This window comes from Natator depressus, chromosome 2 (genome assembly GCF_965152275.1).
Source record: "Natator depressus isolate rNatDep1 chromosome 2, rNatDep2.hap1, whole genome shotgun sequence".
Taxonomy (NCBI): domain Eukaryota; kingdom Metazoa; phylum Chordata; order Testudines; family Cheloniidae; genus Natator; species Natator depressus.
The window spans coordinates 95,366,485-95,438,573 of NC_134235.1; the positions used below are offsets into that span (position 1 = coordinate 95,366,485).

The 72,089-nt window shown below is 41.0% G+C and overlaps 1 long non-coding RNA gene across 1 annotated transcript; it reads right to left on the bottom strand.

Moving 5' to 3' along the window:
* Positions 1–32,450: 32,450 nt before the first annotated feature.
* LOC141981471 (uncharacterized) lies at positions 32,451–40,749 on the bottom strand. Its single transcript, XR_012637790.1, has 4 exons — positions 40,682–40,749; positions 37,636–37,732; positions 34,337–34,511; positions 32,451–32,476 (listed from the first exon to the last, which is right to left on the bottom strand). It is a non-coding gene; the product is annotated as an uncharacterized LOC141981471 (long non-coding RNA).
* Positions 40,750–72,089: the final 31,340 nt, after the last annotated feature.

The window sequence follows — 72,089 nt, forward strand, 5'->3', positions numbered from 1 at the left end:
TCAAAACTGAACACAACAGGCCCCTCTGTCGCTTACTGACTCCCTGCCCCCAGATTCCCCTGCCACCTGCAGAGCTGGGGTGGGAGGAGCTGATGCAGAACCTGCCTGCCCAATCAGGGTGCAGTTGGGTGCATGTGTGTCTCCCTGGAGCGAGAGACTGGAGAGAGCCGGGGCCCCGGGAGGATGAGAAGGTGTGATATGCCTTCACGGGCTGTGAGCCTGGTTGCTGGCCCCACTCCCCAAACTCCACGCACTGTTAGAATCCCCTCTCCTCCAGCAGCAGCTGCTCCCCCGGCCCTCCCGGTGGCGGAGGCCGATCGTGGTTACTGAGGTAATCGGACTTTTGATGTCCAGTCAGCAGTGCTGAACGGACACTGCACAGGTCCCCTGTCGACTGGATTTTCCGTTCAAATACCAGACACCTGGCAACCCTACACAATACCACTTGGCATACCCAACTGGTCCTGCAGCATCTCTCTCTCTCACACATTCTTCCCTCATATCACCCTGCATCCCATAACTTTTTATTACTGGCCTTTCTCTCTCCTTTTCCTGGAGAGTCCTGATGCTTTCTTCAGTACTCTCCCTTTCTTTCTGACTGCTGGAATAAAATAAATAATCTGTCAATGAAGCCCAAGCCACATGGAAATGTTTGGTACGAACATTCCTTTTCTTCTCTCTTCTTCTGTTAAAGGGACATCAGCACATTTTGTTTGCTGTCTGGAGCAGAAACCACCTGTACCAACTGTGAATGCTTAAGGCTGGGATTTTCAAAGTCAGTCCTTTGATTGACTTTCCTAGGCTTTGGCAGAGGCCTTGTACAGTTACTGTATTATCATATTACTATTAATATAGTACCAATCTCGCAAACTACTGCTCTCACTGACATGGATAATTTAGTGCCAGGCCAGTTCCAGTAGCATCTAGCTTCCTGCAGTATTTTGGCCCAAACGTCCTTTTTTCACATTCATCCTGTCACTATGGAAAGTGAGTACAGTCAATACTGCAATGAAGGGAATCCAGAACAAAAGCACCAGAACAACTACAAAGAGAAGTGGTTCTAGCTATTGTGCAGTAATGTTAGCTGCTTCAAATTAAGAATTTGCTTCTATTGCTACATCATATAAAATAAGGACTTTGGGAACCTGTGAGACCCAGAATTCATTTATGGACCACCTAATCCTATAAATATTGACATTTATTCCAAATAGTGCAGGGATCGGTAACCGTTGGCCCGTGGCCTGTGAGGGAAATCCACTGGTGAGCTGGGACGGTTTGTTTACCTGCAGCGTCCACAGGTTTGGCCAACCACAGTTCCCACTGGCCATGGTTCACCATTCCAGGCCAATGGGGGCTGCGGGAAGCACCGGCCAGCATATCCATTGGCCCATGCCACTTCCCGCAGACCCCATTGGCCTGGAACAGCGAACTGCGGCCAGTGGGAGCTGCAATCGGCTGAACCTGCAGATGCTGCAGGTAAACAAACCATCCCGGCCCACCAGCGGATTTCCCTGACTGGCCGCGTGCCAAAGGTTGCTGATCCCTGCAATAGTGCAAGAGAATAAGAACAAATCCAAGCAAACTCTCCACCACGATGACTGTGAGGGAGTGTCAGAAGGAGTAGGAGGAAAAGGTTTGGGAACAATGTAGCTGGCATTTATACCCTCTGTGTACATACATTGCACAGGAAGGAAATTGCCTTAATTTATTTAGAGAATGTCTTTCTTTTCTGGTTACAGGTGTCTACCTTTTGGATACATCTACCAGCTACTTTGGGGGCCTGATCCTGCAAATATTTTCACAGGTGAGTAACTTTCCTTGTGTGAGCACTTGTTTTGAAATCAACATCAAATATTTTGAAAATTGCTTTCACAGGCAAATGAAGTTAACAACATGAATATGTGTTTGTAGGCTTGGACCCTAACTTTTAAGTCTGGTAAATAGCAGGCCAGATATGTAATATATCAAATAATTACTTCTAACCTCCAGATCAGATATGTACCTTAAATGTTCCCTAGATGGTACCCAAACCATCCCATATGTGAAAATAATGGTGTCTGTATTTTTACATCAGAAAAAAGCTAGAGGAGTGTGCTATGTTTTGTTGCCAAGTTGCTTATTGACTGTTGATAGGCTCTCATGAAAAAATAGACTTACAGCATGACAATGATGACATGCGATGGCTTTGGTGAGATAATAGTGAGCTACTACTATTAGCTTGTAAACAGCATGATGACTTGTCTAGCAGAGGTTGACTCAGGCTAGATGTCAGCCTTCCTTTTCTGTAGTTCAAGAAGAGGAAGGAGGAGGGAAAGGAGGGGGCAGAGAAGAAAGCAATAGATGTAAAGCTTTTTTCCTCCTCAATACTACCGTTCTGTTTGCCAAATAAACCCCAGCCTTGTTTACTCCTCCCCTGCAGATCTGTGCAACTTTTGAATGCATCCTTATAGTTATTACATCAAAGATGCAGCAAATTGTTCTATAAAGAAGTTTACAAATTCTGCAAAGCCCGCACAACAAACAAACAAATAAAATTAAGTCTTAATATCTGGAGAAAGGCAAGCAGATATTTGGTAAAGTTATTAACACCTTCGTTTTCAAGGAGGAATTATTTTTTTCTTACTCTTCATGAAACAAAGTTTTTGCTGAGACTGATAAAACTGTTTAAAGTAAATTGTGTTCCCTCTGTGCTCAACACCTGATTTCATCTGCCGCCCTGTAAGAGATGCCATCTCCCATGATGCCCTGAAAGAATTGCTAGGCTCAGCTGAAACAGATCTCAGTTGCTTTGACACTGAACATCTGGTGCGGTGTTTATTTGTTCTATTGCTCTTTTTAAATGAATGTGAAATCTCAGAAATCTCAGTAAAATTAGTTTTCCAGATATCAGTGCCTAGAGCCAGTTTAATATTCTGCTCAGTGTATTCGTAGCATATGATATTACTTTGTAACTTATAATAAGAAGAAAAGTAAGACACTGCCTGGCTCATTTGAAAAATTGTTTAGCATAATTGTACTTTAACATTCACCAGGTTTATTTCAAAATCTAAACCCGTAACTGTTTTGTGGAGAATTGAGCTCTGCCTCAGTCTAAACAAACTATCCATCCAATGGATTGGATTTACATAAACTTGGCTTTGTTTTCTAATAACAGTCCACCGGGGCTAATACTTGTTAATGTCTACTTAATCCACTTTGTCTCAGAGCTTTGTCTAAAGTCCCCCTATCCTATTCCCTGCCTTAAACAATTATTAGATCTAGCAATTTGCTTGCCAATCTCTCTCTAAACTAAAAGAATGGATATAGTCAATGAAGGGACAATATTGCTCAGAGCAGGAATTGCAATATCATAGGCCCTGATTCAGGAAATAATTTAAGCATGTACTTAAGTCTATCCCTAAGCATGTACTTAAGTCTATCCCTATTCAGGAAAGTTCTTAGGCATGTACTTAAGTCCCATTGACTCTAACTGGATTTAATCATCTGCATGTACTTATGTGCTTTTCCTGAATAGGGATGCTTTCCTAAATTGGGGTGAAATGCAGCTTCCATATAACATGCTGTACATTTTCATCCAGAGGAGGAGAGCAACTGTGATCTCCTGCTTGGAAGCTGAATTAATAAATGTTAAATGTGTCATTTGTCAAAAGCTAATAATTTTTGTCACTGAATGAAAAAAATAACTTCTGCAATTTTGTATTTTCTTCTTGGCGTTGATGCTGTTGAAATTAAATTGTTTCCAGGCATGGGGTATGATTTCTTTCTTGTCAAAAATTACTCTTCAATTTAGTTTTCTTGGGAAAAAGAATCACTGAAACTGGAATGAAGAACAGTCCTTTATCCGTCAAGAAGTTCATTTAAGGAAGGTTTCAGTGAGATGAGAAGAAAAATAATGGAAAAATGACTTTCCTTTGGAGCTGGGTTAATTCTGAGAAATTGAGTTAAAGCTGAAGAATGTGAGCTACAATGTAATTAGTGTGATACTAATGTGGTACATGTCAAGAACCATGAGGAAAATTAGAGGTGCTATGAGAGAGGAGCACACATCCCCCCCTTTTTTTTTTTCATAGTGAAATCTAGAATTCTTTTACAGATACTGTATAATTTTGTTGCACTGAGTTGTTCTTTTGAGGGCCAAATTCTGCTCTCAGCTGTACCAGTGTAACTGAGAGGGGGATTGCCCAAAGTATTCCTTGTACACTGGAGCATGTGCATATCAATATCTAGGGACAAATTCTGCCCATTGTTACGCTGATGCACATGTAAAATAACACTTGTGATTTCCTGGGGGGTTACTCTGGACTAACAGGTGTAACTGACAGCAGAATTTGTCCTCTAATCTTCAGCCTACTGTTCCTGCTCTATTTAACTCTCCCCAGCCTCAGATTAAAATCACATGCTTTTTTAGGGAATTTTTTAAAATGTGAACCATATTCTAGTTCTTATGTAAAATTCCACTAAAAATGCTAAACTGACAACCCGTTGAGTAACTGTGGCTGTGACACTGGTGTAACAGTACTGTATTTCTACTCCACTCAGAAATTAGTGATATTGGTCTGTTATTTTAAAGAATATCATGATTTACAGAAAATCAATCCATCAATCCTGAAAATAAATGAAAGAATTGTGTCAGATGTTAAGCTGATGTGAATCAATATAGCTGTATTGAAATCAATGAAGCTATATCAATTTATACATCAAATCTGATCTCTGGTATATTATGGTAATAATGGGGCCAAATCTTCAGCTGGTGTAAACCAAAGTGACTGTTGATTCCATTGGAGCACACCAAATTTCATCAACTGAGAATCGCGCCTAGACTATTAGTACATGGGTAGATGTTGACTACATTACATTACACTTAGTTCATTCAGGATTAAGCTAAACTGAGTCTTTCCTTCCTTCCCCTCCTCCCTTCTTCTGAATTTAAGGTTGAGAATAAATTCTGAGAGACAGATAACTATGTGCAGCAAATGTTTTCTTTCTTTGTGTTTGAGGAACCTGCAGTTTCTTTCAGTGATGCTATTTGCCTGTGTGGCTACTGAAAGGAGGCTTTTCCAGGTGGCAGAACAAATGCCAGTCCATAAATTGTATGCAGTGTTATAGCCATGTTGGTCCCAGGATTTTAGAGCGACAGGGTGGGTGAGGTAACATTTTATTGGACCACAGAGCTCTTCTTCAGGTCCAGGACCAGCTCTAGGCACCAGCAAAGCAAGCATGTGGTTGGGGTGGCACAATTCCAGGGGCCATCTTTTTTTTTTTTTTGCTTGGGCATTTGTGCTCTCGGAGTGGCAAATTTTTTACTCGGGGCACCAAAAAACCTAGAGCCGGCCCTGTTCAGGTCTGAGAAATGTACTCTGGACTACACTGGAGAGTTAGGTTGACACAAGGCAGCCTACATCAACCCAACTCTAAGTGTCTACACAAAAAGTTTGCTCCTGCCGATGTAACTCGCATGCTACAACAACTTAATTCCGCTTCTGTGCGAGGGTCAGTGTTGATGTAGTTATGTCTACACAGTATCAGTGTAGACACTTCATTGCTTATATCAACTGTTGCTGGCTTTCAGAAGCTGTTCCACAATGCCCCACACTGAGAGTTCAATCAGTGCAAGCGTTTCTGGTGAGGACACGCACCTCTGACACAGAGCAAAATGTAGACATGCACAAGTGATGTAATTATTGCAGTGGCTTCATGCTGATGTAAGTTAGGTCAACTTAATTTTGTAGCATAGGTTTCAGAGTAGCAGCCGTGTTAGTCTGTATCTGCAAAAAGAAAAGGAGTACTTGTGGCCACTGCATGCATCCAATGAAGTGAGCTGTAGTTCACGAAAGCTTATGCTCAAATAAATTTGTTAGTCTCAAAAGTGCCACAAGTACTCCTTTTCTTTTTGTAGCATAGATGTGCCCAGAGTGCCACAGCTAAATACAAGTTGTAACAGATTGTTTAGCATGAGTAGTTATCACATATTTCAAGGGACCATTCAAGATGAAGTTTTCTGTTAATACCTCTCCAGCCAGAGGTGGGAAAGGGGGAAAAACTGGTGGGGGGGGGAGGGAGGGTAGTGGTTTAGTGGATTATAGATTACTGTAAAACATAAATCTAGTTTCTCTATTCAGTCCATGATTTTTAGCATCTAGCAAAGATATGAATTTAAATTCCCAGGCTTGTCTTTTGAAGGTGTTATGCAGGTTTCCTTTGAGGATGAAGACTGAGAGGTCAGAAAAAGAGTGATTGCTTACCATCCCAACCCGTCCCGTCCCCCTCTCCATGCACCCTCCCTGCTTTTTCTTCCTCTCTGCAACTGGAGAGAGCACTTCACCTTGAATGGTTGCTTGAAATATGGGCTAACTACTTATGCTAAACCATGTGTTCTACATTGTATTTATCTGTGATACTCTGAGTACATTTCCCAGCCCTGAAGAAGAGCTCTGTGTAAACTCGAAAGCTTGTCTCTCTCACCAGCAGAAGTTGGTCCAATAAAAGATATTACCTCACCCACCCAGTTTATAAATTAGCAGTCACTGGCTATATACATATTAGTTTACTTGTGTCTTGAATAATCTCAGTTGAGATGTTGTTACCACTAAGTAGAGGAGTCAGTATTGTTGCTGCTGCTGTCAGGAAACCTCAAGGACAATTCAGATTCTTCCCATCTTTCATGCTGAAGTAAAAATGCCTTGTTTTAAAAATGTATAAACAAGTCATGAACATGTAACTAATGTCACTAAAATAGATGCCCCATGCATCTTCGTATCCAGAACAAGTGTGGAAAATCAAACAAGAGTGTGAAGGAGAAGCCTGCCAGCATTTGAAATCAAATCGATAACAGTGAAGAAAAAATGAATGGGACCTGCTCATGCTTCTCAGTATGTGGATGCATGTATCTTTAATTTCAGCAACACCGTGGCAGCTTGTTTTCAAGGATTTTCTCGTGTCACCACAAGACAGGCAGTTGCAATTTAGCCTTTGATAACCCCATAAGGGAGAGACATTTCATTTGTACACAACATGCAGGATTGAATTTAATAACAATATGTACTATATATAGGGAGACATTTTCAAAATGGTTTTGAAATTCCTTTACTTTTTTAAATTCCAAAAATGATTTGTCACAGATTAGTGATGAAATTGATAGATTTCATGTAAACCAAAAAGGTTATTGCATGCTCAATTTGCTCAATTTACTCCACTATATCTGTTTCCCAATTGACAAGCTTCATTAAGGATAATGCCTGTGGAAAACATCTTTCAGCTTGTCATTTTCCCCTGGGCATATTCCCAAAGCATTTGGTAATGAGTGCTGTAGAATAAATCAGTCAAGTATCATGCAAATGCTTGTTTGCTTACATGGTAACTACAATACGCACTGCAGGCTTTAATTGGTAAATATAGTGTCACAACAGTATTATTTCCATATGCCTACAAATATCACAGGGCAAGCGACATCATGCCATCAGTGTATAAACAAATCTCCGTAGTGAAATTAACAGAGAGTTTTGCTTAAACTTCAGTGGTACAGAGTAACCCATAGTGATTATAGTACGTTCATTAGTAATTTCAGTTTTACTGACCTGGTGGTTTAAAGGACAGAAACAAGAATGTATTAGCCTCTAAACACATAGATTTTACCTCCTATTTATTTAGGATGACAGTATACCACCTTCCTCATCAAAATATTCCAGTAGTCAGCATCTAGCATGAAAATAATAATAATATATTATAAAGTCATTCTCACTCCTTCTCTGGTCCAACGAATATTTAATTACTCATTTTTTAAAATTAAAGTGGAACAACTTCAAGAGTAGAAAAATCTAGGGGAGAATGTCTTTATCTCTTTATTAAGGTTCTCCCCAATAATTTCCCTCAGGAGAGGGCATGCTTTGCTTCTCCACCAAACCTGGCAGATCTTCAGGAATCTGTGAGAAGTCAGGACCATTTCAAGGACAAAATTTGTCCCTTCATTGGAGTTCCGCCAGGGATTAATTTGTTCCATTGGCCACAAATCTGCTAACAAAGTAATCTAGAAAAGTCCGTACTTTGAAAAGCCGACAGACACTATGAGTGGATGCCACCACAAAAATACTTACAATGAATAACCTTGAAGATCTGAATTAAACCCATCAAGGAACATAAATTGACAGGGAAAATTGAAAATCTATGTGGACAGAATTCCCTTTTAGTTCTTAGGTGTGGCACAGGACTGAAAGCAACATGAGGTATTACAACATGCACAATATGTTGCTGTTCAAGACGAGGGATTAAGGTCTGTGTTATGCAGGATTCCAGACAAGGTGAACATAATGGTCCCTTCTGGTCTTCAAATCTATGAATCATCAACTAAGGGCTTGTCTACACTTAAAACACTGTGGCTGCACAGCTGCAGTGGTGCCTCTGTAGCGCTTCAGTGAAGATACTACCTGTGTTGATGGGAGGGCTTCTCCCGTTGCTGTAGGCATTCCACCTCCATAAGAGGTGATAGCTAGGTTGATGGGAGAATTCTCCCATTGACCTAACACTGGCTAAACTGGGGATTAGGTTAGTTTAACTGCATCATTCAGGGGAGTGGATTTCCTAATGTAGACCAGGCCTCAAAATTTAATTCTTAACATTCTGTGATGGGGGGGGGGGGCATAAACCCCATTTTGGTTAACCCTGGTTTAACAGAAGCCTGAGCCCAATGAGGCCACTTGGGGGGTACCTGGTGGGGTGACAGGTTTAACTGATGATTGCAGGCAGTTGGAGAGGAGCTGGATCTTCAGAAAGGTAAGAGAAGGGGGCAGTGGGAAGAAAAGCTAAGGAGGAGACCCAGGAGAAAGGGAATTAATTTTCTTAGGCCTGATCTATACTAGCAGCATTTTAAGTGTGTACACCACTTTATGCAGCAGGATGAGAGAATCCTTGGAGTCAGAACTTGAGGGACCTGAGTCAGGAGGGAGCCTGGGCTATGAAAGGAGAGTCAGAAAGAACTATGCAGGCATTGGGCTGAGTCCCACCAAGACCCTCTGAGGAAGGAGGGCATGGGACTTGGAAGGGAAGTCTGGGAAGCTAAGAGAGTGAGGGAAGCCTGCTAGAGGCAAAGAAATCTCTGGGTAAGGACAGTCAGTCAAAAAGGCAAAGGTTAAAGGGGATGGCAATTCTTACTGCAGTAGGCCTGAAAGAGGTTTCAATAGGCAGCTGAGACTGAGAAAGTATGAAGACTGAGGGAGACATGGGGCTCTTGCTGTGGTGACCCCAAGACAAAGTTCCATAAAGTCTTGGGGAGTTAACTAAGACTAGACATGGAGGAGTTGAGATTTCATTCTGTGGTCTACACTAAAAATTCTCTGTAAGGATCCATGGGTCTTAGTAACTCCCAGAAAGAGGGGCTGAAGAGACTGAACTTTGGGTATTGTTTTACATAGACTTGGGACTGTAATAACCTGAAAGAGGTGTGGACTTAAATATGACCTGACTGGGGACTAAGTCTTAGGAAGAGGATTCATGCTTTCACTTATGTCATTTCATATTTAATTCCTTATTTTGCATTTTTGTTGCTTTTGTTCATTTAAGTCAAACCCTTAGATCCAGAGTCTTCTGTCAGCTAAACTGGTGTAGCTTCTTACTCTATTGTTACTTTAATCCCTGAGATATATGAGGTCATGTACAAACATGCAGGAATAAACAGTGTGGGATTTTCAAAAGTGCCAGAGTGATTTAGGAGTGTAAGTCCCTGTGACGGGGCCAAGACTCACCGCCGCTGACGCCTCCTGCTGGTCGCTCTGGGAATTAGCTCTTGACCACTGCAGAGCATCCTCAGTGCGTGGTGTCTTGCCCGTTGTCTTTTCTGCTGCCCTGGGACCCGCGTTGGTCCCTGCTCAGTGGCTGTCCGCTTCAGGACACTGCCCTCTGGCAGTGCCCACTACTCCAGACTCACCCAATTCCCCGGGGGGGGGGGGGGCACTGCAGGAATTAACAGCAGTTTTTGGGACTCACACCTGCCTCAGTGGACAACCACAACCCAAAGTCTAGCCCCTTAGCTCAGGGGCAAGTTAAAGTCTGTACTGGCCACCGTCTTCCATGGTCAGGTGCAGTGTAAGGGGAGAAGGGGGGGGACCCAGGCGCACATGCTACTCTGGGTCCCAACCCAGGGACCCCCTAGTGGCAACCTCTTTCTGCCCTCCTTCATTCCCCTCTTGTCCGCCTATTCTTCCCTGGGCTAGTTCCCCTTTGGCCCTGTGCACCTTCTTGGCCCTTTGTAGCAAGGTCTGCAGCCTGGCAGGTAATGGGGCTGGAGCTCTCTCCTGCTCCCCCAAGCCTGCCCAGCACTGCTGTGTCCAAGGTGCTCGCTCCCTAGCTCAGGAGCCATTCCTCCTCCCTTGCTAGTCAGGGAGAGACCTCCTTCTTCTCTGCTAGGCCACCTTTATATAGGGCCTCGCCCAGCCCTGATTGGCTGCCTCTTCCTTCCCCTGATTGGCCATTCACGGGCCTTTATTGATTGGCTGCTGGTCTGCGCAGCCTCAAAATGCCTGTTCCAGCCCTTTTCTCAGGGGGTGGGGTGACCGCCCCACTACAGTCCCACGGAAAGACTTTCAGTGACTCTTCTGCTAAGTCATTTGGGCATCTTGAAAATCCCACCCACAAGGCCACCCCTAAAGACCTTACAATTAAAAATATGGCCTTTGAGGTCAAATAATAAAACACTAGTTGTTCCCTAAAAATTTGTATGTTGCATCTACAAATCAGAAATGTGGGTAAACTCAGCAACTGCATGGCTGAGCCCTTCCCCAACCACCCCACCCCACCCACCCCACCCAACCCCACCCCAAGAGCCTCATTCTACTCTTCTGCACTCTCATGTGACTCCTGTTGACATCAGAGTTCGGTACACATCTGAGGGTATAAATTGCCTCAGGAACAAATTCCACTCTAATTTACACTGGAGCGAATATAAAAGCAACTCCATTGACAATGAGTCTGTAGCCATGACCGACAACATCACAAACTGGAAAGGGTTGGGGCCCAGTCAAGCCTCTACTGCAAGTCCCCCTTCTGATGAAGCTAGGATTTTAGAGGCACAGGGACCAGAGCAAATCTTCCACATGGGCTAGAGGCAAGGGCAGTGCCAGCCTCTTCCCAGTGGAGAGGGGTGTTGAGGTGGGTTAGACAGAAAATTGTGGAGGGCTGCGCTATACATCTTGTGGGCACACGCCACCCTTAGTTCTGCAGTTCTTTGCTGCTGCTGGCAGTGGCGCTGCCTTCAGAGCGGGGCACCCAGCCAGCAGCCCCTGCTCTCTCTCTGCTTTGCCTTCAGAGCTGGGCAGCTGGAGAGTGGTGGTTGCTGGCTGGCCACCCGCAGCAGCACAGAAGTAAACAGGGCAATGCCATACCATGCCACCCTTACTTCTGCATAACCTTTGACTTTTGCACTGGGAGGGGTGACTACTAGAGGCTAAGGGAAATTTTAGGGTGGCTATAGCCCCCACAATCCTGCCCCCCCACCCCCCAGCGCTGCCCCTGGATAAAGTCGTCTATATATCCTAGAGAGAGTAGTCCTTTAAGAATTCTCCAACTTCCTGTAGGTTGAAGAAACACAGTCGGAGCTGTGGCAATGATTGCCAGCAGCATCAGGGGGCAGCATCCTTATGCCCTAGGGAACACCTATGGGGTTGACATTTCTGCATTGTCAGCTGGTTTGTGGGATTCAGAAACTGTGCATCTGATTACTAAATATACACATATACAGTGACTGTGTACAAGAATGTGGGATCTTGTGGTCACAACAGACATGGAAACATTTTGCAAGCATGTTTTTGGGCAATTGTAAAATGGTACATTGTGACAATATTACAAAAAAAATCACAATCTCCATAGGGTGAACTTTGTTCACACAAGCTTCATCAGACAACTGTAATTATCTAATTCATAAAAAAATCATAAACTGGTCCTGGTCTAGTCACAAATAGAGACAAGTACTAATTTAGATGAATACAGTCTTTGCTATGAATAGTTTGACCAGCTCTATTCATATTGTGCTATTTTATTAGTGTGTGTGTGTATGTGTGTGTATGTATGCATATGTAAATACTTAGTCTGTTCATATTTCTCCCTTTTGGTCTATTAAATCATTTGTTGTATTCCAGGCATCTTTGTCTTTCTCAAAGTGTCTAGTTAAAAATTAGTGAAGAGGTCAAAGAATGTTCTATTTGACAGACTCTGATAACTCAGTTTGGGAGTGAAAGTCAGTTTCATCCATCTCATGTACCTTAAAGTAACAAATGAATAACAATATATGGTCTTTAAAAAAAGAAAATAGTCCCCTCAAAAGGAATTACATGTTAAAATCAAACATCATGTTATGCTGGAAGGTATTACTGGCTGTCATCAAACATGTTTGATTTATAGATAATCACAGACCTGGTTAGAATTGATGGGTGTGCTAAGCACCCTCTCTGAAGCTAAATGGAAGGAGCAATTAAACCTTTTCATATAGTGAGGTAGCTGGAAACATTAGAAGCCACTGTGCAAGGCACTAGGCTGCATGACAAGGCCTGATCAGAAGATAAACTATGCAGCATGAGAGGTTCCCTGACTGCAAACACAGAGGCTAGAGGATTGTTTTGCAAGCTGTCTGTGTGTGTCAGAGGCAGAAAGCAGTGGACAGGGAGAGAAAAAGTCATGAGCATGACCCTGAGTGAGAGTAAAGACACAAAACTCTTTGGAGGGGCAAACTTGGAAAAAGTGAGCAAGAAAACTGCCTACTATTGTTTCTCCTGTGTTCACGGAAACAGGACTGTTTGTACATTCTTTATAAATAAACATGATTGCACCAAAGATACATCTGATTTGTATCATCTATTTCTCTTTCTAAAGAAAACAAACCAGCACGACCCTGAATATGGGCTAACAGCTTGGGCTAAAGGGGCAAAAATAATATAACTGTGCAGTAGGAGTGGACAGAATCACTTTCTTATACCACTGTAATTGTAATATATTTTTAAACAGATTTCATATTTTAGGAAAAATAATTATGGCTTATATATGCTATGTGTGGCATACTGGTACTGGAATTTAGCTACTATGATGTGGATGCACTAGAAATAGCATGGATGGAAAGTTTCATCTTAGGAGGAATTTTTATTAGGAAAAGATAAACATTTGAAAATTAGATTTTATTATATAAACAATGGGGCAGTGTGTTGGGGTGTCCACCCCACACAAGACCTGGAGGAGGTAAAGTGGCTAGTTGGGCCAATTAACACTCCATGTTGCACCTGGAGGAGGAGCCAGGGAGCAGGGAATTAATTAGAGACATAACTCAGTTGGGCAGAAACAGGAGGGGTCTTTATAAAGCCCAGAAGCTGATCTAAGCTGGGGGCTGCAGGGAGAAGGTTTGTAGTCACTCTCCCTCAAGCCAGGGAGAGAAGGGCATAGCTAGGAGGGAAGGGCATACTCAGAGGAGGGTGGAGAAGGAGCTTGATAGAGGCAATTTAGGAAGTAGCTCAGGGGAAAATCAGCAAGGTATAGGCTAGGGTAGACTGTGGCTGCTAATGAGAGGGTCCCTGAGTTTGAACCTGGAATAGAGAGTGGACCCAGATTTCCCTACCTGCCATTGAGGCAGTGGCACCAGCTTGAGTGGCAAGAGTGCCTGAGTCCATTTGTCAAGAGAGACTGCGGTGTCCCAGAAGGGGGGAAACATGCCTAGTGGCCTAGCTGGAGGGCGAAATCTCAAAGGAGAACCTTGAGTTGCAGAGATGGATGAAGAGACTGCCAGAGGAGGGTGTAGCACCTGGAAAGAGCTAATTCCCAGAGAGCCAGGAAGAGGCCCCTCGTGTGGTGAGTGAACCCTGTGACAGGCAGTCACAGACAGACTAGTGAAAATAGACAAGAGCAATATTATACATCAGGGATCGGCAGCCTTTGGCACACAGACCGCCAGGGTAAGCCCCCTGGCGGGCCGGGCTGTTTGTTTACCTGACGCGTCCACAGGTTTGGCCGATCGCTGCTCCCAATGTTCTAAAATTTTGGTAAATTTTGGCAATTTCTCATCAAAATGTGAATGATTCCTACTGCATAATTATGGGGACAGTTCAGCCTGATGAAATTGTCCACAGAATTACAGCCTGCACTGGTGATCAAGGTGAACTGGGAGTGAAGAGGAATGTGCACCTTCAAAGTAGTGAGGCTGCGTGGAGTCCTGAGAAGTTCCATTTCTCAGTGACTAGTTGAACTACGAAACCATACCAAGGCCCCAGTCCTGCAAAGATTAATGCAAGTGCTTAATTGTACACAGCAATGACTTTCTTTCCAGTTTATAAGGTTAAGGACAAGCTTAAATCTCTGCAGGATTGTGGCCATAAGTCCCATGGTATTCACACAAACCTATCAGTGTGTGCTTGCGAAAAAGCCTTCTTTTAAGATGCATGATGCTTTATTTACATTTATTAATTTGCTACATTAAACTTTCCTCAGACTATAACTTTCTCTTTTGCTTGGTGAAATAATGTATATATTTTTTTCCAGCTTGAAATGCTGCAGATGAAATATCAGTTAGGAAGTTGAGTGCAATCTCAGGTCTCTCTCAGCAACTCTAGGGAATAATGTTTGAGAGACATAACACCACCACATTCTAAAGGGGAAAGCAGAGATGACCTCATTTTAATGATCTGAATCTCAGGAAAAAAATTTGCCAATTTTACTGCATTGTGAAAAGAGGAAGAAATGCTCTCTGCACAGTGGGAAATTCCTCTCCCTTTCATATTTCTAATTCCAGGCAGCATGCTGTCTGCTCCAAGGAGCAAGAAAACAAATGCTAAGCTTTAATCAGAATCATATTGGCTGTGTAGGAACTTTCAGATCACTAGCCCATTCCTAACAATGTCATGCAGATTCTTTTCAGAATATCAATGTAGAGACCTTTGCCCTTGCTGTGAAGAAAAGGTTGCAAAATACTGAAGATGAGCAGCAAGTCCGGGTGAAGCCAACATTCCTTTTTTGTGTTGGGGGGTGGGGGGGGGGAAGAGGTAAGAGTTTTACTCTAATTTAATTCTTTAATGAAACTAAAAATTAGAATCCCTGTAGCATAGAGCCAACCTTTCTCTAGGGTCAAGCAATTTTTTTTCTTCAAGTGTGTCATGGTTAACACTGCAAGCTTACAGCTAGCTGACGAGTGGCTTAGAGCCCATTAATAAGAAATACAATTCTGAATTTGTCAGACTTTAAACAGCTAGTTTTAACAAAACTCTTTGCTTCTGAATATATACAGGTACTAATTAAAAAAAAGCAAAAACCCAAACTGAAGTGTTCCATGCATCCCAGTATCTATTAGTTTAAGAAACATTAATATATTTCAGCAGTATTATCAAACTGCTAGCAAGATCCTCACTGATGTAAAATGACATAGGTCCTTCGACCTTCAGTGGAATTATGACGATTTAAACCAGTTTAGGATTTTGTCTAAAAACTTAACTTTTTTTTAAACAGCCTTCAATTTAGGAAAGGAATTAAAGATGTGCTTCTGTTACAGGTGGAAGCTAAAATGTCCCTAGATGTCTGTTATTTATTTTAATCGAGAATAATCAGAAAACCTCACTAGCCTTATTAGTAAGAACAGCCGACTTGTGTGCGCATGTGTGTGATGTCCTGTCACTTTAAATGCTTGAACACTTCTGCCTTCTCCCATGCAAAGCCTCTCCTGCATTTTAGTTTCAATTTTGCAATCAGACCAATAAAGTTACCTCCACAGGAGACAGACAGACACAGAGGGAGCTATCTCCTTCTTTGATGGGTCCAAATATCACATTTGGTGATGAAGGATTTCTATTTCATGGGTAAAAAGAAAAGGAGTACTTGTGGCACCTTAGAGACTAGCAAATTTATTTAAGCATAAGCTTTCGGGAGCTACAGTAAGGTGACACAAGTACTCCTTTTCTTTTTGCAAATACAGACTAACACGGCTGCTACTCTGAAACCTATCTCATGGGTGTCCACTGGTGCCTCTGCCAGAAGAAAGAAGACTAAACAAATAATGCAATTAAAAAAAAAAGAAGAAGAAAAGTTCACCTAGCTATTGCTGCTGGGACACATGAACTAGAGAGGGGGAGTTGGCAATTAAAATCAAAGCAAAGGAATAAGTTGCTGCCTGGAGCTACTGCAACCAAAGCAGAGAGGGGGAAATAAGCAGTTATATTGGTTGACCATGTGGAAGCTGTCAGACAAACAGCTTGGCTACACAGCCCCAGTGCGCACTAGCACAGGTAACCCAAGTACAGCCAAAGGAAGAATTTTGCAGTGTTGGCATGCAGCCAGAAGAGGCAGGTTGAGTGCAGATACAAAAAGAAACCAAACCAAAATAAAAACAACCAGTTTCTCTGTGGCAGAGAAGACATCCAGGAGGCATGAAATCCAACAGGAGAGCAAAGAAAAGGAAATTTTTGTGTGCAGTGATGGGGCATTTGACAAGAATTGCAAATCATGGGTGGTGTACCTCAAACATTTTGAGCCATTTGTAACCTGCAACACCATTGCAGATGGACGACTTTCAACCTTGCTGACAGTGATGGGTTCAAAGGCAAATGGACTGCTGCATGACCAGTTATTTCCTATAACTGCCACCACAATTATTGGAGGAATGCAGGCACATTTTTCTCCTAACTCGTAGATGATGACAGAATGATATCAGTTCCATTAGGGTAGTGGAGAGTCAGTAGCACAGTTTGTGGCTGCTCAAAGGAAGTTGTCAGAGCATTGTCAGTTTAGACAAGCATTTAGTGATGCCCCAAGCAATCAGTTAGTCTCTGGATTATGCAATGACAAATTCTGGAGGAAATCATTGACTGTATCAGTGCTTGCATTCAAAAAATTGGTTGAAATAACTGCAGAGGATTCTCTGGAATTTAGTGTGAATTGAAGTTCATCTCCTGAATGGCTGAGAAACAACCATGGGAATGTAAGGAATTTCTGTGTGGCCATTGTGCACAAAGTACATATTCTGAGAAGGATTGCTGGGCATACCAGATTATTTGCAGGAAGTGCCAGAAGAAAGGACACATCGTTGTGACCTGTCACACAATTCAACAGTCACCAAAACAGAGCAACTGTCCATCCAAGATGACATCTATGAAGATTGAACCTAAAAAAAGGATGGAAGTTGGGAATTCATAATGTGGAAGAAGCCTAGTTCTAGTGACACTGATCAAGTCTTTTCACAAACTGGAGTCAGAGGTGGCACCTGGGTTGCACACCTGATTTGAAGGAATTCATACAAGAAAGGAGCTTGATCCTATTGGGATCTTATTGATTTCTGCACCTATAATCAGACTTTATCACAAGTTACTTACTTTATCACAAGTTACAAGAAGGAACCGCCACAGTTTTGAAGATTTTATATTGGAGAAAAGTTGGTACCAAAAGGGATGCTCCAAGTGAATGATCAGCTAGCGGAACAATCAGTCATTTTATCCTTGTATGTCAGTGAAGTTCACTGTTAAGTCTGAAAGCCAGCCAAAATATTGCAAGTTCAGGGATGTGCCTTATACTCTGAAGTCTCTGGGGGAAGCTGATTTGAACAATTTCGTGAACAATGGAGTTGTCTCCATTTCAGTGGGCTACACTCATTGTAGCAGTGATCAAGGAGGATGGTTCTCTCTGAATTTGTGGAGATTTCAAAGTGACCCTGAATCCAGTTTTGTGTAGAACAATATCCCGTACTTTGTATTGAAGATCTGTTTGCAACTCTTAGTGGTTGCATTCTTAGTGGGAGACAGTGTTTCAGGAAATTGAATTTGATTTATGCAAACCTACATAGATTTATGGAGATGGATTTATGAAATTCCGGATCACACAATCAACATGCAAAAAGACTTATTTTGTTACAATATGTTGCCTTTCAATATCATACCAGCACTGGGAGTGGATGTGTCATTACACAAAGTAAAACTCTTTCCCTTTGTTTATTTCCCCTCCTACTGTTCTTGTAAAGTGCTGGAAATGGCCCACCTTGATTATCACTACAAAAGGTTCCCCCCTCCCCCCGCTCTCCTGCTGGTAATAGCTCACCATTCTTGATCACTCTTGTAACAGTTTGTATGGTAACACCCATTGTTTCATGTTCTCTGTGTATATAAAATCTCCCCACTATATTTTCCACTGTATGCACCCAATGAAGTGAGCTGTAGCTCACAAAAGCTTATGCTCTAATAAATTTGTGGGTCTCTAAGGTGCCACAAGTACTCCTTTTCTTTATACCAGCACTTGTGATTTGTTTGGAGGACTGCCTTGCTTTCATAGAATCATAGAATATCAGAGTTGGAAGGGACCTCCGGAGGTCATCTAGTCCAACCCCCTGCCCAGAGCAGGACCAATCCCTAACTAAATCATCCCAGCCAGGGCTTTGTCAAGCCTGACTTTAAAAACTTCTAAGGAAGGGGATTCCACCACCTCCCTAAGTAACTCATTCCAGTGTTTCACCACCCTCCTAGTGAAAAAGTTTTTCCTAATATCCCACCTAAATCTCCCCCACTGCAACTTGAGACCATTACTCCTTGTCCTGTCATCTGCTATCACTGAGAATAGTCTAGATCCATCCTCTTTGGATCCACCTTTCAGGTAGTTAAAAGCAGCTATCAAATCCCCCCTCATTCTTCTCTTCCGTAGACTAAACAATCCCAGTTCCCACTAAATAACACTAAATAATATCAGATGGTCATCGTCGTTGCTTGGTTTGGTTTTTGCAGCAATGGACTGTCTGTTTACAATTCAAGCACTCATGTACAGTGGTGATCTGGCAGTGAAGTCCTTAATTAGCCAAGCTCCCTTTTTCTAAAGAGCAAAGGAGTTTGAGATGTCATAACAAAATAACTCAGCTGAAAAACTTTAGTCTGATATTTAAAGAGCTGAATTACAGGAATTCTGAAGTATGATCTTTTCCCCCTAGTGTGCATAAAATCCAAAGCCTTATGCTCCCCAATGTGCCTGGAGAGTGGGAAGGGAATGGAATGGACACCATGATCAGTCTGGATGACAGGCATCCAGGCCACCATGTGACTTAGGAGGCAGACCAGCTGCAGGGACTTAGGAGGCAGGCTGGTCAGTTGTAGGGGACTTCAGCAGCACTAGCCACTGCCACAGATTTGTATGGAAGATAACTCTGGATCCATAGCCTTTAACCCCACTGTACAACAGTATTTGCAGAATCTCTGTCTTTTTGTTCTTCTCTGTACATACATACCAGTTCCTGCAAATCTTTCTGATACTGATGCCAACAACTACGTGCAGAAGTCTACATCAGCCTCAAAAATGTTTTATTGAGAAGGTCACTATCATTTGTGCCAAAATATAGTCTCTCATACTGCTCAAAATTGCACTTTTTTTCCTGCCTTCATACATGATATGATCTTATAGAAGTGATATTTCATTTCAAGGTGTTTTGGCCTGACTAATTGTACCTGGCCATTCTGCAGGGAGGGGTATTGGTCACAAGAAGCAGATATTGCACCCTCCTAGCTTCCCTGGGTAGGAAGGTTGGTAGGGTGTGTGTGTGTATGTGTGTGTGTGTGTGTGCGCGCCCGAAGTTCCATGGTAGCCATACCCCTGTTCCACGTCAGCTAGCCTCCCCAGTCAGATGCACAGAGCATGGAATGGCACATCATCATAAGGGATAATGAATACTCCCTCTGCAAATGTCTCAAAACTCCAGGAGGACTTTTTGGAAGCACACTTTCTTCGGAAGCTCTGCCTAGGTCCGTACCACTCTGCACAGCCCCCAATGTGGGTCAGTGGCTGAAAGGCACAACTGAGTCATAGCGCTTTCTTTATTGAATAGCTATTTCCAGCCTCACCCCCCATCGAATAGCTATTTTTTTTTTTTTTTTTTAAGAACATTCGTTCCCAAGGGTGTCTGTCTGCTTTTTGTCAGAATGAATCTCTTTGGGTTATTTCCTATCTTGGACCTTTGTGTTATTTCCAGTGTCCTTTCTGGTGTTTGCAACACCTCCCATGTTAGTATCAAAAGCTGCTGCTTCCTTTTTGCCCTTGGATGCTGGAGTGCTTCGCTCAGAAGAGCAGCACACACCTTTTTATCTGTGTGAACTTGACACATTTCCATGAGTCACTTCTTGGTATTTCCCCCTGTGCACAGGGCACACAAAGGGGTAGTCAAGAAGAAGGAAAACGGACTAAGGTCAGCTGGAGACAGGACCCACTGAAAATCTATTCATCTTACAACATGAGCTCTACAAAGCATTTTGCATGCAAGGTACCACTGACAAATGTGGCAGGAGGGAGGCTGTCAATATTTTATGTGATATCCATGATATGTACAGAAAATTACCAACATGAGTTTGCTAGAATTTGACTACACAATAGCTCCAAATAATAGTGGTGGTGATTGCCGGGGAGGGGGGGAGGAACATTTGGCAAAACTTTGCTCTGATGATGACACTGTTCTTCACTTTCCTGCACATATTTTGCAAAATAAAGTCTAACTTCTTATCAGATTTACACTGGTAAAACCCCAGGCAGAACATAACTTGCCATTTTTGTGAGGATGTTTTTGAATAGGCTGTGTGTGTTTAGTTAACGTGAGAGAAGGTGACATTTTGGAAAAGGAGACACTGTTTCCTTTTAGAAAAGGACTACTTGTGGCACCTTAGAGACTAACCAATAACCTTCAGTCCTCTCAGTATGATGTCCATCTGTTTGCATTTGGAAAGGAAGATGATGCCTGTCTGTATCTGTACGAGTTTTTTCATGAAGTTGATAGATTTCCACTCCATATGGCTAAATGCAGTGCCTTGCATAATGACAGGTTTCAGAGTAGCAGCCGTGTTAGTCTGTATTCGCAAAAAGAAAAGGAGTGCCACAAGTAGTCCTTTTCTTTTTGTGAATACAGACTAACACGGCTGCTACTCTGAAACCTGTTTCCTTTGGTCTTCTACCATTGTAAAAGGTAAAGCCTTTTGTAGGAAGAGAGATAGGTTTGGGGCGAAAGAAGAAATCTAACTTGTCACCTTTCCTTTGCTTCACACCTTATCCATAGGGGCATTTCACAAACCAAATTTTACTTTCTCATACATTTCATCACAAGCTGTACTTCAGGACACAACAAAATTCTCTCACCTCCACTGACCTGTAAAATTGCACCTACTTGCCTAGGGAGACAACAATGCTGAAGATCAAGGTCAATTCAAATCACATATATGCTTTCTTTTACTACGTTTTGCTCTTTTCTCAGTCTCGGATGTTGGGACTCTGCCTTCCCCCTTTTATTACAGTGAAAATAATCCCCACAAAGACAGTTATTGTCTTTGTAAGTTAATCATACCCTTATTTCACAAAGCCTCTAAGACCAACTCATCTAACTTCTCTCTCACATTATTATTTGGGACACCTAACTCCAGGTGTAACCAGGTTGAACTTTCTGTTGGTCCTCAGAGGTATTCTCAAAATACCCTCTGGTTAATCAGGAAGGCAAAAATATCATGCAAGTGCATTTTACCTTCCTGAAATTATATTCCTAAAAAGCCATCTGACTGGGTATTCCTCCCTTCCTTTAAGTACAATAAAACCATGCTTGCTGGATTCCAGAAAAGGGAATGTGTGTGCTTTGCAAGGTTTTGATGTTTTTGTTTTTTACTTGGTCAGCTTATTTTTCTGTCTGTCTTAAAACACTTCTAAACAACCTCCCTTCTCCCCTCTCCCACCCCTATTTTTGGTTGTTTTCTCTCTCAGGTGTGCAGTGGTGCTCAAGAAATTAAATTTTAGGGTTTGGGGATTTCTTAGAATAAAACCTCTAATAATCCTAATTCAGTCTGGAAAGCATAGCAGCATAGCAGCCAAGCCAAGCATAGCAGCTCTTCTATTTCTCTAATCATGCTGCATTTTTTTTTCAAAATCAAAAGCCAATAGTTTAAATAGATGTTCTGTTTTGCTGTGGATTTTTTGTAGCTACCTTTTGACTGTTGCTCGGTGACATGACATGCTAGCAGATTTATGTGAAGTGCAAGGAAACTCAAGGGTCTGTGTGAGGGGAAAATTCACTTTCACCCATGGAGGGTGAAATTCAGTCCTGTGTAGAGGACCAATGCAAGCCCTATGTACTGCTTAGGTCTCACTTACAACTTCTTGATGGTTAAAATGATATATATGTCTTTTGGTGGTTCTCTTGTTGGATCATATTAAAGAAGTTCTGTATTAAAATCACAAATGAGTTTGATTCCCCATAGTTTAAATTCCAGGGTATTACTAATTGAGGTCTCTTGCTTTTTGGTACTGTTTGTCTCCCTCTATGTGTGAAACTTGCAAGCTGCTAATTGGGTTAGTACATTCTAAGACAGAGTCTACTCTGAACACAATTCTTTGTAACAACAACTACTCACACAGAGAGAGACTCAAAGCAATACTCTGTAACAACAGAAACAGCACCCAGAGACTCCCCGCCCTTTTGTTATATTCATCTCGCTTTAACAATTGTGATTAAAATAGAGATAGAGGATGTATGTGGATAGATGCTTGGTGTGGATAATAACTGAATGATCAGGGAGGTGCCAGCCTAAGAATCCAGTGTCCATCGGCTGAAGAAGGCATCAAGTGGAAATAATCAGAGGACCCCCGGAGGGCAGACTGGAATCCACCCAACAGCCTCAAGAATAGGAGAACCAAAGAACAAGGTAGCATCTGGCAGCACGGAGCCGTCAGGAATGTGACATCTGCTGATTGATTCAGCAACAGCATGATGAAGTAATTCCCATAGACTGACATAGGAAGACATTCCTATAAAAATGGACTCTGGAAAGTGAGAACTTTGGGGTCTGATTCTGTAAACCAACTTCCAGGAGCATCAGATGAGCATCTGACAAGGCCCTGCTCCCTCCTCATGTTCCCGCCACCTGGCCAGTGGCTTGGCATGAGCAACTCTAAGGCTGGTAACTATGATAACAACCTTGCAGAACCTGTGTGTGTGTATGAATGAATGTGTGAATAAATATGAGATTGCATGGAATGTTATAGCTATAACTAACTGCTTACTATGATTCTTTCTGTATTCACAATAAATGTGGTAATTTGCCTTTTCCCCTTTAAGATCCTGTTTTTTATTTTATTGGTATAACATTCTCTACATGGTGATTTCATCCAGAGTGCCTGATCTGGCAGTCAAGGCCTTCGATGTCTATGAAACTGCTATGAAAAGAAAAGAAACCACTATATCATGCATTTAAAAAATATAAATATAATTGTAAATAACTTGTTGTAAAGTATAAATGCATCTTGCCCTTCACACAGAATAACTAAATGGAGTTCAGTCCTGCTTTGTCTCCCTCTTGTTAGTCTCCTAGAGTATGTCTAAGTCTCATTTTCACCACTAGTTAAAAATTGTATTGTGCTGAACACTCCGCTCTCCTGCTGGTAATAGCTCACCTTAAGTGATCACTCTGGTTATAGTGTGTATGATAACACCCATTGTTTCATGATCTCTATGTATATAAATCTCCCCACTTGTATTTTCCACTGAATGCATCCGATGAAGTGAGCTGTAGCTCATGAAAGCTTATGCTCAAATAAATTTGTTAGTCTCTAAGGTGCCACAAGTCCTCCTTTTCTTACTCCGAAACATTGAATCCTAGAGGCAAACTTTGTAATTTGGGCCACTCTCTAGTAAACTGTAACGTCTTGGTTTGTGAATACTGCTTCCTTTTTATTTTGGAAACTACCCTAAAAAAAGCACAGTGCTCAGACTTTGAGTAATTCCACTGGGATATCCAGTCAAGTTGTAGTTATGCTATATCTGCCATGTGGTGTGCAAGTATTTCCAGGCCTTTTGAACAGAAGGCATAGAGGCTTTTGTTAACAGCTTTGGAAAGCTCAATTGCACAACAGTCTGCTTTGATAAGGCTTCACAATAAAGGCACTTAACACCTCCACACCACTGTTGGCACTCAATCCTCGGCTGCTCCTAGTGTCCACTGGGCACAGCTAAAAGGCAGAACCCTTTTCCCACCCTCCTATTATGGGACTGACTGGGGTCCAGTTGTGCTCCTAACATAGTGCAGAATGATCTGAGGGCTGGTCTAAACTACACCCAGGCTGGCTATGTCCCTGAGGGGTCATCATCCACTAGCTAGAGCTTGCCCAAATGCAGCGACACTTCAGGCATAGCCCTAACACTGGATATGCCCCCAGCAAGGCTTGGGGTAGGGGGACGGGGACCGGAAACATACACCAATTAGGGCTTCCCCTATCGTGGGAAGATTTCCCAAATGAGACAAGAAAACAGCCAGAACTTCCCTTTGCAGTACAGGAGTGGCACCAAAAAAAAAGAGAGGAAAAAAAGGGGGGGGCGGGGTTCAGGATTGTGTCCTCCGTCTTCAAAGACCTTCACCACACACACATGGTCCGATCCAGTTCCCATTAAAGTCAATGAGAATTTTGCTATTGCTTCCCTGAGAATAGAATCTATCCTTAACTAACAAAGTTCCACTACCTCCCAGCGATGTAGGTGCAGCTAGTAAGTATTATCCCCATTTTACAGATGAGGACACTGAAGCAGAATTTGTGATTGAACAAATGTCACATGGAGATTACTGGTAAACATGAGATTTGGGATTAGAATTTAGGAGTTTTTGGAGCCAAGTCTTGTCCTCAGGCTGCTAGTGTCCTCTGCACAGGGGAGGTCATTTGCTATTTGTTTGTGCAGACTGAACTTGAGACCTCTTGGTACTTCCACAATAGAAATGGTAAAATTAGTTGAAGCATGAGTCCTATTAACTTACTTAGGTGCCTTTGAAAATCCCACCCAATCATAATAAACAAGAAACATGTATGTATTTATTAACAAAAAATGGGGTGTTTGTGGGCGTAAAAAATACCCCACATTTTTCAGGGATATTGTACATAAGGAAAGTGCAGCTGGAATGACAGCTGTCTTCCATGTTTGCAAGCAGAAGTGTAAACCAGACTTCTTTGCCAAAGTTGGGTGTTAAGCTGAAAGTTGTTTGCTTGCCACACAGAAACATGATGATATGACTGAAACAGCAAGAGGCTCAAATGATTCTCAATTTGCACCTGTATGCCTTGTTTTGATGGGTGTGAAACTCTGCTCTTTTAGAACATTACCATGCACGTTGTACGAACGTGCAGGCAGTGCTGGGGAACAAAGTTGTTCTATTTATTTCTTTCCCCACTCCCCTTCCTAAATCAGAATTCTCAAGAGGGTTTTTCTTGAAACAAAATCAACAGAAATATTCACAGCCTGTCTCTTTTGCTGAGATAATTATGCATCACTATAAGTTCTGCTGCCATTTCCCCTTCATTTTACTGCTCTAAATTACTGATTCAAAATGCCCCTTCTTCTGTGTGACTGCAAAGAACACCATACCCTGTTTCCTTTCTGCTGAAGAGCTAATAATGAGAAAATATTATGTCTGTCTTTGGCAACTAGAGGCCCCGGGAGAAATCTAAAGAGCTGTTTCCACTAGCATCTCATTACAAGTGGGATACTCTATCATTTTTAACTTACTGTAAAGATTTTTCTTTTCTTTTTGTGGTTTTGCCTTTTGAAGTTCAAATTTTGTTTTGAGATCTTCGTTTCTGAGGCCAGCATCAAAGAAAGCCACTGCCCTGAGAGAAACAGACAATATTCTTTCCTGTATTAAAGTTCCTTTTGGAGCCAGCTAGTGAGTGCCTGCCACTTTGGGAAATGTTTCTCTATAGCCTTTATACTCTTCACTAATTGATTAGGAAAAAATAATTATTGTCAGCATATATTAAAAATGTAAGTGTTATTTTCAGCTAACTGCACTCTGGAAAAGATGAGACACAAGATTAAGCCTGGGGTTCATACAGGTTTCTACTGACATGGACTTTGGCACAAGGACCTAAAGGCAGAAAGAGTGAGATTCACATGGGGAATTTAAGCACCTAGATGCCACTTAAGGTGTCCAAGTCCAATTTTAGGCATTAGTAGCATTCACAAAACTCCTGCTGCCTAACCTTGTAGGTGCATACGTTTCTGCCATTGGAGTTCCCAAGGTGTCTTGGCATATACACAGTGGCCCACATCCAAACACCACCAAACACCCAGAAGGATTTACAATCTAGATGTTCCCCCACCTAACTTGTCTTTGGGACCTGATTCACCAGGCATGCTCTGAGCATACCTAAACCTACACAAAAGATGCTGGAAGAGTTTGTGGTGCCCTGCTTATACCCGTTAGTAGAGTAGTTAGAGCACTCCCCCAGGATGTGCAAGAGCTAGGTTCAAATCCCCCCATGTTAGAGCAGGGCTTGTAAACAGGAGCTCTAACCTCTGGGCTATGGGTATGCTGAGGCAGGAGTCTCAGTCTCTCCTGTTGGAGCAGTTTCGTAGTTAATACTCATGGAGCTAGTGCGAGAGTGACTCTATAACACAGTTGTTCAGGTACTCAGCTGCAAAGTGGGAGACCCAGGTTCTCGTGCCCCTGTGCCAATGACTTTATACACCGTGTAAGCCAATGAGTTATACACAGTAGACCAGCTCCAACAGGACAGACTGGGAGAACTGTGCCCCAGCATTCCCCATAGCTAGGGCTACGAATTTGTCACAGAAGTCAAGGAATCTGTGACTTCCAGAGACCTCTGTAACTTGACACCGGTGCCTGGCAGCTGTAGGGTCCCTGTCACCCCGGCGGCTGGGAACTGCGGGCCAGAACTCCCAGCTGCCACGGGCAGCAGGGCCTCAGGGAGTTTCTGGCTGCTGTGGGCAGGAGGGCTGCTCCGCAGTTCCCTGCCCCGTGGGCAGCACGGCCACTCTGCAGCTCCCTGCTGCTGCGGGCAGAGCTCCTGGCTGCCATGGGTGGAGTGGGTGCTCCACTGCTCCTGGCCCTGCAGTTGGCGGGGGTGCCCCAGAGCACAGAGCGCCACGCCCAGAGGGGGTGCCCCGGAGCTCGGATCCAGAGCCACCACAGGTGCTGGGGTCCCCCAAGCTTGGAGCCACTGGTGATGTGGGGACCTTGCAGCTCTGAGCCAGGTACCCCTGGGTGGTATGGGGAGCCTGCAGCTCCCCATTTTGTCCTGCATATTTTTAATAAAAATCATGGATAGGTCACGGGCTTCCGTGAATTTTTCTTTATTGGCCACGACCTGTCTGTGACTTTTACTAAAAATATATGTGACAAAATCTTAGCCTTACACATACCCCAATGATTAGGGCACCCTTATAGTAGATTGTCATCCCTTCTCAACGTGAAGCAGAGGGAGGATTTAAACCTTGGTCTCCCATTACTGGAGTGAACTATTTCTTTCTTCTTCTTTTCTTGCACTACCCATTGATAATCACCAGGATTTAAAAGCTGGCCGCATTGTCAGGAGGTAATATAACTAGAAAGCTCCCCACCTCCCTTATTTTAAAATGCATTCTTTTTTCAATACCTCCTCCATTTGCAGCTTTAATCATCTTTGTTGCTCTTTTCAGAGAGAGACTGCCCCTGGTTGAGATCCTTTTCTCCTGATTCTTTTTGGTGAGTATTTCCCCTGATTTTTTGTATTATAAAACCTGAGAACTATGTCCCCAAGTGAAATCGCTAATAAGTCCTTTGCTGGTCAGAGAGACATTGTGGATTTTTGTTTTCGCAAGTACATTTCTCTAGCTTAATTTTCTCTTTAACAGACTGCAGCCAAGTCTCTTAGGAGATATTGAGTCTGATACTGGACAAGCTTCTGAGTTTTTTTCTTTTGTGTTGCCTGGCACTGTAGGCAGTCTGTGTCTGAAAGGACTGAAAGTGCAGAGTTCTAATAGTTCTTGTCCACTTTTCCTCATTTTCCTGAGGGCAACCAGGCTCATCCTGGATGTCACCAGACCAAACTGTCCATAAAACATTGTCCACGTAGATCTCAAATAGATGACAAGTAAACACCAGCTTTTAGTAATCCAATTTATGTTTTATTCAGAGGTCATTTTGTAAAACCTTTCATATTTCTAGGTTTTTGCTTTGTTTTTTCAAATGCACACAAGTTCTGGATTAAAGCAAGAGGGCCAGATTCAGATTGCATCCATTTATGACAGGGCTCAAATTATTCTTCCTTTTCGAATTAATCTCCTTTTCCTCAGCTTTCTTTCTGTTTCAGTTTGATGAGGATGAGTTCAGCGGGTTTGTTGAATCGGTCTGTACCGAGGCAGTAGACATGCATGTTCAGAGATTCCATGCATGTCAGATACTTTAACTTGTGACTCAGACCTCCTAAGCAACATCTCTTCTAAAACTGCTGCACCACAAAACAGGGCTTTCTGAGAATGACAACACAGCAACAATGTCAGACACTGTAATAAGAAAAGGAGGACTTGTGGCACCTTAGAGACTAACAAATTTATTTGAGCATAAGCTTTCATGAGCTACAGCTCACTTCGTCGGATGCATTCAGTGGAAAATACAGCGGGGAGATTTATATACATAGAGAACATGAAACAATGGGTGTTACCATACACACTGTAACGATAGTGATCAGGTAAGGTGAGCTATTACCAGCAGGAGAGCGGAGGGAAAAAACCTTTTGTAGTGATAATCAAGGTGGGCCATTTCCAGCAGTTGACAAGAACGTCTGAGGAACAGTGGGGGTCAGGGGGGCAATAAACATGGGGAAATAGTTTTACTTTGTGTAATGAACCATCCACTCCCAGTCTTTATTCAAGCCTAAGTTAATTGTATCCAGTTTGCAAATTAATTCCAATTCAGCAGTCTCTCGTTGGAGTCTGGTTTTGAAGTTTCTTTGTTGAAGAATTGCTACTTTTAGGTCTGTAATCGAGTGACCAAAGAGATTGAAGTGTTCTCCAACTGGTTTTTGAATGTTATAATTCTTGACGTCTAATTTGTGTCCATTTATTCTTTTACGTAGAGACTGTCCGGTTTGACCAATGTACATGGCAGAGGGGCATTGCTGGCACATGATGGCATATATCACATTGGTAGCTGCGCAGGTGAATGAGCCTCTGATAGTGTGGCTGATGTGATTAGGCCCTATGATGGTGTCCCCTGAATAGATACGTGGACACAGTTGGCAATGGGCTTTGTTGCAAGGATAGGTTCCTGGGTTAGTGGTTCTGTTGTGTGGTGTGTGGTTGCGGGTGAGTATTTGCTTCAGGTTGGGGGGGCTGTCTGTAAGCAAGGACTGGCCTGTCTCCCAAGATCTGTGAGAGTGATGGGTCGTCCTTCAGGATAGGTTGTAGATCCCTGATAATGCGTTGGAGAGGTTTTAGTTGGGAGCTGAAGGTGATGGCTAGTGGCGTTCTGTTATTTTCTTTGTTGGGCCTGTCCTGTAGTAGGTAACTTCTGGGAACTCTTCTGGCTCTGTCAATCTGTTTCTTCACTTCAGCAGGTGGGTATTGTAGTTGTAAGAACGCTTGATAGAGATCTTGAAGGTGTTTGTCTCTGTCTGAGGAGTTGGAGCAAATGTGGTTGTATCGTAGAGCTTGGCTGTAGACAATGGATCGTGTGGTGTGGTCTGGATGGAAGCTGGAGGCATATAGGTAGGAATAGCGGTCAGTAGGTTTCCGGTATAGGGTGGTGTTTATGTGACCATCGCTTATTATCACAGTAGTGTCCAGGAAATGGACCGCTTGTGTGGATTGGTCTAGGCTGAGGTTGATGGTGGGATGGCAATTGTTGAAATCATGGTGGAATTCCTTAAGGGCTTCTTTTCCATGGGTCCAGATGATGAATATGTCATCAATGTAGCACAAGTAGAGTAGGGGCATTAGGGGACGAGAGCTAAGGAAGCGTTGTTCTAAGTCAGCCATAAAAATGTTAGCATACTCTGGGGCCAGGCGGGTACCCATAGCAATGCCGTTGACTTGAAGGTATACATTGTCCCCAAATGTGAAATAGTTGTGCGTGAGGACAAAGTCACAAAGGTCAGTCACCACGTTTGCCATGACATTATCGGGGATACTGTTCCTGATAGCTTGTAGTCCATCTTTGTGTGGAATGTTGGTGTAGGGGGCTTCTACATCCATAGTGGCCAGGGTGGTGTTTTCAGGAAGATCACTAATGGATTGCAGTTTCCTCAGGAAGTCAGTGGTGTCTCAAAGATAGCTGGGAGTGCTGGTAGCATAGGGCCTGAGGAGGGAGTCTACATAGCCAGACAATCCTGCTGTCAGGGTGCCAATGCCTGAGATGATGGGGCGTCCAAGATTTCCAGGTTTATGGATCTTGGGTAGCAGATAGAATACCCCTGGTCTAGGTTCCAGGGGTGTGTCTGTGCGGAATTGTTCTTGTGCTTTTTCAGGGAGTTTCTTGAGCAAATGCTGTAGTTTCTTTTGGTAACCCTCAGTGGGATCAGAGGGTAATGGCTTGTAGAAAGTGGTGTTGGAGAGCTGCCGAGCAGCCTCTTGTTCATATTCCGACCTATTCATGATGACGACAGCACCTCCTTTGTCAGCCTTTTTGATTATGATGTCAGAGTTGTTTCTGAGGCTGTGGATGGCATTGTGTTCTGCACGGCTGAGGTTATGGGGCAAGTGATGCTGCTTTTCCACAATTTCAGCCCATGCACGTCGGCGGAAGCACTCTATGTAGAAGTCCAGTCTCTTGTTTCGACCTTCAGGAGGAGTCCACCCAGAATCCTTCTTTTTGTAGTGTTGGTAGGAAGGTCTCTGTGGGTTAGTATGTTGTTCAGAGGTGTGTTGGAAATATTCCTTGAGTCAGAGATGTTGAAAATAGGATCCTAGGTCACTACAGAACTGTATCATGTTTGTGAGGGTGGAGGGGCTCTGCTGCCTTTGCTTAGGACTTGCAAAATTATCTACATATGTCACTAGTAAATCTTTATAAATTTAATTCCTATTCCCTAGACGACCCAAGCTCAATTATTTTCACTGTTAGTACCATTAAATACGTCATGCCCAGTACACAAAGTAATGCTCATACAGTAAATATGAAATGCCATTGAGGGAATAGCTATCCATCCCACACTCTGACATTATTAAACAGAATAATAAGTGATAAAAAGTTATTCTATTTCAAGTACCATTTTTGGAGGAAAACCATGTAAATGTTGATGCATGGTGAATTAAAGTAAATTAATCTGGTAATATGAGTGAATTGAACAAGCTGTGCAATATAAATATTTTAATCACTTCTTGATCCAGAAGTACCTCATCTACAAAATGAGCAATTACATTCTACCTCATGGGAGTTTGCTCTAATTATGAGGCAGCGAGATGGTGCTAAACACAAATACATGTAAATATCAAGCATCAGGCCCTTGAATTGCTCATTTGTAGTATTTTTATATCCTTTCTGACATACCGCTTTGTATTTTGCACCAGTGATTTCTTTTGTCTTGGTCACTTGTCTGCATTATTGAAAAAAAAGTGTAAGCTACTTACAGAAACTATATGTTACTATTGTTATTATAATGATAATATTGAAAGTCCTAATTGTACTAGTTCTTAAACTGAATAGACAAAAGAAGCAATTTGGCTACAGACAAATAATCTGTTGACTGAAGCAGGGAAGAAGCATTGGAGAAGGAAGCAAAGTTCATAGTAAAAAACATAAATAACAGGGATTGCACTAGTGATGATCATAAAGCCCAGTTCTCCTGTCTCTGAAGTCAATGTAAAAACTCCAGTAGGATCGGATAGGGTCAATTGTGAACACAAATAAAATATTTTAGATGTCATATTTCCTGATTGGGGTGGAGGGGTGGGAACAAACATTATTTGTACCACATATTAGGTAAGTAGCCAAAAACATTCTGGGCTAGATCCTCACTTGGTGCAAATACATGTAGCTTTTGCACCTGCAGTTGACTATCACCAGTAGAAATCAGATGCTGAGCTGAGGTCCCTTTGAAAATCTGTCCTTTAGCATGCCAAGCACTCTCAGAGAACCAGCGGATTCATATTCTTCCTTAATTTGTATGTGACTTTAATGAATTAACGGCACCAAGGAACAAAGTCCTATATTTACTCATAGTACAATTACAATATAAATGTTGTCCTAACAAAGACCCACTAAAGCATAGGGAGCAGTTGTTAGCTAGAGGACTAAATTTAGAGGCTTAAACACAGTTTTTGTACTGGTATAACGATGTTGGTTAGGACTTTGATTTTTTTTTTTTTTTTGAATTCTTAAATGCTTATACTGGAACAACTTCTGGCGTAGATGCAGTTATATCCATATAAAACTTAATTCCCCTCCCTTATGGAAATAAGCAATATCAATATAAGCACATTTTATACCTGCATACACAGCAGGGGTAGTACTGCTTCAGTTATACTTGTATAGTTAAAATAGTACAATTTAGGTGTGACAAACCCTTCTCTGTATCAATTCCTAACCTCTTTGAATCCCATGACAATAAGGGTGTCAAGTACTGCCAACTGTGATAGTGATTTAGGTGATGTAGGCACCTATCCAACAAGATGAATTGAACTGGGATCAGCAATCCATGTCATACTGGCCTCCAAACACACTTCAGATGATGGCAATGCTCAATCTCTATTGTCTTGGGCTGGATTTGGAGGCTGCAAACAAAAAGAAGCATGCAACAGCCAGATAAATTTCAGGAACATAAAATTTGAGATAAACTTTCAAGAGGTCTCTCATCTCCTTACAGTGCTGCTGTAGGAAGAGGAGAGATCTTCCAGCACGGAACACTTCCCATATGCTGTACCATATATCTCCTAAGATAAGGCACTTCAAGTCAGTATACCTTGGCTAAAATTTTCAAAAGTGCCTTGGTGTCTTAGCGTCCTAAATCCTATTTTCAGAATTGACTTATGGTATGTCTACACTGTGATTTAAAACTTGAAGCAGCCAGTCTCAGAGCCTGGGTCTACAGACCTGGTCTTGTGTTATAGTGCTAACAACAGCAGTTTGGAAATTGCAGCACAGGCTCTGAAGTCCACCTACCTCCCTGTGCTTCAGAGTCTGAGCCAGAGCATCTACACAGCAGTTTTTAGGGCTGTAGCATGAGCCTGAGTCTGTAGACCTGGGCTCTGAGACTTGCTACTGTCTATGAGCGTAGATATACCCTGATGAGGCTCCTAAAAGCCTAAGTTCCATCAACTTTCAATGGGATGGCAAGAAGAAGGCAAACAGGACACAATAAGGTTTTTCCCTAACTAACTTTGGTGATCAGTGGTTAAAATAACTTAAAATAGAGATGGTTGAGAATTTCCTATGGGATGATTTTCTGATGGAAAATGCCCTTTTCACAAAATTGAATTTTTCCCACAGGAAAATTTCAATTTTGCCAAAAATAAAAATAAAATAAAATCTGTTGGTAAAATTGAAATAGTGGCTCTCTAGCTACCTGCCTGGGAGGCTTGTATCTGCAGTGTAGTTGTAGCCCTGTCATTCCCAGGATATTAGAAACAAAATATGGATGAGGTAATATATTTTCTTGGACCAACTTCTGTGGTGAGGGAAACAAGCTTTTGAGCTATACAGAGTTCGTCTTCAGATCTAGGAAATATACTCAAAGTGTCACAGCTAAATACAAGTGGCACAGATTGTTTAGCATAAATAGTTAACACAAATGTCAAGGGACCATCAAGGTGAAGTGGCCTGTTAACACAAAACGATCACTCTGTATCTGATCTATCAGTTCTCATCCTCAAAGGAAACCTGGCACAACACTTTCCCTTTCCGCCTGCAGGGAGAAAGTGAAATGTGTTTGGTGGGCACGCAATCTGGAAACTGAAAAATTCTACTTTGATTATTCTCAAACAGAATGTTTCTAGAAATATTCTTCCTATTTTGGGGGGAAAATATTTAAAAAATGAGAAATGTTTCATGGAAAGTGATTTCCATTTTCTGGCCAGCTCTACTTAAAACACCTTTCTGGGGCACCTGTAAGTATGAGTTAATACGTAAGTTAGTGTATTAGGTTATATGAAAGTACCTGTGTGACATAACTTCATATGGCTTGAATTAAATACGCATATTGGATCAGTTTCTGAGCCGGTGTTAATTGGCATAGCACTTGAATTTAGGAAATGCCAGAATTATGTCTGCCTAGACAACCTTAATTCTGTCTCATTATGCCTGCATCTGTGCACTGAATGAGGCAGGGTATGGAAAAAGTACTATGTTATCATCTGATTCAAGACTGAATCATAATATTTACACACAAGGAAGGAAAATCTGTATTGCACGAGTGAAGATAAATCTGTTATTTCCTAAATTTTGAGAGCTTAACTTTACATCATAATGTTTTTCTCATACTTTTTAATGTAATTTCCATTTTTAAAGGAAAAATATAAAAAGAAATTATATTATGTGCAACTGTAACAATCCCCCATAATGCATAATCATTATGGGCCCTATCCAACTGTGACAGCGTGGACAGGGCCCTTTAAGAGGGGTCTGGTCCAACTCACCTATGCCTCATTATAGACTTTCAATGGGGCTTGATGGAGGACAGCTGGTCTCTGGAAAGAGCCAGAGGAGTGTGGCACAGTGAAGCTGTAGATAGAAGACACCTGCAGATGGCTTTAGGATACCTTGAGACTTCAGCAAACCAAAAGATTTCAGCCAGGTAAGGATGGGAGTGACCTGCCAAAAGCAAAGGAAGACTCCAATCAGGAAGGCCTGGGAGTGACTCATGGGAGAAAAGGTCTTAGATCTTCTCCACGGAGAAGGACTTTGGACTGGTGGAGTTTATTTAGGGAGTCTTGAAGAGGGGAAATTGAGGCAGGGTGTTGTAGGGCCACCCCAATCCATGAGAGGACACTGGAGAAGTGGCCGATCCTCTATACCTACAGTGTGCTCAGTGCCTCAAATAACGTGTTGGTTCTGGCTTTATGGCTGTATTATGAATTTTACAGAGTCCCTGTTGTCCCATGTCTATTGCTCCATGTCCCTGTTACTTGTGGCTTCTTAAATCAGGTGTTGAGAATCACTAGCATTGTACACAACTTTAGTATTGATTATGTCTGCCCTCAGTGTGAAATTCACCCCCATGCAGGGGGGCCAGTACATGGTCCGTGCAGCATGTAAATCCTATTTAAGCCCCGTTTTGATGGATTAAATGATGATTTAAATGATGCGTATGCCTTGTGCTGGCCCACACACAGGAGTGAAATTCAACCTATGTTTCAGTGGAGTAATACAAAGAATGCAACAAAAACAACTCATTGATTTATTAGCAGAGAGGAGGTGCTATAAGAAACTTCATTCTGTTTTCACTGTCTTTCCAGGAAATGCCAGTTAAACATAAAAAAAATCAACGTTTCCAAATCCTGTCTGAGATAATATTTACCACACATATATTTTCCATGTAACTCTACATTTCTATAATGTCATCTTCTTGATGGTGACATGAGGAAGAGTGGCATTACTTTTATGAATGGATGCACAACAATCCTTACAATTACACCACATGTACTTTGTTTAATTTACTCCTTCTGTTAAAGAAAACCAATTGTTTTCTGAGCTATTTATTTCCTAGATACCGACTTTGATTTTACTCCAGTGGTATCCTATGAGGAATCTTCTTCATTTTCTTATTTCAACTTCAATATATTCTACTGCAGAAACATTGCTTTTTGAGAAGCACATTCTTCTTTTGAGATGTAGATGAATGACAAATGGCATTCTGTAAGCTGATCTCTGCATCTTTGGGATTTCTCTGTTTCTGTGGCCAGTTCAAAAGCTTTTAATCATATTGCTGTATTAGTTTTCTAGAATATGAAAGCCACTGAAATACATATGAGAAATATGCCAAAATACTCTCTGTGAGCTACACTGTGACTGAACAACATGCCCTTGAATCTGGATGCCCAGGGTGGTAAGCAGAGTTTCTTATGGGCAGGGAGAGGACAGAGAGGAATGCAGAATGGGAGGAGTCTTGTTTTCTCTCCTCCTACTCACTGGATTAACTGTCTACAAACTCACCCAAATGAAATGTTCAATACAAATAGTTATGAGAAGTCCTCATTTTTGTTGTCATTAAATGGAAAACACCACACAGTGCAAATAAAAGCAGCTGGAATTCCATCCAAACATTTTTGCTGCCATATATGAGAGAAGCAGGCACTTTTTGTTCTTCACAGAATCTTCACTATCTGTGCTTCTTGCATTTGAAAACAATGATTTTGGTTATCACTTAGATTTAGAGTTAGCAAAAATCAAGACTAATGTGGTTTATGTATTAAGATCATTACCACTAACAGATGGAATAACAATTTGACTACCCTTACATTGATCTTTTAATTAAATGAAATCTTGACTTTATTATGCTGTATAAGAAAAGATTTCTCTATTTGCTCTACCCTTTGTAATACCATCAGTGTTTCTTACCACTGTTATTGATGAAGTGCTTCGTTTATGAAAACTTACTTGATTGTCACCCTGGGAAACTGACAATAATAATGAGCCCACTTCCTAGAGTATCATCACTTTATAAAGCGATCAGTCAATCAGGTAAAAAAGTCAACAACAGTGATCGAACCAAAATTATGTTGGTTTTGGTGTGATAGATGCATAAAGTGTCTGCACAAAAGATCATCTTTAAAATGTGCTCGTGCTGCAATACCACCACCGACTCAGGCCCCAACTCAGCAAGGTGCCTAAGATGCCTAACTTTAAGCACTTCAGTAGTCCCAATGAAATCAGCGGAGCTACTCATGCCTAGTGTTAAGCACATGTATAAATATATTGCTGAATGGAGTCCTTAATAAATTAACACCACTCGGCAAAATCCCAGTGTACTTATGGGGTTTCTTTGTGTGGATGCATTCTCTTTGGCTGTTGCATTTTCCTTGATGGAATCTCTTGCATGCTATGCTTCCATGTGATGAGTCACAGAAGTTACAGAGGTAAAAGACCAATTGGTTTATCTAGTCCTTCTCCCTGCCAATACAGGACTGGGTTCATATTCTATATTGGCTAATGTTCCATTCAGTTAAGATGTAAATGTCCCAAGTGATGGGTCCTCCATCACTTCCTTTGGGAGAATATTCCACAGCACACTAGACCAATATATCTTCATGTTGGACCCTAATAATTCCTCTCTTCCCTACCCCCATAACGGCTGGCTGGCTGATTGTGGAGAGGGGTGAATGCTATAGCCCTGGATTATTCAGTGTGTATGGAGCTCTGGGGAAGTGTTGCCCATCAGGAGGTATGAAATTTATGGGGAAGGACAGCTCTATACCACTGTAAACATAGGGTAATAGATTTTCAATTGGTATAAATCAGCATAGTTCCATTGACATCAATTTATAGCAGCTGGGAGTCTGGCTTCCTTAGGCTTGTGCCTTAATGGCACAAACAGGCCTATCCGTGATCCTACCCAACCCAATGGCTAAATTTCTAACAAAGCAAAAACATTTGTATGAGTATCTTAAATGCTCCTGATGCATATATCTCAGTTGATAACTCTTGAGAATTCTGATTCTTTCCAGTGCAAGCACTGCGGGGGAGGAGGGAGGAACTGTCTTTTTATTCTGTTTATACAGCACTGAGCACAATGAAGTTCTGATCCATGACTGTGGCTCAAACGTGATCCTTCAGTACAAACCATAACGAACTAATAATAAATTGGTAAACATCTCTTTTCATATATCCTTTTAAAAAAACATTTGAAACTGAAAGTTTACATAAACATCATAACATACGGTATTAGATGCTGAAAAAAATGGAGAATGTACAATCTTTAGGAGATTATTGTACCTACATTAAATCCATGAAAGAGTGCTTTTTAGGTTTGTTCCTTTGTAGTTGTCAAGGAAAATGAAGTCCTTTGATAAATTCTTTTTCAATAGTTGCATCATCTGTCAGGGAGAGGAGAGTTTAATTTTGTGTGTGTTAACAATTAGTCAAAATAGCATACCATGAATAAAATTCAAACACTAAACCCAGAAGGTGAATGTTATTAAATGCCTCTTCCTTTTGCGTTTTGTTGCAGCTAGGGTGACTAGACAGCAAATGTGAAAAATCGGGACGGGGGTGGGGAGGTAATAGGAGCCTATATAAAAAAAAGACCCCAAAATCGGGACTGTCCCTATAAAAATCGGGACATCTGGTCACCCTAGTTGCAGCAGATCATTGATACGTATCTATTTGCTGAAGTGGGGAGCCATGTAGTCTGAAGAGGTTTTAAAAATTAAATATAACTTTTTTCAAAAAGAATCTTAGTAAGTTTTGTCTGGATGGCCTAATTCAGCAACATTTTGCTCTTTCCACTGGAGAGACAGGTGTTACAATAGTTCCCTTACTTCCATTGAAAATAGTGGAAACCAGGAGCCCTCTGACAGGTGTTCTTCATCTCAAGGCCTGTTCCTTTTCTTTGTTTGTGTCTAGCATTGGCTCTCTGTTGGTAATTTATCTGAAACTTCTTTCCGAAATAATTACAGATTACAAGGGTCTTGTCTGCTGTGCAAATGTAATGTCCATCGTACAATCACCCATGTTTGATTTTTTTATTTCATTCTCCACAGGAAGTCTGTCTGAGGTGTATTCACAGACAAAGTCAGTGTAGGTAAAAAAGGAATGCAGCCTTCTAAAAGGAGAAGATTGCAATTTGTGGGTCAGACTGTGCTAATTGTACATGGCCTTGAGTAAGCCGACGGTGATGCGAAGCTGCATCTTTGCAGGGGTGGGGTGAATATGTTGCACCATTCCTTTGGATGATACAGCTTGTTTCTTGTTGTGCTTTCAGAGGTGTCTGTGCACTGGAGAAATGAGCAGGTACTGTGTCATGTCTCCTGTTCCCGATGCCCTTTTTTAATTGATTTGAGTTCTCTGCACACTAGCAGAGAAGTGTCTTGAGTTCAGAAATTACCATTATACCTGCTCATGCACAGAGTACAGTGTGGGGAGAGGATCCTTGCGCCTTCCTCTTCCTTGTGCATTCACCCTCGAGCTAAGTACAGCCTGACCAAGCAACAGGAACAGGGTGCATCCCGCTCCATCCTTACCTAATGTATGACAGAGTCTATTACATTGTTTGCTTGGTAGTCTTATATACTGCCAGAATGCCTCTTATATACTGCCAGAATGCCTTTCATATTTTCTCTGGTTGTTGCAGGTTCCCTTCATTCATTAGTGCTCTATGACCTTAAAACATAAACACCACAAACATAGGAGGGGAAGCCAGGAAGTAGAGCTGAGCTTCTCAATAGGGAGAGGGAGTGCACGCTAGGAGGGGAATATAATATCTGCTGGAACTAGAGTTGGATGGGAACGTAGGTGGAGAAGTGAGGATGGTTCTCTGGCTGGGTCCCTTGTGATGTAAGGTAGAGACCTATATAGCTATAAAGTTGGAAGAGCCCTATATTTACATTACTCTGCATGATCCATTTGAAATTAGGGTAAAGTGCATTATATTATGTGACATTTTAAGAGCTGGTATAATATGACCTGTAAGGCCCTAAATAATTTTTTCTCTTCATGCTTCCCTTGATAATTATTTGAATAGCAGAGTTCATTTTCAATTATTAGAGGTCCAGGCTTATTTTATGAGAATCTAGTATTTTAAATCCCTTGAGTAGCTGGTGGATATTGGCTTATCTGTTCACCTCAACTGAATCCATAATGCAGTGGCCTTTGAACAACAACTAATCTGATTGTTTTCAAAGCTGAAAACATGAAATTTTAAATTACTAGAATAAAAAGTACTTGTTTAGGTTTTCCTGTCAAGTCATTCCGTCTGCTGTAACTGAAGTCATAACTAAGGATGCATTCCTGTAATTTTTACTTGTGCAAGTATTGTTTACTCATCACAGTCACTGTGATGGAACTATTTTCTTTACTGAGAATGGAAAGGTTAAACTCCGATATTTTATTGAGCTAAGCAATCTACACTTAACCTTGTTAATCTTTCTGTAGAATACATTAGGGTAATATCTTCTCCATAACAAATATGCATCCCAGAACTATATATATTTTTTTCTATACTGAAAAAAAAATCAAGTGTGTTCTGCCTCAGTAAAAGAGATGTGTAGAAAGGAACCTTGTTTTAAACCAACACAGCTTCCTCACTACAGATTGCATAGTCTAATAAGTGAAGTATAAACACAACTAGAGAGCCTGGAGAAGCTGCTTTAAGTTTTAGGCTTAAGAAATTTCTTTAACAAATACCTATAATTGTTTTATTTGTGTTTTCTTAAGCTCTGAGTTTTCAAAGAAAATCTATATTTTTTCAGTACCACTAGGTGTCATTGTGTCTATTTTTAAACTTGTCATACAGTGGATTCTTCCCAGTGTGTAGCACATATTAACTCAAAGTTGAAGACTTTATCTGCTTCACTGTGATATCATAGTGAAAGGAAACAAAAAGGGGAAAATGTATGATATTATGAAAAGGAACAAAATAGTCTCAAAAGATGGTTACATAGAAAATGGATCCTGTAAAATCGGAAGTTTACAGTTTTATCTTCTGTTTGCTAAATTTCAACAAAGAATCCCTTCTTATATATAGGTGTCTTACTTATAACTTTTCATCTGAAAAGACCTTATCAATGCATGGAGTATATTGTGTTCACTCTGCATCATTATTGATTAGTACTTTAAAAAAATAGTTCAACATAAAGACAACCAAATCACTAGTCATATTGAAAAATCTTGGTCAAGGGCTTGTCTTGACTACCGGGATAAGCTGACCTAAGTTATGCTACTTCAGCTATGTTATTCATGTAGCTGGAGTCAACGTAGCTTAGGTCGACTTACCACGGTGGCTTCACTGTGCTGTGTTGATGAGAGACACTCTCCAATTGACTTACCTTATCTTCTCAGGGAGCTGGAGTACCGGAGTCGACTGGGAAGGACTCTTCCATCGATTTAGCGGGTCTTCACTAGACCCAGTAAATCGACACCCGCTGCATCGATTGCAGCAACAGCAGCCTCCCCAGTAGTGAAGACAAGCCCCTAAACTTGAAGTTTCATAGGCAATCCCTACAGTAAGAATAGAGAATACCCCATATTCAGGAATAGGAGCAATTTATGTAAAGCAAAATTCACATGGTTATAAGGGTGACCACAGCATGGGAAGGTCAGGTGGTCAGAAGTCAAATCTCTGCAGGGAAGTCTCCTAATTCTTCTGTTTTCCAAGTAACAGTAATTTGATACATTTCTTTGGCCCCCTTCTCTCATAATCTACATTTGAGTATGTGTAAGTGCACTAATTATGGCATTTTAAGATTTTATTTTCAAAAGCTACAGCTGTCTACACTCCCTGTGTGAAGAATTCAGAAGGTGACATTTCACTAATGACTGCACCAAGAATTGTCAAAGATTGATAGAGTAGTCTTTAAGAATATCCCCATGAGAAGCATCTGACACAAAATGAAAATGACATTAAATCTTTGAAAAAAACAAACCCTAGATATACACTGTACATGCACTTTTGTTTACAAGAAAGGACTTAGATCCAGTAACTCTTTAAAAATTTCTCACACATATGTACTTTTGGTTTAATAATGTCTTTGCTGTAAGGTTTTTGAACACCAGTTGTGTATCATATAACATTTACTGAAGATTATTAATTACTTCAGTGTGTGACACACGGCGAGATGTCTTTTATGGGGCTCTGCTACTCCTCAGCTTTGACACTTCTTTCTGTGTATAGAAATCAATTCTTCTATGAATGCTACTTGACTTTCATGCTGGAAAAAAGTTCTTCATACTAGTCTTTTATTCCATTTGATCAATAAACCTGTGCACCTCTAGAATTAATAATAAAAGTAATATTAAACAGGCTATAAGTGCCACTGGCTGATGGGAGAGCTGGCATTCAGCAGCACGAAAGAATTAAGTCTAACAACCCCCTTGTTACTTCAGAAGAAATTCACTTCAAGAGAAATAATGAAAAAGGAGGCATTTTGTTCTCCCTTGACTCAGATATGACTTTCAGGTCTCTATTGGTCTGGTCCTTCCTTTCAAAGCAGACGCAGTGAGTGTAGTAGAAATACCACCTTCCCTGAAACCCCTGTATCTACTCTGTTCTTAAGAAATAATTAAAACCAGAAATGGGAAAGAGGCAGAGAAGGGAATTGCTATCTATCATGCACATAGCCTTTAGATTGGTTGTACAGTTTTGTACAGTTCATGATGTTCATCATTGCTGCTACCAGTTTCTTAAATTGCCATCTCATCAGGGGTAATGCCGGCTGAAAAAAAATGCAATTCCTCTCTCATTGGGGAATCAATGCATTAAGCTCTTCCTGATGAAAAACATTTGGTGGATCAATAAGACTTTTCCACATTTTCCTGCTGGACCCTTGAGCTTCCAATTTCCACCCCAGCTTTAATTGATTCAAATGACATAGGATATTACAAAAAGATTTCCCACCCCAATCCCCTTCTCCTGATTCTACTGCTAAGCTTTTCTAGCACTCCAAATGTTATCAGTACTTTTATTCTGTTGCTCAAGCTGAGGTTTGCTGCTCTATTCTTTGGAACAATATCACTTTATATACTGAAATCTAGTTTTTTAATTATTTCCCCCTCCTACAAAATGATTTATACAGTTAGAATCTTTTTTGGTTGGGGGAGGGAGAAAGATGACTGTAACTGAAGGCATTAAAAGCCTTTTTCTTTAATAATTAGAGTCATAGGTTTCTAGTGGTCTGAGACTTCCTAGGATTTACGTTTGTCCCATTACCATATATCAATGTAGTGACTAACATCAATACGACTGTCTATCACTTGTAAGTTCATCGTTCATATCTCCTTGTCAGTTAGGCTTTATCATGACATACCCAGAATCTCTGGTTCTCATGCTTCATTGGCTGCCTTCTGGACTTCCTTTCCCTGAGCATGTTAACTAATTCTTTGGTCCTGCAGATCAGCCCTGCTTCCAGGCCAAACCACCTACCATGATTGAAATATGTGTAATGCTGGTTTGGAGGAAACAAATTAAATACAAAAAGCCTTGATGCATATTACTGGTAAATGCATTTGCCTTTTCAAGTTTACGGCTTGTAACTGTCAAGGGATTACATAGGAGAGGCTATGATAGTGAACATGGTTTCATTTTGTATCTAGCAGGCAGAATGATACACTGCAGTGCAAGCTAATCACAAGAATAACCAGCTAGAATACTTCTAGTTGATATATGGGTATTACAAAGAGTTGTATTTACACATAGCATTACTCACCTGTCTTAGCAGTGTTACATTAAGTATGTTAACTCTCAGCATGCACTGTATATTGGATGGAGCAATGATTAAAAAACAACAACAACAACAACAGCAGTTTTGTGAAATCAGGATGGCAGAGCAGCCCTGGAAATGAGCTAGGGAAGAGGAATGAAAGAAGAATGGCAACTCTGAAAGAAGAGATTGCACGAGCATCACAACTCAGGATGACATGGCATATGGTACAGGATAGAATGGGCATATGGTACAGGGTGGGGTAGGCAGCAAAGGAAAACTGAAGTTCAAACATTGACAATTCAACACAGCACAGTTGCAGTTAGTCAAAAAGGATCAAGACTGATAATATGATAGTACATGTTGGCATGGCGTAGTGTAAGATAGGCAGGCTGGCTGCCAACATGCACTAAGGTCAGGAGGAAAGTGGTGAATCTGTGACAAGAAAAGCTCAGTCTTAGTCTCTTTTTGTGTGTGTAACTCACAAAATCCTGAGACAAATAAATGCTCTTGTTGACTAATTGTTCTCTCCAGTAGCTATTAAGTGAACTGACCTGAAGGAGGGTTAGAAAGGCAGAATCAGGGCAACAATGAGTGCCCATAGCTGCCAAGTTCTAAACAGTTTGAGTAATTTTGTTGTGGATTGTGCATGAAATGAGCAAGTTGTGTCTGATTCAGTCTGCCCTCCCAGTCTAATAAGTGAATTAATGCTTTCAAGGATATGAAATATTCATATTCAAGAATTCCATTCACACAGATGAATCTGAAAATACTTTCACTAGGAAGGTCAGTGGCACTGAACCCAATTCTGCACTATATCTGAAGTAAACTTGGACACAGTAGACCATGTAGGCTACAGGCAGCTGATTACAACTTGCTGATTCTAACTGCTCAGTCCAACTGGAAGTTAGAGCAGCAGGAGGCATACTTCCACTGCAGGTACAGCTGCCACTGTCTTTCATGGTTACTGCCAGGGAGAAGCAGGACTCCAGAAAAGCCCTGTTGTTTACAACTGCGAAAAGAATGGATGGAATCAGTGCATAATTTTGTCAACTTTCACAATATTTGTTGCTTTTCAAAGCCCCATCTCTTGGAGTCCTGTGATTTACATGAGAATCTAAGCTTCCATTTTTTAAATGAAAGAGTCTAGCCCTCATGTTTGGGAAGAAAAGCTTGAAAACATTAACCCAGAAGGCAAATATATAAAGAACCTCAAATTTATTTTTAAAACAATGATTTTTAAAATTATCTCATGATTTTGGGGGCCTAACTCATGACTGTTGAACTCTGGAAGCTGTCAAAACTATAGAATTAAATGTTTTATTACCAATAACTTGGAAACAAAAGGGATAATCAGCCCTACTTTCTGGTATAATGACACCAGCAATGTAAACTCTTATAGTGCCTTCTAGCCCATCTTTCATTAAGATTCACAAAAAGAAAAGGAGTACTTGTGGCACCTTAGAGACTAACAAATTTATTTGAGCATAAGCTTTCATGAGCTACAGCTTCACTTTCAGATGAAGTGAGCTGTAGCTCACGAAAGCTTATGCTCAAATAAATTTGTTAGTCTCCAAAGTGCCACAAGTACTCCTTTTCTTTTTGCGAATACAGACTAACACGGTTGCTACTCTGAAATCTGTCATTAATATTCAGTAACCCTTAATTAGTATTCCAAAGAAAACAACTACGTTAAAATGGAGTTAAGGCTGGGAGTCTATATCAATAACTTAAGGGTAAAAATATTACAAGAATGTTATAATTATCCCCAAACCAAACATTACAAACCCAGGAAATTCAGGGGAGGTTAAACTTAAAAGAAATCCAAACATGGTTAGGTATGGAAATCAAGCACCCAAACAACCTTAACTCTGCCCTGCGGTAACGCGATATAATAACCATATCATTATGGTTCAGTCATTTGAGTGTTTGTGGCTCCAGATTGTATTAAACTGATTTTTTTTAAAAGACATGACATTTTTTTGTATTTGTCTTTTCTCTTCTCATGGTGTCACAGGACAGAGTTAAGGTTGCAAATTCAGTCTGTTCTCCAAGAATAAATGCTGTAAGTTTGAGGAGGATATGCTGAATTTTCTATACAGAGTAAGGCCATTGAATCCTTTCTTGAAGTGCAAAATGGAACTCAACCTTAACTATGGAGCTGCAACTGGTGCTTCTATTATTGAGAATCCCTGTAAGACCTAACCATAAACTTCAAAGTAGTTGACCTAAATTTCCAGCCCTGCTGAAAGGATTATTCTGCTTCATGTTTAGCTGGCTCTTTAATAATATGCTGCACTTTCTTCTCTGGATCTACATTTGCTTCTTTACTTTGACTGTAAGCTTGCTCTTTTTGTCTTCTAATTGATTCCAGGCTTGGGCTTTCCATCATTCTCCTTGACTCTCAGCTTGCTTTATTATCTGTTCCTGTTTTCCTGTCCCTATTTATTATAACCAACTTTCGGTTTTCCCTGATTATAGAGGGAGCTAATAGTGACTCCTATAATAAAAATTGCCTGACACTTTCCATTATAAAAGGATTCTTGAGGCCTTCTCTTTGAAAAGCTCTCAGACCTCAATTTTTTTAGCAGGCATTTAATATTTGCAAGTTGGATAGCTCTCAGGGTAGAGAAGTACCTTTCCTTTGTTGAAATTCAGGTCAAATTTAGTTGACTTGTAAAGTGTTTAAAATTGTGTTTTCCCTTCTCTCACTAATGTTTCCTGGGACAGCTTTGGCAGCATGCCGAAATCACGGAACATTCTAAGGGGAAGGCCAGTCTACCGCTGTTACCAAAGCGGCATGAGAGAATGCACTGAACACCTGTAAGATGCTGGAGAGGGGGGGTTGGGCGAGAGCCAGGCTTCCTTGCTCTCCCCTGCTCCAAACCTGGCACATATGGTTCCTGGGTCTCATCTCCCTTTGATGACACCAGATGGCAGGAGCTCTTCCAGCTCCCGGGGCTGAAAAAAGAGAGCTGAGCCAGGCTTCCCACGCAAACCCTGTGAATTCCATTCCTCTGCTCGGGGCTCCACATGGGGCAAGAGCCCCTGACATGTGTAAAAGAGAGAGAGCCAGGCCAGGCTCCACCTGACCACCCTCTGGACCCAGCACATAGTATTAGTGGCCCATTTCCCCCTATTTGGGATAATATCCTTCTATTGATTAGTTATTCCTGTAGCTTAAGTAGCATAGCAGTCACTGTTGAAGGTTCAAACCCTGCTGATAATGCATGACTGGGAGATTTTTATAGCTGAAAATAACAGAATTGTTTTTTAACGTTTGTCTTAAAAAAAAAAAAAAAACCTAGGAAATTACCAACAAAAATCACACAACAACATCACAACCCAATGTTATTTAGGTTGCAAATTCAAACACTCCGAAATTAAGAAAGACCAGATTTACAGTTGCCCATGAAAAAACTTAGTTTCCTTGTCAGTATGTATGATTATAATATAGTCTTTATTTACATGATCACACCCTCTTTTTCCCACAGGATGCCTGCCTCATTCAGTATACAGGTTAGATGCATTAAGGGGCTGAATTTAGGTTGCACAGGCAGCTGTGAATCAGGCATTTCCTAAGTGCTTGACTTGGCAACTTAAATGGCATTCTTTTCACCGTCTTTTCTGTGTAATTAAATTAATATTGCAGAACAAATTGCAGGAAAGTCTAGTCACTGTTGAATTTCCTTTCCAATTATTTCAGTAGCAGCCTATTAGAGTCAGTGCTTAATCAAACTTTTGCTATTTAGAAAACATTTTACTGTATATTCTGTAAGGTTGTCATCGACAGGCTTATGTTTCGTTTTGCTTTGGGTTTTTTACATTGTTTCCTTATCTGCTTATGTGAAATAACAAATAAATATGGCAAGGTATTCAAATGGGATGCTATTCTTTAAAGAGGATTTTGTTCTGTGTAAATCGTTTGATATGCCCCTTAAGTTACAGTTTGTTCTGCTTCAGTTGCTCTTCTTTTTCTTAAAAATGTAAAGTTATTTTTAGAGTGTGAATCATACAGGCAGATTTACTTCACAGGACACACAAAATGTTCTAAAGAGTGAAAAAGCCTTCTGGATTTTGGTATACTTCCATATCTATTTACAATGTGTATCTGCTCTACAGTGCTGCTTTCGCCCTTTTATTAAAAAAAAACAAACTAGAACAGCAACACAGCGAACTAGGGATGCATAAAACCTATCAAATTAAATAAAAAATTAGTTCACCCCTGCCCACACCTTCTGGAGTTCACTTAAGAAAGACTTTTTGATTAATAAGAAAACTCACCTGTGGAAAATGCTGATGAGACTCATGGGTTTCATAAAAAAGCTGCCCTCTTTTCCCACCTTTTTCCCCCACAGAACTGATTCTCTGATTGCACCTCATTTTTAGGTATATTCTGGGGAAAAGGAGCAGTAACCTGCAATCCCCTGGTTTTCTCATTGTCTTTAGGATAGCTGGTTCGCTGTTCCTCCTCCTGGATTTTTCATGAGGGAAGTCATATTAGGATTTTTTTTAGGAGGCAGATGGCTGCTGGGTTGGCCCACTCCACCATTTCTGTTGTCTCAGGTTACCTACATCCCCATTCAGGAGTAGCAGGACCAGGAAACACTTCTCAGAGCCCAATTGATGCTGCTTTAAAGGCAATTTCATTCTGTGACCTATAGCCCCAGAATATAGGAAACTATCATTTTCAAGGAGCTTTATGGAGAACATAAACCCTCAGAATGAGGTAAACTGATTTAAAGCTAAAAGAAAAGGAGTACTTGTGGCACCTTAGAGACTAACCAATTTATTTGAGCATAAGCTTTCGTGAGCTACAGCTCACTTCATTGGATGCATACTGTTGAAAATACAGAAGATGTTTGTTTTTATACACACAAATCATGAAAAAATGGGTGTTTATCACTACAAAAGGTTTTCTCTCCCCCTACCCTACTCTCCTGCTGGTAATAGCTTATGTAAAGTGATCACTCTCCTTACAATGTGTATAATAATCAAGGTGGGCCATTTCCAGCACAAATCCAGGGTTTAACAAGAATGTCTGAGGAAGGGGGGGGGGTTAGGAAAAAACCTGATTTAAAGCTGTAGAATTTTCTGATCAGGCTATTACAGAATGGTGGGCAGACAAGCAGTCTGTTTCCTTCATGCATTTTCCTAGTGAGGTAGAGGTAGTAAAACTAAGGAGAGCCCTTAAAAAATTTCTACATAGGATAAGTAGCCCAGCTGTCCCTTTGAAAGAGTGAGAGGAGCAAGACTGCAGGCCACTGGGGCCACTAAAAGATGGCTCAAAGTAAAAGTGGAAGGTATTGAGATGAAAGTTGTGTATTTGTGGAGAAGTAGCAGAGACAGTCTCAGGCTGGTTCCTTTCCGGCCACAGGCTTATGTGTCTTATGTGCTTGCAATGAAACTCAAAGCCAGGAGTGTTTTGACTGGTTGCAATGCCAAATCTCCACACAGAACCTAACATATAAACATAGGGTCAAATCTGCTCTCAGTGCACTAATTTTAATGTTGAGAAACTGCACTGACCTCTTCTGGGCTAATGTAGCTCCACCTCAAATGCAGCTTTAGCTGATTTACTATATAATCCCCTCTTAATTATTTGATGCACAAAAGCAGTTCTTTTGCTGGTTTCCTTCCAAGAAATACTCAAAGGAAGAAAGGGAACTAAATTCATGAAGAACTGTCCTGGTCAATGCTTGAGTCATTTGTAGTTAATTCACTCTCTTCATTCATATTAATTTCTTGGCATCAGACCAACTGGCAAACATTTGTATCTTTCAGCATTTGGGAAATCTCATGGCAGTGATAACAAAAGGATGAGCTATACTTGTTGCATGATTAACCATGCAGTAGCAATGGACAATATTGAGCTGTCTTCACTGTGAGCTCTAAATAGGCAGGTCCTTTCTATCACAGCTTCACTTCACAACTCCCCCATTCAATTATGCTCAGCCATCACTGACCCAGATATGAGGAAATCTGCTACTAGCTCAGGTCTCTCAATCTGAGATGTAACCCATTGCTCCATTAAAACAGCCCATCAGATCATGAATGCTTACTGTAAGTGATATTGCAGAACTGAGAAGACTAGACAGGAACATTCATGTCTAAGTCACTAAAAAAAAAACCAAAAAACCCCACCCAATTTTAAATGGGAATAAATTGCTGAGGTGCCAACAAATTTTGACTAATGACATCAAATAAAATTGGATTCATGAATGCAAAAGTACTCCTTTTATTTTAAATGAATCTTACTAAGTTCCAGTTAAGTGGCAGCTTGATTAAATGCAGGAAGATTTGTGATGATTTCCTAGCCAAACTTAAAAAACAACAACACTCAATTGAAAGGTTTCAGAGTAGCAGCCGTGTTACTCTGTATTCGCAAAAAGAAAAGGAGTACTTGTGGCACCCTGGAGACTAACAAATTTATTTGAGCATAAGCTTTCCACGAAGTTTATGCGCAAATAAATTTGTTAGTCTCTAAGGTGCCACAAGTACTCCTTTTCTTTTTACTCAGTTGAAAGTGAGCATTAACATAGGGCTAAATTGTAGCTTTCCCACAAGCCCTCCTGAGAATAGTTGTGCTGCCCTATGAGCAAACTGGAAGTTACAGTCTGGTTCCCATTCCCTGAAGGAAAGTATTCTGTGCCAACCCCAGACCTGGTGAATATTATGGGATGGGGAGAAATAGATCCAGGGCTATCTTGGTCCTCATTCCTCAATACTAATCAAATTGTACTTTCATTTATGCCTGTATAGCCCCATTGGCTTCAGTGGCATTGCCCTAGCTGTCGTCATCATGAATAAGTTGGAATATGAACAAGAGGCTACTAGGCAACTCTCTAACTCCACATTCTACAGTCTATTATCCTCTGCGGATTACCAAAAGAAACTGCACCATCTGCTCAAGAAACTCCCTGAAAAAGCACAGGAACAGATTGGTGCAGACACGTGCCTAGAACCTCGACCGGGGGTATTCTGTCTGCTTCCCAAGATCCATAAACCTGGAAATCCTGGATTCCCCACCATCTCAGGCATTGGCACCCTGACAGCAGGATTGTCTGGCTATGTGGACTTTCTCCTCAGGCCCTACGCTACCAGCACTCCCAGCTATCTTTGAGACACCACTGACTTCCTGAGGAAACTACAATCCATTGGTGATCTTCCTGAAAACACCACCCTGGCCACTATGGATGTAGAAGCCCCCTACACCAACATTCCACACGAAGATGGACTACCAGCTATCAGGAACAGTATGCCCGATAATGTCACAGCAAACGTGGTGACTGACCTTTGTGACTTTGTCCTCACGCACAACTATTTCACATTTGGGGACAATGTATACCTTCAAGTCAACGGCATTGTTATGGGTACCCGCCTGGCCCCAGAGTATGCTAACATTTTTATGGCTGACTTAGAACAACGCTTCCTTATCTCTCGTCCCCTTATGCCCCTACTCTACTTGCGCTACATTGATGCCCATGGAAAAGAAGCCCTTGAGGAATTCCACCATGATTTCAACAATTTCCATCCCACCATCAACCTCAGCCTAGACCAATCCACACAAGCGGACACTACTGTGCTAATAAGCGATGGTCACTTAAACACCACCCTATACCCGAAACCTACTGACCACTATACTTACCTACATGCCTCCAGCTTCCATCCAGACCACACCACACGATCCATTGTCTACAGCCAAGCTCTAAGATACAAACACATTTGCTCCAATCCCTCAGACAGAGACAAACACCCTCAAGATCTCTATCAAGCATTCTTACAACTACAATACCCCTCCTGAAGTGAAAAAACAGATTGACAGAGCCAGAAGAGTACCCAGAAGTCACCTACTACAGGACAGGCCCAACAAAGAAAATAACAGAACGCCACTAGCCATCACCTTCAGCCCCCAACTAAAACCTCTCCAGCGCATCATCAAAGATTTACAACCTATCCTGAAAAATGATCCCTCACTCTCACAGATTTTGGGGGACAGACCAGTCCTCGCTTAAAGACAGCCACCCAACCTGAAGCAAATACTCTGCAGCAACCACACACCACACAACAAAAACAGTAACCCAGGACCCTATCCTTGCAACAAAGCCCGATGCCAACTATGTCCACATATTTATTCAAGTGACACCATCATAGAACCTAATCATATTAGCCACGCCATCAGGGGCTCACTCACCTGCACATCTACCAATGTGATATATGCCATCATGTGCCAGCAATGCCCCTCTGCCATGTACATTGGCCAAACCGGACAGACTCTACAAAAAAGAATAAATGTACACAAATCTGAGATTAGGAATCATAACATTCAAAAACCAGTAGGAGAACACTTCAACCTCTCTGGCCACTCAATAAAAGATTTAAGGGTAGCAATTTTGCAACAGAAAAGCTTCAAAAACAGACTCCAAGAGAAACGGATGAGCTTGAATTAATATGCAAACTAGATACCATTATCTTGGGTTTGAATAGAGACTGGGAGAGGCTGGGTCATTACACATATTGCATCTAGTTCCCTATGTTAAGTATCCTCACACCTTCTTGTCAACTGTCTAAATGGGCCATCTTGATTATCACTACAAAAGTTTTTTTCTTCCACTGATAATAGCTCATCTTAACTAATTAGCCTCTCACAGTTTGTATGGCAACTTCCAACTTATCTGTATGTATATCTATCTATCTATCTATATATCTATCTTCTTATTATATGTTCCATTCTATGCATCCGATGAAGTGGGCTGTAGCCCATGAAAGCTTATGCTCTAAGAAATTTGTTAGTCTCTAAGGTGCCACAAGTACTCCTGTTCTTTTTGCGGATACAGACTAACAAGGCCGCTACTCTGAAACCTATAGTTATTCAGTTTTTCCTGATGTGTAATCTAAATCTCCCTTGTTACAGATTAAGACACTTATTACTTGTCCTACCTTCAGTGGGAATGGAGACAGCTGACCACCATCCTCTTTCTAACAACCTTTAACATATCTGAAGATTTTTGCCAGGTTCCCCTGTCAATCTTCTTTTCTCAAGAATAAACACGCCAAGCTTTTTTTAACCTTTCCTAATAGGTAGGGCCCTACCAAATTCATGGCTGTGAAAAACACGTCACGAACCGTGAAAGCTGGTCTCCCCCGTGAAATCTGGTCTTTTGTGTACTTTTACCCTATACTATACAGATTTCACAGGTGAGACCAGCATTTCACAAACTGGGGGTCCTGACCCAAAAGGGGATTGTGGGGGTCAGAGGTGGGGGAGGGGGTTTGCAAAGTTATTGTAGGGGTGTCATGGTATTGCTACCTGACCTGCTTTCAGAGCTGGGCAGCTGGAGAGTGGAGGCTGTTGTGTGGGTGCCCAGCTCTGACGGCAGTGCCCCACCAGCAGAGCGCAGAAATAAGCGTGACAATACCATACTATGCCACCCTAACTTCTGCCATGCTGCCTTCAGAGCTAGGCGGCTGGAGAGTGGCGGCTGCTGGACAAGGGCCCAGCTCTGAAGGCAGCAGCACAGAAGTGAGCGTGGCAATACCATACCACGCCATCTTTACATCTCCGCTGCTGCTGGCAATGACGCTTCCTTCAGAGCTGGACTCCCAGCCAGCAACCACTGCTCTCCAGCTACCTAGCTCTCAAGCCAGCAGTGCCGCCAGCAGCAGTACAGAAGTAAGGGTGGCAATACAGTGACCCCACTACAGTAACCTTGCAACCCCCTTTCCTCCCGCCACTGAAATGGCCTTTTGGGCCAGGACCCCTACAGTTACAACACTATGAAATTTCAGACTTAAATATCTGAAATAATGAAATTGACAATTTTTAAAATCACATGGCCATGAAATTGACCAAAATAGACTGTGAATTTGTTAGGGCTCTACCCATAGGTCAGATTTTCTAAACCTTTTGTCATTTTTGTTGGTCTTCTCTGGAGTGTGTCCCATTCATCCACATCTTTCCTAAAGTGTGGCACCCAGAACTGGGCATAGTACTCCAGCTGAGGCCTCACCAGTGCTGAGTAGAATGGATAATTACTTTCCATGTCTTACATACAACATTCTTGTTCATACACTCCAGAATGATATGAGCCTTTTTTTCCATCTGCATCACAATATTGACTCATATTCAATCTGTGATCCGCTATAACCCCCAGATCCTTTTCAGCAGCATTTTTCCTAGCCAGTTATAGCCAGTCTAGGACATGATAGGAGTTCTGCTTTGGTGAAGAATTACAAAAGCTGCCAGTATTAGTAGCCACTCCAGTAGCCATCTTAACAGGAAAAAGGAGTTATACGTGGGATTTTTTTGTCTCTCTCATTACTAGGTTTCTTCCCCTTTACTAACCATTAGTGGAAAGACCATTTTCATTATATGTAGAAGTCAAGATCCCCTTTCTAACTCTCCATTATGAACAAAGCATAAGGATAATACTTCAGCTTTCTATAGAGATTTCCAATTGAAGATCTCAATGTAAACATTAAGATTTACCGCAGCCTCCAGTGGGTTGCTTCTGAATAGACTGCAGTTGCTAATCCTGGTTCAAGAAGAGTTGGTTAACCAACCTTGTCTAGTTGATGTCTAGCCATTTAGAATGTTAGCCACAATCAATTTCTCTTTACTGATAGCCCTTCCTCCTCCACATTCTCTCTCCTGGTCACAAGAGTGGACTAGGAAACTTCATGAGACAATAATGAATTGATCTTCTGCCTTCTCCGTCCCACCTACCTTCCCTAGGTGCTATAGGGAGGGAGGAGCCAACACAACTTACCTCTGATTTCTCTTAGGCAAGCTGTTACATTATTTGTGTCAAGCTGCACAAGAAAAAGGAACAAACCCCAGAAGTGGCCACATAGATTCATAGAGTCTGAGATCAGAAATAACCATTAAATGTTCTAGTCTGACTTCTTGTATATTACATAGAAAAGCCCTGATCTTCTTCAGCATGACCCACTGGGATCAGCAGCTTTAAAGAGAATCTGGGAAGCAGCCTGCACTTGCTCGTTAGCCAACTGGAAGTTTCCATTTGTTACTGGTAAGCAGGGGAGTATATTTTTCAATTATATATATGGTTTAGTATGGTAGCCCTTCTAATGAACAGTAGCAAATGTCAGAGAGGTGCAGGTCAGTTTCCAATTGGAATGGAAATCAATGATATGGAGGCTGGGTATTTTCTTAGTGTAACTTGTTTTATTTACACTATTAACCCCAGTCCTTGAAAAAAGATGGCCAAACAAAGACCATCCCCTCTTTCAGAAGCCTCTGCCCAAACACCAGTTTCTGGGTTTCCAGAAAACAACATCTGCATCAAGGATTATCTCTAGTTAGAGATTAAGACAGAGAGTAAATTTTCTTGCTGCTTGCAACAGTTTCCACCAAAAGAAACTACATCACAAAACTAAAAAAAAAATACAAGCATTTCTTCAAGCACTGAACAATGCTCTTATGTTAAGAAAAACACCTCATGAGACTCTGGTAAACACGCCTCCCACCATAATAGTGTTATCCCCATTTTGTAAAGGACCATGTGGTAAATAGCAGAGCTGGGAATGAAACTAGCAATGTGCTTCCTTACCAAGCTGAAACACTCAATTTGTGTTTAGAATAACAATCCTCAATTTTTTCAAAGCAGGGAACATATTTAAAACAGATGTCATATGAGCTACTTCCTGCTGTGGCAACTACAGCAACTGCTTCTCTGGAAGGTAATAGTAGGAAAGTTGTGTATTGTGTAGTTGTCCTCAATATAATGTGTCGGAGAGAAACAGGGAGGAAAGCCAGCACCATGTGATCAGCTTTCCATGAACTACCATCAAGTGTTCTGTGGATCACTGGTAGGAATCATTGTGTCCTGGGCTTGGGATCCTTTGGATTGTGATGCATAAATACGACTGTAAAAGCAACTCTAGGTGTCCCTTCCCCAGAATATTTGGACTCTTTCTATAGGGGTGCTTGTGTTCCTCTCCTATTCAGTCTCTAGACATTCCGTTCTGCAGGCTTTTTACTATCCTGCCTCATGGGTGAAGCAAGTAACATAGAATTTGGGGATATCTAACTGTCCAGTGAAGTGGGTCTGAGGTGGAAAAATGATTCTCACTGGATTAGCCTAATTATCTAGGTACTTCCATCAGCACCACAATTATGAAGTAGGGAAGTTTATTCTCACTTTACAGATGCGGGACTGAGGCAGAGAGAGATTACGTGGATTTTCTGTATCTCACATAAGATGCCTACGGCAGATCTGGGAACTGAACCCAAGTCTCCCTCATGCCAGTTCAGTGGCTTAAACAAAACCATAATTCCTTCTCACTCAGCTAAACTTCCTTCATCCCTTACTCATATGCTTTAGGGAAAACCACTGAAGTTGGTGCTTGGGACACAATGCCCATGGGAAGGTCAGGGTTCACTGTTAACTTCCTTTTATTTCTAGTTATAAGCACTATCCCTTGAAGAAAGCCATTGCTGTCTGTCATCTATGGTTTGTTTGTCAGCTTAGTATATCAGTTTATCCTTGTAATTTTTTTCTTGAAATGTGAACGTGTGGCACTTTCAAACCATTAGGATCATCCTGTCTGAGGGAACTTCCTTTCCCTTTATCTCCAGCTTGCTTCACTGTCTTCCTTTTCCATGATACCACTAGCCAAACTGTAGTAAGAGTCAGCTGGACCCCAGTCAGCCTACATTTGATTTCTCAGCTACTAGAGGGACATAAAACCTTGACAAAGGAATTAACAGGGTAATTAAACTTCAACAAATGTTTTAATGTGATGATCCTTTTAAACACAATATGTTTCTATATTATAGAAATCAGTTTTGCTTTCTTGTATTCTTATACATGTTATGTGACGAGATTTGGAAACTTAAATAAACATACTAGTGAAAGCTTTAAATACATACAGACACTTTGAGATAATTAGGGGCAATATTTGTTAAATATGTTGCTTAGGTCTTGTCTTCACAGGGTTAATTAATGAAAGGTGTGAATTTAAAGTTGATTAGTTAAATCTTACTGGATCCCATTCTGGACACTTTCATTCTGAATTAAGGCCACTTTATCTTAATTCACTTTGAATTGAGTAGTAGAATGTGGTTTAACTTATCAGCTTTAAATTTGCACCTTTAATTAATTTGGATTAATTTTCCTGACTGTTTCTATGCAGACAAATCTTTAGAACAGACTGAATGTATCCAACAAATATTTCCTTTATTGAATCTATCTGATTGCAGAACACCTGCTAGCAGAGTGTGATTTTCTTAAACTTGTTTGTTATTTGAAAGTATTCAAATACTCTTTTAAATATTTTCTGGCAACTTTTCTGAAAGTCTATCACATATATATCAGTGATATAAAAAGGACACAGCTGACTTAATCTACAGAAAATGAGTTATTTTTTTCCCCAGGACTAAATCTGAATCATTAAACTGGATTGATTATTAAAAGCTACACATAAAGCCAAACTGCAAAATGTTCATCTAAACCTAAAGATCAGAGGTGATTGAAAATGTGAATTTGGTTTGGGCCTGATCTCTATGACTGATCAGACTCTTTTGGAGGTAGCAAACCAAAACTAATGAGGCAAATATTTTCGGGTCTTGTGCATAAGCAAATACTCAACTCCAAGAACAACTCGGATTGTCTTGGGTCTGTTTGCAGTCCATCTCCAGTTTTCATATCTGCAGATCCAGTCTAATCTGCATCCTCAGTTTAGTTTCTCTTCTGTTTGATAAATCCATCAAAGTGCACTTCAGCAGGTAAGGTATTTCTAATCTTACTCCAAACAATTTGTTCTGTGCCATCTGAATAAAATCTTTCATTTAAAGCCAGCTCAAATCAGGAAGAGTAAAAGGTGAATTTGACATTTCTTCTGGTTTTAGGCAGAGTTTTAATGTCTGTCAAACTTTGATCTATTACACTTTCACATGAAAAATGACTAGCTCATCTTTGCTCCGCTTCTATTCTTTTTGGACATCATTTCTTAGGGGCCTGATCCTGTTTCTTTGCATTAGAATGGCAGGATAATGAACATACTTATAAAAGACTTCACATTTGCAAAGCGTTGAACAGTTTATCAAAGATCTGCTCCAATGGCCATTAAGTCTGTGGCAGTACTTCAGTGTTAGCATTAGATCAGGCCCTAGTCCAGTACCTTAAATACTATCATACAATAAGCAATACATCCACGGCGACAAGTTTGTATTGCTGCCTCGTGGCCTTGTTCTATAACACATTGTGTCCTGGATTCTGTTTGAAGCTACCAGGAATTCAGGGTGCTTGGCAAGGCTGGCCCCTCAGTTTGCAAACCAACAGTTAATCAACCAGCAACATCATAATTGCATTTGGAAAGATCCTACTTTAAAAGTAAGGGCAATGTCATTTTGTTTTCATTCTGATGCCATCAGTAGGTTGATGCCATAATCCCTATTTGGCATCTGAAGCACACATAGGATATCCCCGATGCAACATGGTTTTGTTTTTATTTTTTTTATATTAAAATTGTAGTGTTGGGAATTGTGTCCAGTTCAATGTTTTTATTTTTGTTTTTAAAACTTTGGCTGGTAAACAATTAAAGGAGGTTCTGCAGATTCACTTGCTTATAAACAAAGGTCTAGGAAAATTGTTCCATGTGGATCAGCGAAGATGTAGCTGCTGAGTCTGTATGCTCTGGTAAATCCCACACTGCTGTTCAGAATAAAAGTGACAGCAGAAGTCTCTGCTCCAGTCTGAAAATGCTTATGGACTTGCATAATGTTAGTCTAAAACAATGACTTGGAAAAGAGGGTCTGTTGTCTGGTAACATAGCCATCAAATGACAAATATTTTAGCATCATGTAAAAACCCATTATTTCAGAGGTGTGCAGCTGTAAAACACTAATCGTAATGTCACCTAGATAAGAAAAGCAAGTTGTAACAGAGTTGTCCACTACATCACAGTGGAGGTTTTTTATTTAAATACATATTTAGCAGTAAAATTCTGTTGAAGATAAAATTTCAGACTGAAGTAGAATCCCAGAAATTAACTGCATAGTGGGACATGAAGTACTGCAGTAAGGCCCAGTTTCACAAAGGGACATAGGCACCCAAACCCCAGTTTTAGGCACCTCTGCGATCCACAAAACCCCTTCTCTGCTGCCGCATGTAGGCTCCTAAACTCACTCTGTGCCTAATTTTTCACTCTAAAAGTTCTCTAAACACCTATATTTCTGTCTCTGGGCATGCACACTGTAATCTCACTCTAGGTGTCCAGACACCCATCTTCCACCTAAGCCCCAGTGTGTTCCATGAACTGGAGAAAGGTAGGCAGTCAATCACCTAAATCACCTTTGGGGCCCGATAGAGTAGGTGTAAAGTAATCTACCATGTCTTCTTTTCAATATTATCAGAAATGCAATATACAGCTGTTTGTACTGCTGTTGCAGGTGTTTGCCTCACTTTTCTCTGATGCCCCATATTTTGTCAAATTAGAGGAGGAAATAGGTATGTTGGAACATAGGATTTGTCATACTGGATCAGTCTATTAGTCCAATATCCTATCTTCAGCACTAGAGGCTAGTAGTTGATACTTCAGAGGGAGGCACCAAAAACACTGATGCATTTACCCAACTGTGCACTGCTGTAAACATTCCTTCGGAAATTACAAAAAAGACAAAGAAATACAAATATGAAGTTAACCACATTTCCTGAATCCCCTTCCATTTGGATTTTGCTTGCATCAATAAGATTTACTGTTTACTCCCCATTCTATTCTTCAATGCACGGGGCCTGCTTTGATTGTTGAGAAAGACAAGAAAATGCCTGAATTAGAATGATCCCGATTGGGGAATTTGATGAAGATGAATGCTCAGTGACTGATGGCTTGTATGTTAGGTTAATTACCACAGTGCACAACATCTTCAGGGGAAATGCTACCCACAGACACTACCATTTAACCTAGGGATCTTAAAATCATAATTCCTGTCATCAAAAACTCTAATTACAAGCTCTACACAAGAGCTTCCATTAACACAATCCTCTAATTAGCCAGGCTTTGAAAAGCAAACAGAAAATTGAAATGTCATGGGTCAATGCAGAGAAAGTTGAGAATATTGTGTGTGCGTGAGAGAGAGTTTTTGTTTACAGCTGAATTAGAAATTTAGAAAAGTGCTGTATAAAAACTGTTTGGGAAAATATTAACAATGATTCTTTCTCTAGAGCAATGTATGAGACCTCTTTTTGCTGGCAAATGATCTTGCATGAGTAAAGTGTCCTTGCTAGCCATCAGCAAAAAAATCACACAGTAAAAATTCAGACATTAATTTCAACTGTTAGCAATTTTGTCAATGGCAAAGAATGAAGAATTCTGCTTTTATTTAGGAATTCTAACGAGAATTCCCATTTATAGCCTTATATTCACAATGATGTGAATATTTTCTGTTATAACACAAATTAAAGTTGATCTGACCAAAACCTTACATAAAAACATGCTTCTTATCTAGAAAGGATTAAAAGTGTGTTGCTCATCACTTTCACTGATGTTTTAGGAATCAGAAATGCAGGTGAAATCCAGCTGTGGACACAAGGTCTACAGAAGACTCCCTTATATAGGGTCCATAATATACCAGCCTGATATCTTGTAAGTCAAAACCATACATGTATGTAATCTGCATGCAAAATCTCACACATTAAAGAAATTAATTTAACAGTATTTTGAAGAAATGTAATATTTTGAGAAAGTAATATCTGAATTACATTAATTTGAATTTGGGCTCAAGGGTCCTGTGAGATGGGAGGGTCCCTGAGCTCATGCTGCAGTCTGAGCATGAACATCTACGCCACAATTAAACAGACTCTTAGCCCAAGCTCTGGGAGCCCAACTCAGCTGCGGGTATTCAGTTGCAGTGTGGACATACCCTTACTATTTTCTCCTCATTTTTCCCACTGTACTATCCCTCCTCTCCTATCCTCTTCTTATTCCCCATGAACCTACCATCTACTCAATATTATAATGGCAGGCGAGAAAAGTGAAAACATCTTTTTGCTAAATGCTGTTCATTTTTTTTCAGAATATAGCAGTGATTTATTGTGATTCAGCTTTAAAAAAACACAAGGCAAAGATGTTAGAAAGCAGTGCATGATATTGCTACTTATAATCTTCTTTACTGCTCAGCCTTGTCTATCATTAGGTAAATACAAATAAAATAATACAAATATTTGTGGCTCTGAGCAGCAGGGAAACAGGCTGAGAACATTTTGTCACCTACCTGAGGTAAATAAAATATCTCCTAATTTCATTTTCACCACAATGTATTAATCTTGGGAAAATTCCTAGAGAAGAGCAAACATGCAAACAGAGAAACTATCTTGTGAAATGTAGTTCCCCAGATAGAGTGGAGAGGACTCTGGCTTCCCCAGATGTCGTATAGTAGCTTGTTTTTCTCTTTTTCCTGATACTCCTGACTGAAACATTTCATGCAGGGGCGGTAATCCTGTCCCTAATGATATCAGTGTTCCTGTGAACTGCAGTGTATATACTACATTGTTAGGCGACATTTAACAACGTGTTTTCCATATTCCAATCCTTTGCTGTGCTACCCTTCGGATTTATTTTCATCTATAAGTGCAGGGGTAATGATGATATTTCTTGCATCTGTCTTTAGAAATAATTTCTAAGGAGATCCGCAATAGAGTTGACAGTGAATGATACTGGACATAAAATCATTTTTATTTTAACAATTTTGCTTATCGTTGGGAAACCTGCTCTATTGACTGGTGCCCATGTCTCTTCATGGTGATATCTTGTTATATGTAAACTCCCTGACAGAACATTGCTTGGGGCTGGATCCTATTCTTAATAGGGAAATGCTCTTGTTTCCTGTGTTGATGAAGTTTCCAGTATAGAAGGGTGGACACATCTCTTAATGATGTTAAAGGGGAAATGCAGCCCTTTCTTCAACTGCTGCAAACCTAAAATCGAGCAGATGGATCAGCTGTACACTCCCCTGAATGGTACAACCCCCTCTTCCATGCAGTCCCCTATGTGGCAGCACATTGTAGAAGGATGATGAGAAGTAGGGGTGAGATCATAGGAACCACTGCTTTATGGAACTGTCTATTCGTTCCATGGATTTGACTGCACGTAAGTGTCTCCCATAGGCTATCTCAACCACTGGACTGAACTAAATTCAATACACTGGCCTTTTAAAAAATGAAGATAGAAATCTCCAGGGCTCTGCTGCCCCATTTCAGGTTTTTCTACAAAGGCCTAGGACACAAAAGAAGCAGACACTGAGAAACAGACTGTGGTCCCAGAGTGACAGTTTATGGTTTGAAGAGAACTCATGCTGCTAACTCCGCCTGAGCTTAAGGAGGAGAGCCTTGAAATCTGGCTCTCCTAACATAGTGAATGTTAGTGTAAATGGGGTAGGATTGGAGGCTAAAATAGGGGAAGAACAATTTAATAATTGCTTAGACAAGTTAGAGGTTTTCATATCAGCAGGGCCTAAGGATATACATCGTAGACAACTTAATGAACTGGCTGAAGCGATCTATAAGCCATTAGCAATTATCTTTGAGAAATCATGGAGGATAGGAGAGATCCCAGAGGACAGGAAAAGAGCAAACATAGTGTCTATCTATAAAAAGGGGAATAATGATATTCCATGGAATTATAGACCAAACAGTTTACCTTTGGTACCTAGAAAGATAATGGAGCAAATCAATCAATTGGTCTGGCCAGCCTCCCTTTTGCTTAGCCAGCGATAAAGAATCCTGAAAAGGGCAGTCCCAGAGATGCTGGGATTTGTAGTTTTTCACAATGGGGCATGCTGGGAAATGACTGAGGCAGGATAAAAAGAGCTTCCCTTCAGAATGGGGAGAAAGGAAAAAGTAGGGACTAAACATAAAGTGGAAACTAAACAGATAGTGAGAGTCTCTCTTAGAGACAAGGGAACCTGGTTTGCTAAGTTGAACCTCAAGGAAAGTTTTCACTCTTCATTTTGGACATTTAATATAAGACATTTTTCAGTTTGCTGCTTGGGACTTTGCCACTAGATCTCTGGCTAGAAAGAAGCCCCTCCCACAGAGGAAGGATTACATTGTTTATTTTAAAGATCACCATGAATGTGGCCTATTATAAGTGTCATCCTTTTATAGAATGGTTCCATGATATGGAGATGTGCTTAATATTTGCTCTCCAATGGTAACGTAGTGTCCGGGGACTCACCTATGTAGGTTATGCCCTTTCATTGCAAGGGCCACTGAGGTGACCTAGAAACTGAAAGACCCATTAATATTGTCATAATCAAGGTATCAGTTTGAAGCAGGGGAATACTGCACACAAAGGGGCACCTGGTTTGAGCCCTCATGGATTTCCCCAGTCCAGGTTATAATGGATGCATGAAGGTAGGTCTGGCATCAAGCATTTAGGATGGGATTTTCAAAAGCACCTAATAGAGTTAAGCTCCCACATCTCATTGACATTGTGTGCCTAAGGTCCTTAGGAACTTTTGTAATCCAACCTGTATTGCCTATCTCATCAGCCTCATCTATGCCTAAAATTGGCCAAACAAGACAACAAAGTCTATTTATTTCTATTGTAAAAAGTACTATTTACTTATGACTAACTTCCACTCCCCTGGTTTGCTTCACAGAGTCTCACTTGTTCATTTACTCATGAACATTCAGGGGAGAGTTTTCATTCATAGGAATGTTCATGGGAAGTAAGTATCTCTCCCTATATCTTATTCTAGCATTTAAGATCTGTAGGGAAGCTTCTGTTGATAGTCTGTGGAGTTACACTGTCTAGAATTGGCATGACAGCATTCTCAGTTGAGAGCCATCACCAGCATAAATAAATTGCCACAGCCCATGTCTACCAAGTGCTCTTATCCCCATTTTATAGAACTGAGGGACAGAATGGCTGGGGGTGGTCCACAAAGGTACTTAAGTCATTTTTTAGGTACCACTGCAATCCAAAAAACTCCTGCTTGGCTGCTGACTAATGCTGTAGGTACCTAAACTCACTAAGTGCCTACGTTTGGGCCTCAGGGGACATGCACACTGCAGTCTCACTGTAGGTGCCCAGGCACTTATCTCCTGCTGGAGCCAGGGCACTGCTGCCGCATAATAGGCATCCTATCTCTTGTATAAGCCCCAGAGCCATTCACAAACTGGGAAAGCTTTCTAAACAGAGGTCTGATCTGGTAGGCATGCTCAGAGGCTGGCTCAGAGATTGAGCCTCTTGATGAGTAAACACAAAGCAGCCGGGGGACGTGTGGAGAAGGACCTCCCTTATAAATTTTAGCTCAGTGGCTTGGGTAGGAGATCCTTAGTTCCCTTCTCCCCACTCAGGTGAGTGCCCCAACCACTAGGCTATCCAGTAATTCTAACTCTTTCACTGCTCTAATTAATGTTTGAGTAGTCAATTATTTAATTAGAATGGAACAACTTCAGTAGGAGTAAGGGAGCCCCACATCAGAATACTCTATAGCCTAGTGGCTAGGACTCTCACCTGAGAGGTGGATGACCCTTGTTCAAATTCCCCTGAGGTGGAGGGGGCATTAGAATCTGGGGTTTCCCAGTCTGGGTGACTACATTATCCACTGGGCTAAAGGTAATAAGGAAACTGCTTCTCCTCCTCCTCCTCCCCCAGCTGTTTTGTTTTGCCAAATGCTTTTCTTCCCCCAGTTTGTGGATTGCTAGCAGAGGTAAGTTATTCCTTCCATCCCTGACTTAGACCCCTATCTCTGAGAGAGAGGGGCTTAGCACATACCCCTCTTATTCCTAACTCCCATTGGCTAGCTTAGGAGATTCCCTGCCCGGCGTGCTGGCTTTGTAGATCTCATTCTGAGGCACCTATCTCCTCCTATTCATTGAATATGGAGCCTGAGCACCTAACTCAGGCTTTGTGGCTCACACTGTTGTTTCAGTGATTTTCTAGGCACCTCAAAGTTATGTGCCGTGACTCTCAGTGTTTCAGTCCCTTTGTGGATCTCACCCTAAGTGACTTGCCCAGGGTCATACAGGAAATCTGTAACAGAAGAGGGAACTGAATCTCAGTCTCCCAATTCCCTGGCTAAAACCCGAACCACTGGGCTTAAGGTGGTATGGCAATAAGCACTGCATAGCAACACATAAAAAGAAAGATAATTCTTCATTGCTCCCATTGACTTAAATGGGCTTTGACTCAGAGCCTAATTGCTTGAGCCTACAGTATTGTGGAAATCCATAAAGACACTGTGCTAAATTCTCCTCTCAGTTATGTCTACATTGCCTGAGTTCACTTTAGTGAGGTTGCATCATTGTAATTGAGAGGAGAAATTTTCCACTTTCTGTAAAGCAGGGGTTATTTTAGTCACATTATTGGTCCTGTCAGGATGCTCTAGGTGCAATTCTTACACAGTTGTTATTTCACCATTCACTGATTTCTCATAATTGGGAAGCCATGTTTACAAATTGAACGTTATTCTTTAATTTCACTTTCTGTCATCATTATCCCTTTTATTTTGATTATCCCTTGTTTTCTCAGGTCTTCTAGAGTCACATTCATACACAGCCCAACCTGCTTACTGTCCTAGTTATTCCTGCCATAAATGTTCTTATAAACTGCAGAAAACTTTAAGGTATACTAAGGCCATTAATTGAATTTAATTTTAATCCCAATTAAAATAATGGCACACCACAAGAATTTAATGATACTATGGAGACAGTTTATTCATATTCAACATAGCAGTCAAATACACTTTTAAAGACACAAGTTTTAGATACTTAGTACCAGGTTGGTAAATCAGCTCATTAACTATTGTACCAACCTAAACGTTATATTGTAAAATGATAATCTAGGACTATTTTAGCGCCTGATTTTTGTGAGATTCTGAGAACCACCTGCAGTGCTGGGAGGCCAAGATTCTAAAAAGTGACTCATGATTTCTGGTGCTTAATTGGAGACATCTTAAATTGGCCTGATTTTCAGCATTTTCTGAAAATCAGACCGAGTTAAGATGTCTCAGACTAATATTTTCAAAATTGGCTAGTGATTTCTGGGTACTCAACCTGAGTGTCTTCAACTCCCACTGAAGTTATTGGGTGCTGAGAGTGCTTAACACCGCACCAGAGGATACTTTAGGGTATGTCTATTCTGCAGTCAGTGGCGTGAGCGCAGCATGTGTAAATATACCTGAGCTAGCTCAAATAACAATAGCACTGAAGCCATGGCAGTGCAAACTAGCTACTTGAGTTTGTATCAAGAGTCTTGGGCAGGCTTTTACATTCCATTCTGCTGCCTGTGTTCCAAGACCTTCAGTGATGTTATGCAAGCTAGCTAGATCAAAACGAGCTCAGGTATGTTTACATATGTGTCAGTCTCACCTCTGAATGCAGAATAGACATGCCCTAGGTCTGAGTTCCTTTGTCTACTAGTATCTCTTTTTACATTTACCTTTATTTAAATGTCTTTGTTTTTCTCCATTTTTGTCTAGCTTGTTTTTATATTTTAAAACAATTCAACAAACATTGATAATCCTCTTCCTATGGCTGATATAGACGCAGAACAACTACAATTTTACATTCAGATGGTTAAGCCAGACAGTTGTGTCAGGAGTAGTGGAGTGCCTCGCTGCAATGCTTCCTTTGTATTTGTGAATTTGGCATTGAGTTGTTATATGTTCCATGGTCTATTCTGGGTGACCACAGTCACACACTGGAGAATCTTTAATTTTCCATTTGTGCAGCAAGTATCCACATCTGCCATGATTTGTGCGGATGTGGTTTAGGGTTGCCCATGAGTTTTGTGGGAGATCAGTGCCAGGGATCTTCTGCGTCAGGTCTTTCACAAGGTGTGTGTTTGTGACTTCTTGTGAATGCCATTCAACTTTCCAAGCTTCATCAGAGTTGAAGTTGCATTGTCGAAGGTTAAACGTGTGGGTCCAAAAGGTCTTACGCGACTTTAAGAGGTGGTGAGGGATGTTGTTAAGGTCCTGGTGGATCAGGAGATGTTCATTTTCCACGATACACTGGAATTCCTGAAGGGTTGCGGCATCACAGCGAATGGATGGGGGAGCAATGTTCAACAGTGTTGGAGTTGCCTTGAGGGTTCCAGTGATGCACCGCATTGCAGTGTTCAGTTGTTTGAACTGAACACATTGATAGTAAAAGATTATTTAAAAGTCTTTAATTGTTCATGGACCTACAGCATTAAGGGAAAAGAATAATATGGCTAAACATAAATAACGTCAACAGGAATTTGGATGTTATTTGTGAGTGGGTAATGTTATGTTTTTTCTGGGAAGTGAGCGGTTAAAATTCTTTTCCTTATATCACTCAGACAGGCTCACTAACAATGACTAATGCTTTCTTGCGGATGCAAACCTGGATTTTTGTGTTGTAAAAAGGAATCCCTGCAGCTGTGGATGTACATCAGTTATTATTTTAAGGTAATACCCATTAACATCAATGACAATTGACTACAGTTCACTGCTTGCATATTGATCGAACATATTTAATATACCATTAGTGTTAACAGAATGATGTATTAGTCAATTAAGACACCATTGGCCGGGAATCATAATTAGATACCAAAATATTTAATCATATTTTTTTTAAAAGCAAAACAGGGATTTCAGTGCTGTTAGCACAATAGTAGCTCTTCCCACTGAGCAAATATTAGGATCATAATGTTCAAATACCAAAACTCCTCCTTTCTAGCCTTCAAAAGCTATTATCACCCTTAGATACAGAGAGACATTTAACAGTGAGACTATAATCAATAAAAAAGGAGTACTTGTGGCACCTTAGAGACTAACCAATTTATTTGAGCATAAGCTTTCATGAGCTACAGCTCACTTCATCGGATGCATTCAGTGGAAAATAAAGTGAGGAGATTTATATACACACAGAACATGAAAAAATGGGTGTTATCATACACACTGTAAGGAGAGCGATCACTTAAGATGAGCTATTAGTTGGCAACGGACTTTGTTGCAAGGATAAATTCCTGGGTTAGTGGTTCTGTTGTGTGGTGTATGGTTGCTGGTGAGTATTTGCTTCAGGTTGGGGGGCTGTCTGTAGGCAAGGACTGGCCTGTCTCCCAAGATTAGTGAGAGTGATGGGTCGTCCTTCAGGATAGGTTGTAGATCCTTCATGATGCATTGGAGAGGTTTTAGTTGGGGGCTGAAGGTGATGGCTAGTGGCGTTCTTTTATTTTCTTTGTTGGGCCTGTCCTGTAGCAGGTGACTTCTGGGTACTCTTCTGGCTCTGTCAATTTGTTTCTTCACTTCAGCAGGTGGGTATTGTAGTTGTAAGAATGCTTGATAGAGATCAAGTAGGTGTTTGTCTTAGTCCTTGCCTACAGACAGCCCCCCAACCTGAAGCAAATACTCACCAGCAACCACACAACAGAACCACTAACCCAGGAACCTATCCTTGCAACAAAGCCTGTTGCCAACTGTGTTCACATATCTATTCAGGAGACACCATCATAGGGCCTAATCACATCAGCCACACTATCAGAGGCTCGTTCACCTGCACATCTACCAATGTGATATATACCATCATTTGCCAGCAATGCCCCTCTGCCATGTACATTGATCAAACTGGACAGTCTCTATGTAAAAGAATAAATGGACACAAATCAGATGTCAAGAATTATAACATTCATAAACCAGTCAGAGAACACTTCAGTCTCTCTGGTCACTCGATTACAGACCTAAAAGTCACAATATTACAACAAAAAGACTTCAAAAACAGACTCCAACGAGAGACTGCTGAATTGGAATTAATTTGCAAACTGGATACTATTAACTTAGGCTTGAATAGAGACTGGGAGTGGATGGGTCATTACACAAAGTAAAATTATTTCCCCACGTTTATACCCCCCCCACCCCCCACTGTTCCTCAGACGTTCCTGTTACCTGCTGGAAATGGCCCACCTTGATTATCACTACAAAAGCATATAAACAGAAACCTGATGAAGAGATGACTGTAAATTGTGCACACTCTGTCAATGGCTTTGATGAAGGCAGGATTAAAGCCCAGATGTACCACTGTAGAAGACAAAGGGATCAGAACAGGGTCACACTTGCTTAAGAGATCAGAGTGAGGAACTAAATTAGAACCAGGATAATTTCACTGAATCACTCCTAAAAAAACAACCCCAAAACAAAACCAAAAAACCTTCCAAAACACCAGACATTAAATCTATCATTGCTGGGTACAATCCCAGCTTCATTTTCACAGTGGTGCAATGTTTTCCTGTGACTGAGGTCTCTAATTCCTTAGCAGTGTCAGACGTTGCCACTTGCTTGTAATATAACCTATGTAGGCATGGTCATACTGTTCTCTGTCATTTTCCATCCCTCTTCTTTTTTCATCACTTTTCTCTTCCTATGTGTACTAACTAGAGCTGGTTGGAAAAATGACAAATTTCAAACATTTTTGACCAAAAAAGGGACACATTTTGCTAAAAATATCATGACAAATCGTCCTATTTTTCATTCATCTCTAGTACTCACACAGCTGATCCCCAAATCTCTGTTGCTGCCCTCATTGGTAATATCAGCTCAATTTGCTCTAGTATGTCTAGCTTCACAAAAGTATAGCTAACATTCATTCATTTAAAAAGGCTTTATGAATCGTAGCATTAATTAATGTGAATTAATTAATAATAAAATCTTACTATCCACATTTAATTTGACTGATGCCTCACATTTTTTCCAAATTGGGACAGAATTGTAGAAACCATTCTCTATGCTCATAACACCCTGTACACAGACAGAAAACTGAAAAAGAACAATAGATGCCCGTCAAGGAAAGAGGAAGACAAAATATACTGTCAGGTGGTATTTGCTCTCTTTCTATGCCTCTTTCATCTTCACTCCCTCTACCCTCTCATTACAGACCAGTTTTTATATTTCTAAAAGCAGTTCATGAATTGGGGAAAGAGGTTGACATGATCACATAACATAGTAGTGGCAGGATGCCATCCCAGAACACATCCCCTTGAGGCACAGTGTGGCCTTGCGGGTTCCCCACCCTTAGTTTCCTCTTGCTTCTCTCAAATGACTTGTTCATAGCCGGAAGAAGTTTAAAGTAATACCCACCTTCCTGGGGTCCAAGTTATTAAGTCTTTTTATAAAATATACAGTGTCCTTTGGCTCTTCAGGCTCAAATCCCTCCCCCCAGTAAGGGAATCTACAATCCTCCTTTGTGGGGCTGTGCAATGGTTCAAGCCAGTTTCCACAGCCCATCAGTACCCAGGTTCTAGCATTGCTTCGTGGAGTGTCCTTCTCTGTCTCCTAGAGCCATTTCTAGCTTTTCTGCTGCTCTTTTAAACACCTGTTCTTTAAAGGAGCCAGTCATGGTACGGGGTTGGCTGGCCCAAAGCCTCCTTACTCCTTAAATGGCCCAGACCACCCTGTTACAGTAGCATATTGCCTATTTATGAGCCTATTGTGTCTATAACTACAGCTTACATGGAAGAAACAGAAAAGGCTGTAAGACTCCAGAGTCTGGAGATGGCTGCCAACCTGAGCAAACACCTATGTATGTTATTTCTGTATAAAGCCTAAGGCCTTCTGGAAATGGAGGACCACCAAGAACCTGCTTGGAAATAGTTACTTTGGCCTGAATTTAAATAAAACTGGGAATTGATTCTGAAGGTCTCAGTTTCTGGGTGCCTTGCTTGAGAAATTTTGGGCCTGTTTTTCAGGAGTTTTAAGCATCTGCATCTCCCATTTGGTTTATTTAGAGTTTTGGAAGTTCAGCACTTCTAAAAAGAAGTTCCAGGAATTCTCAAGACGGTCACCCAAAATACGGCTGCTTATGTTTGCTGTATCACTGTATCAGTGTCTTGGGCCAGAACTTCATCTTATGTTAATCGGTGTAGCTCCGCTGACTTCAAATTACAGGATCTGAGGTTCCATTATTTTCATGTTGTCTGTGTAAATGTTTAAACTCTGGGTCAGAGACCTATCATCTCTTAAATGGTAAAACTCCCATTGACTTCAATGGGAGCAGAACTGGGCCCTAGATATTTTTTTATTATGATGGACAGACCAGAAGCACAGTAGGAAGAAATGCAAAGTAAAGAGAGGAAGTAAGAAATATACATCTGTGTTAGTTATGAGGACAAGAGCAGCAGTTTGCCAGTATATTTAAATATTTTTGCTGAGCACACTTTCTTAAGCAGTCCATTAGGTCACAGGGAGGCATAATATTATGTTAATGCAATCATCACTTCCAATTTACTTTCCGTTCTTGCAATTCATTTTTAATGACCTAAAGTTTAGTAAATCCTTGCAATATGCAATCCTATTGCTTCTATGACCCTATCAAAAGGAGGTCAGGATTCTTTGACTATCAAAGCACAAACTTTTCAGTAAAGCATACCGATAAGCTGAAGAAATCACAAGTTTCAAACACAACTGAAGCTCAGTTTTCTTTTGATCCAAATACAAAATGGCAAGTAAGTGATCATTTCTACTATTGCAGGATTTCAAACAGATTTTAGGCAGAACAAGTCTGGTGTGCTGTTCTCAGGGGAGTATGAACTTTGCTGTCAGTCTTACATGCCAAACCTTGTTCCTCAGCAATCCATTCCCAGAAATCTCCATCTATATCTGTCCTTTCTGTTTAAAAGCCATCTATTGCTTTCCCCACTTCTGAAATGAAAAAAAAAATAGCTATTCCAAATGTTGTTATATAACCCTTCCTGAAGAGTTATGGGTATTAATTTTAGGGATGTACAAATGCTATAGAATTAGAGGTTTTATGAACCTACCACATGATGTTTTGGGTTTGAATTCTTTACTTTTAGCTCACAAACATTTAGTTTGCTATTTAGTGTGAGTTGATTAATTTAATTCCATGATGATGAATTAATGTTTTGGGCCAAACTATCTGCTTGTGTAAATTGGCACTGCTCCATTGATTTTAATCCTGCCAACAGGGAATTTGATCCTACATTTATTTTTCTGAATTTCTTGACTTTTGTGTGTTGGAGTTCTCAAACATAATGTTATGTTCATATTAATTATTTGCATTAAATCTCCCTGCTTTAGGGAAAAAAAGCCCAAAGCCTCCAAGGCAGCCTCTAGCTGCTCATGCCCCTCCTAAACCACATGATACCTCCCTCCTTTGACACTCAGGAATTACAGCTGCATCTCACCCCCTCAGTGCTTCACTGCTTCTCAGGCCTATAATTTTGTTTTTTGCATACAAATTATACAGTGGATTGAGTATATCTGTGCTAATGATTTCACTAATGTGTAAGTAGTTTGTATGGTTGTCTGTCTATAAAGAAAATTGCTATAAGGCCTGATCTAGCTCTCACTGAAGTTTAATGGACAGATTCTCACTGAGTTTAATTGGAGCTGGATCATGCCTTTTATAAAGGGTAAAAATATTAGATGGATCTATATTAAGTCTCTTACAGTTTTTGTTTGTGTGTTTTTAATGTAGTATGTCCATGCTTATATGGACCACATGATCACATTAAGAAATGATTGTGTGGCAGGCATTTCTAATGAAAAGGTTGAAGTGGGAGCTGAAAGAACAGAACACTCTAGCTTGTCTAATAGATGTTCAAAATGAAGTTATCCTTTAATTATCTGAAGTATGAAGCAATAGATATTGTGAGAACTGGGGCCTTTGAAACATATTTTTCCAGAAACAGATTAAAAAAACTTTCAATATAGATTCAGAATATTTTCATAAAACTGGTTTCAGAGTAGCAGCCGTGTTAGTCTGTATTCGCAAAAAGAAAAGGAGGACTTGTTGCACCTTAGAGACTAACCAATTTATTTGAGCATAAGCTTTCGTGAGCTACCGCTCACTTCATCAGATGCATCCGATGAGGTGAGCTGTAGCTCACGAAAGCTTATGCTCAAATAAATTGGTTAGTCTCTAAGGTGCCACAAGTCCTCCTTTTCTTTTTTCATAAAACTGTCTTTGTTTATTCCTGTTTAGATTTTGTTTTCAGCTTCCTCTTTTTAATGATGCAAACCACTTTACTTTTTTGCCTGGAGAGGAAATAGTATAAGTCAGTGGTCTCTTGAGGCTACTCACAAGCA